General features: G+C 42.8%; 1 protein-coding gene across 1 annotated transcript; it reads right to left on the bottom strand.

The window, feature by feature from the left end:
• Positions 1-55,321: 55,321 nt before the first annotated feature.
• On the bottom strand, positions 55,322-65,905 carry LOC124660492 (respiratory burst oxidase homolog protein A-like). The gene is made up of 14 exons (XM_047198308.1): positions 65,236-65,905; positions 64,972-65,131; positions 64,824-64,872; positions 62,733-62,846; positions 60,659-61,078; positions 58,084-58,467; positions 57,904-57,999; positions 57,713-57,828; positions 57,393-57,560; positions 57,151-57,310; positions 56,831-57,028; positions 56,581-56,709; positions 56,404-56,482; positions 55,322-55,738 (listed from the first exon to the last, which is right to left on the bottom strand). The coding sequence occupies exons 1-14, from the start codon at positions 65,903-65,905 to the stop codon at positions 55,629-55,631; spliced, it is 2,853 nt and encodes a 950-aa protein (XP_047054264.1). The 3' UTR covers positions 55,322-55,628.
• Positions 65,906-72,089: the final 6,184 nt, after the last annotated feature.

Genomic DNA, 72,089 nt, shown 5'->3' with positions numbered 1-72,089 from the left:
TCCCCCAAACGATAAATCCGGCGCCGTTTGGGGGCCGCTTTGGGGGACGCGGCTGGAGATGCTCTTAGTTCGCTTACTAGGTGTAGTCAAAGACTAACTTTACAAAGTTTGATAAAAAAAAAAGTGTTATCCATAATACCAAATACATATAGTATGATGGAAATTCTATTGCATGACATTTTATATTGAAAATGTTGATATTTTCTCATAAATATTTAGTCAAAGTTTATAATTTGGTTAACCCTGAACGCTAAGTAATTGTGAACTCTCTGTGGTTTCTTCTCTGGCCTGGTGCGACTGGTTCTCAACAAATTACAATCTGCTATCATTCCCAACTGATCTAGCAATCTAAGGAAGCTACGTAGTGAAAAAGTGGCCCAATATATAGGGTGCATCTGAAAATCAGTCGATCGAGACTTAATAAATTTTAGTCGCTGACGTCAGCTGCTTATTAAGCCATAGTGTAGAAGTACGTGCTTAGTTTGTCAGCCAATTTCATGGGCTGCACATCGGCCTTTGTTTGTTGCTTAGACGTGGGGCAGTAAAAGTTGTTTGACTAGGGTTTTTTGTCATACAACAACCAGTAGTGAACAAGCCTATTGACATAGTAAAGGTCAGAGAAACGGACCACAAACTTATTTTTAATGCGCGAGGTCAATACAACAAAGCTTGGCGCATGAGTTGCAATCCACGTGAATTTCGAAATATCGTAGTTGCAACTCACGTGAAAGGAAAATGCAGGTTGCAACCCACATGCAACTGGAACAAATATATTCGTCTCACCCGCGTGCAGCAAGAAAAATATTAGTTAAATCTGACCGGCAACTCACGCTTAACAACAAGCTATCAGTTACGATCCACAGCAAGTGGGAAAATCGATCTAGATGCAATTGGGAGAAGTCCAGTTACATCCCATATGCAAATTAAAATAACATTTGTTGCGACCCACATGCAAGTCAAAAAATCTCAAACTGCGACCTACATGCAACTAAGAAGAATCTCATTTGCGATCGACATACAACTGGAAAATTTTCAGTTGCAACTCGCGTGCAACTAGAAAATCCCAAATTACATCCCGTATGCAAATGAAAAAATCTTTGTTGCGACCCCCGTGCAACTCGAAAAATCTCAATAATGATTCACATGCAACTGAGATGAATCTCGGTTGTGACCCACATGCATCAGAAAAAAATCTCAGTTTCTCCACATGCATCAGAAAAAAAAATCGTAGTTGCAATCCACGTACAACTAGAAATATCTTAGTTACAACCAATGTGTAACTCCCTAGACTAGCATTAATCAGAATATAATTCAATGATCTAGAACATTTTGCTCAGCTACACCACATGTATCAATACCTTTTTTCAAAGAACTACAGCGAAGCACAAAAGGCAACAAACCAAAAGAAAAAAAAACTAAATGTCACTCGCTAGAAAGTGACGGCAAGAAGAAAAGCAAGCAGCCACAGCCCATGACAGGAACAACCCACGACAAAGAATAGCCAGCCCGCACCCGGTGACCAAAAATCAACCTGTCCCAACTCGAAACATAAGGATTAAATGAAATTTAAAGTACTTAATATAATGGCTGATTAGATTTTTTTTAAAACCTGTACAGTGAGTTACCTCGTTGTGTATATTTTTATTGATTTTTTGTTTAAGGAGTATCTAGCATATATACAAAGTGCCGGAGAAAAGCACTTAAAGAAAGTAAAAAAAGCTAAGCTATGCTAAATTACAGGAAATTAGTTACCCAGGCCCGAAGGCCAATGTATGACTTCCTCTTAGCTTTATGAACCAGAAACACCAACTCCTCTTTAAACTTGTGTCTGCAACGATAAAGATTTGGATTGATTCCTTTGAAAACAAAGTTATTCCGAGTCGTCCAGATGGACCAGGAAATTAACATAATAATCTCCATGAAAAAAGGCTGTTGAATTCTGGTTTTCAAGCTCTAAACCATATCATGTACCACCATATGCCCATCTGCCAATGCTAGAACCCATCCAGTGCATAAGTACCGCCAACAACTTACTGCAAAAGGGCTAGAGAAGAACAGATGGTCTCTTGTTTCTAGAGCAGATCCATTACACATAATGCAAGTGTAATCCGGCAAGAAAAAATTCTTCCTTTGCAACATTGTTCTGGTGTTCAGTCTATTGTGAAGAAGCAGCCAAAAAAAGACTTTATGCTTCTCCTGACATCAAATTTTCCAAAGCCATGAGATGGCAGGTAGCACAGGCCCTTGCTTTATCAAATCCTTGTACATAGATGACACCTTATATCCATGAGCTGCAATAATTACTGACCATTTATCCTTCTCAGATGAAAGTTGTGTATCTTGTACAAGAGAAAGAAACTGTTGAAATTCATTCATAGCTTGGATAGACAAAGGTAGATGAAAAAGAGAAGAAACATCCACTATGGTGAGAACATTCTTCACAGATTGTGTGGTATCCTTGACAAAAGTGAAGAGGAAAGGCCATTTTATCGATAGAACATCAGTAGTCCATAAATATGTATAAAAAAACACAATTACCCCACTGTTAAGTAAACATGATGCCTTTTCCTTGTAAAGATCAAGATTTTTCAAGCAGTCTCTCCACCAAAATGAAATATCTCTATGCCGAAGAGGTGGCAGAGCATGGTGATAATAAGACTCCCAGACCAGTTTGACCCAGGGAATATTACCATGATTATAGAACTTATGAATGTGCTTCATGAGGAGATAGTTATTCTGGACTGACAATTTGAGGACTTCCAGTCCTCCCTAATCTTTTGGCCTACAAACCATATCCCAGGAGGCCAATGGGGGGGGGGGGGGGGGGTTTACTGTTTAGATCCTTGTTTCTCCATAAGCAGTGTCTTATGTATTTGTCACATTCATGTAGGACCCATTGATACATCTTGAGTGTACTCATAGAGAAAATTGGCAAGGAAGAGAGAACTGAATTTACAAGCCTTAACTTGCTTCCACAATTAAGATACATAGCACATGAGGGCAATCTTCTCTAGATGCGCATTATCAGTGGCATATAATATTCTTGTGTTGGCTTGGAGATACTAAGGGGTAACTCAAGATATAAAAATGGGAGATTGCCAAGTTGACAATTGATGGCAGAGGTAAATGAGCTCACTCTATCATCAGGAATATTGATAGGTATCAAATTAGATATCTCATAATTGACTCTGAGTCCAGAAGCTTCCCCAAATCTATGGAGTAGATCCTCGAGATGTATTAGCTGGTGTACATCTGCTTGCATCATAACAGGGGTATCATCGACATATTGCACTATTGTGAAGGAGGAAGAGCACTGAAGGGACAAAGGCCTATGAATATAATTTTCTCTCATTGCATGATTAACCATAGACCGTAAAGTGTCTGCAGCAAGTACAAAAAGCAAGGGAGAAAGTGGGTCTCCCTGTCTGACTCCTCTCCTACACTTTTTTTGAGAGAAGATAATATATTCAAACTGAAAAGGAAATACAAAGATCACACGCGTACGCACAGTCTGGAAACATCCCGATCACCTGTCCTGGAAAAGGAGCAAAAAGGACCCTGGAAAAGAAGAAAATAACAAAGAGGCCCTTGAGGATCCAGCCGCTCAACCACCACGTCGCTCGCCGCATCCAGTCTCCAAGCTGTTGGAGATATGCCCAAGAGGCAATAATAAAAGTGGTTATTATATATATCTTTATGTTTATGATAAATGTTTATATACCATGCTATAATTGTATTAACCGAAACATTGATACATGTGTGATATGTAAACAACAAAGAGTCCCTAGTATGCCTCTTAACTAGCTTGTTGATTAATGGATGATTAGTTTCATAATCATGAACATTGGATGTTATTAATAACAAGGTTATATCATTGTATGAATGATGTAATGGATACACCCAAATTAAGCGTAGCATAAGATCTCGTCATTAAGTTATTTGCTATAAGCTTTCGATGCATAGTTACCTAGTCCTTATGACCATGAGATCATATAAATCACTTATACCGGAAAGGTACTTTGATTACATCAAACACCACTCGCGTAAATGAGTGGCTATAAAGGTGGGATTAAGTATCCGGAAAGTATGAGTTGAGGCATATGGATCAACAAGTGGGATTTGTCCATCCCGATGACGGATAGATATACTCTGGGCCCTCTCGGTGGAATGTCGTCTAATGTCTTGCAAGCATATGAATAAGTTCATAAGAGACCACATACCACGGTACTAGTAAAGAGTACTTGTCATGAGACGAGGTTGAACAAGGTATGGAGTGATACCGAAGATCAAACCTCGGACAAGTAAAATATCGCGTGACAAAGGGAATTGGTATTGTATGTGAATGGTTCATTCGATCACTAAAGTCGTCATCGTTGAATATGTGGGAGTCATTATGGATCTCCAGATCCCGCTATTGGTTATTGGTCGGAGTGAGCACTCAACCATGTCCGCATAGTTCACGAACCGTAGGGTGACACACTTAAAGTTGGATGTTGAAATGGTAGTACTTGAATATGGAATGGAGTTCGAATATTTGTTCGGAGTCCCGGATGAGATCCCGGACATCACGAGGAGTTCGGAATGGTCCGGAGAATAAGATTCATATATAGGATGTCATTTTATGTGAATTAAAATGTCGCGGAAGGTTCTATGGAAGGTTCTAGAAGGTTCTAGAAAAGTCCGGAAGAAACCACCAAGGAAGGTGGAGTTCACATGGGACTCCACCTCCATGGCCGGCCAACCCTAGTGGGGGAGGAGTCCCAAGTTGACTCCCCTAGGGGGCCGGCCACCCCCATATGGGAGGTGGAACTCCCACCTTTGGTGGGAGTCCTAGCTTGGCTAGGTTTCCCCTCCTTATGGAAGGTTTTGGTTCGGGTCTTATTCGAAGACTTGGAGACCAACTCTTGGGGATCCACCTATATAATGAGGGGCCAAGGGAGGGGGCCGGCCACCCTAAGACCACAAGCTGGCCGCCCCCTTGAAGTGGCCGGCCACCCCCTCCCAAACCCTAGCCGCCCCTCTCCTCCATATCTTCCGCGTAGCTTTAGCGAAGCTCCACCGGAGTTCTCCACCGCCACCGACACCACGCCGTCGTGCTCGTCGGATTCAAGAGGAGCTACTACTTCCGCTGCCCGCTGGAATGGGAGGTGGACGTCGTCTTCATCAACAACCGAACGTGTGACCGAGTACGGAGGTGCTGCCCGTTCGTGGCGCCGGAACCGATCGTGATCAAGATCTTCTACGCGCTTTTCAAGCGGCAAGTGAACATCTACCGCAGCAACAAGAGCCTCATCTTGTAGGCTTTAGAATCTCTTCAAGGGTGAGACTCGATACCCCCTCGTTGCTACCGTCTTCTAGATTGCATCTTGGCTTGGATTGCGTGTTCGCGGTAGGAAAATTTTTGTTTTCTATGCAACGTTATCCTACAATGGTATCAGAGCCGTGTCTATGCATAGATGGTTGCACGAGTAGAACACAATGGTTTTTGTGGGCGTTGATTCTCTTGTTATCTTTGGTTGAGTACTTTGCATCTTTATGGCATAGTGGGATGAAGCGGCTCGGACTAACTTTACATGACCGCGTTCATGAGACTTGTTCCTCGTTCGACATGGAACTTGTATTGCATAAGAGGCTTTGCGGGTGTCTGTCTCTCCTACTATAGTAAAGATTCAATTTACTCTTCTATTGACAACATTTGTATCAACGTTGTGGTTCATGTTCGTAGGTAGATTAGATCTATATCGAAAACCCTAAACCACGTAAAATATGCAAACCAAATTAGAGAGCGTCTAACTTGTTTTAGCAGGGTTTGGTGATGTGATATGGCCATAATGTGATGATGAATATGTATGAGATGATCATTATTGTATTGTGGCAACCGGCAGGAGCCTTATGGTTGTCTTTAAATTTCATGTTGAGTAGTATTTCAAGGTAGTTGTAATAGTTGCTACATGGAGGACAATCATGAAGACGGCGCCATTGACCTTGACGCTACGCCGACGATGATGGAGATCATGCCCGAAGATGATGGAGATCATGTCCGTGCTTTGGAGATGAAGATCAAAGGCGCAAAGACAAAAGGGCCATATCATATCACATATGAAATGCATGTGATGTTAATCCTTTTATGCATCTTATTTTGCTTAGATCGCGACGGTAGCATTATAAGATGATCCCTCACTAAAATCTCAAGATAATAAAGTGTTCATCCTTAGTAGCACTGTTGACAAGACTTGTCGTCTCAAAGCATCTCGTGATGATCGGGTGTGATAGAATCAACAAGTGCATACAACGGGTGCAAGCCATTTTTGCACATGCGGATACTAAGGTGGCCTTGACGAGCCTAGCATGTACAGACATGGTCTCGGAACACGTGATACCGAAAGGTAGAGCATGAATCATATAATTGATATGATGAACACTATGAGTGTTCGCCATTGAAATTACACCTTGTCTCGTGATGATCGGACTATGGTGTGGTGGATTTGGTTCGTGTGATCACTAAGACAATGCGAGGGATATTGTTTTGAGTGGGAGTTCACCTACATTTTTAATTATGTTGAATTAAAATTTGAACTCAATTTGTCATAAACTTAGTCTAAACTATTGCAAATATATGTTGTAGAGATGGCGTCCCCAATCAATTTTAACCAGTTCCTAGAGAAAGAAAAGCTTAAGAGCAACGGTAGCAACTTCATCGACTGGTTCCGTCATGTGAGGATCTTCCTCTCTGGCGGAAATCTGCAATATGTGCTTGATGCACCGCTAGGTGACCCTCCTGCAGAAACTGAAACCGGTGAAGTAAAAGCTATTTACGAGACTCGGAAAACTCGGTACTTGATGACCCACAAGTATAGGGGATCGCAACAGTCTTCGAGGGAAGTAAAACCCAATTTATTGATTCGACACAAGGGGAGACAAAGAATACTTGAAAGCCTTAACAGCGGAGTTGTCAATTCAGCTGCACTCGAAACAAACTTGCTCGCAAGAGTTTATCGATAGTAACAGTTTTATAATAGTAGCGAGTAGGAAAATAATAGCGAGCAGAGTAACAAAGACAGCAGTAGTGATTATAGTAAACAGCGGGATTAAAATACGTAGGCACGGGGACGGATGACGGGCGTTGCATGGATGAGAGAAACTCATGTAACAATCATAGCAGGGCATTTGCGGATAATAATAAAACGGTATCCAAGTACTAATCAATCAATAGGCATGTGTTCCAATTATAGTCGTACGTGCTCGCAATGAGAAACTTGCACAACATCTTTTGTCCTACCAGCCGGTGGCAGCCGGGCCTCAAGGGAAACTACTGGATATTAAGGTACTCCTTTTAATAGAGTACCGGAGCAAAGCATTAACACTCCGTGAACACATGTGATCCTCATATCACTGCCATTCCCTCCGGTTGTCCCGATTTCTGTCACTTTGGGGCCATTGGTTCGGACAGCGACATGTGTATACAACTTGCGGGTAAGATCATAAACAACGAATATCATGATGAAATAATAACATGTTCAGATCTGAGATCATGGCACTCGGGCCCTAGTGACAAGCATTAAGCATAACAAGTTGCAACAATATCATAAAAGTACCATCTACGGACACTAGGCACTATGCCCTAACAATCTTATGCTATTACATGACCAATCTCATCCAATCCCTACCATCCCCTTCGGCCTACAGCGGGGAATTACTCACACATGGATGGGGGAAACATGGCTGGTTGATGGAGAGGCGTTGGCGGTGATGGCGGTGATGATCTCCTCCAATTCCCCGTCCGGCGGAGTGCCGGAACGGAGACTTCTGGCTCCCGAGACGGAGTTTCGCGATGTGGCTGCGTTCTGGAGGGTTTCTGGCGACTTCGACTTCTCTCCGTGCGTTTTTAGGTCGAGGCGAATAAGTAGTCCGAAGGAGGGCGTCGGAGGCTAGCCGAGGGGGCCACAACATAGGGCCGCGCGGGCCCCCCCTAGGCCGCGCCGCCTTATGGTGTGGGGCCCTCGGGCCTCCACTTGAATTGTCCTTCTGGCTCCGTCGCATTCTCGGGAAAATAGGGCCTTTCGTCAAAATCCCGAGGTTTTTCCTGAAAGTTGGATTTCTCGCACAAAAACGAGACACCGAACAGATTCTGCTGAAAACAGCGTTAGTCCGTGTTAGTTGCATCCAAAATACACAAATTAGAGGCAAAACAATAGCAAAAGTGTTCGGGAAAGTAGTACGTTTTGGACGTATCAACTCCCCCAAGCTTAGCTTATTGCTTGTCCTCAAGCAATTCAGTTAACAACTGAGCGATAAAAGAACTTTCACGAACACATTTGCTCATATGATGTATATATTCTCATGATATGGCTAATACTTAAGCGAGTTCATAATAAGATACATGCAAATAAGATCATCTAACAGCTATGTCAATCATGAAGAAGTACCAACAATTAATAATAAGCATCATGAATCATGTATATAAGCAGGATTGCAATGTTCATAAGAGAGTATGATAAAGTGGTATCTCGCTTGCCTGTATTTGATCGGCAAAACATAAATGCCCGGGCACCTCTGAAGTTCACAGAAAGACTAGAAGTAGTGATTGTCAAAGATAAAGGCATCAAAGTTATACCACAATCAATCATATTTTGAGACAAGCATATTACACTAAGAATGACAGTTGTGCTCTCAAGAAAGTGCTCAAACAAAGGATGGAGACACAACATAAAAGTAAAAGATTGACCCTTCGCAGAGGGAAGCAGGATTAACATGCGCTAGAGCTTTTTATTTGTAAAGCGAGGAGTAAAATTATTTTGAGAGGTGTTTGTTGTTGTCAACGAATGGTAATGGGTACACCAACTACCTCGCCAACCGGACTTTCAAGAGCGGCTCCCATGAATTATTTGCATTTTTATGTGGCACTCCTTCCAACCTTTCTTACACAAACCATGGCTAACCGAATCCTCGGGTGCCCGCCAACAATCACATACCATGAAGGAGTGCCTTTTTAGTTTAGTTTTATTATGATGATGACACTCCCCCCAACCTTTGCTTACACAAGCCATGGCTAGCCGAATCCTTCGGGTGCCGTCCAACAATCACAAACCATGAAGGAGTGTCTATTTAAGTTAATTAATTCGGGACTGGGAATCCCATTGCCAGCTCTTTTTGCAAAATTATTGGATAAGCGGATGTGCCACTAGTCCATATGAGAGTCCGTCAAAAGTAAATGACAAGGTTGAAAGCTAAACACCACATACTTCCTCATGAGCTATGAAACATTAACACAATTTGAGAAGCATTTTGAAGGTTTTAAAGGTAGCGCATGAGAATTTACTTGGAATGGTTTGAAATGCCATGCATAGGTATTTATGGTGGACACTCCGGAATAACTTGGTTTTCATGTGTTTGGAGGCACGAGCAGCGTTCCCGCTCGAGTACAAGTGAAAGCTAGCAAAAGACTAGGGAGCGACAAATCAAGAGAGCGATGAATCGTCATAATCATGCTTGCGGCAAAATAAATTAACTGGGGCATAAAAGTGATACAAGAACTCTGAAGCAATGTAAATCATGGAGGCTTAATTGACTTTTGTTCAGTCATATGCTTGCGTGAGCATGTGCCAAGTCGATATAAATGAATTATCAGAGGAGGATACCACAATGCCATACTTACTTATGAATAAAACAATGCAAGCAAACATCCATGACATGCTACTCATATTAACAAATTGGAGCTAAACATGAGAGATCATGAACTACTAGACTTTCTTAAATAACATATATCTCACATGAACCAACTAAGCATGCTCACATGGATGAGTATATGTACAAAAATGAAAACAAATAGAGTTCATACCAGCCTCTCACCACAATCGGATTGTCGTAGATCGTCATTATTGCCTTTTCACTTGTATAGCTTGGATAATATGAAATGAAAACCACGCTCCAGCCACCGAAGACCATTGAACTCATAATGAACTTTACAAACCAAAGAAGAACAGCAAATATTTTTGGTGTTTTCGAATTTGAGAATAAGAACAAAAGGAAACAAGCAAACAAAACAAAATCTTTTTGGGTTTTCTTATAGTAAACTAGCAATAGCAAATAAAGCGAAACAAATGCAAGAAACCAAGATAAACAAATGGTGAAGAGAAACAACAGAAATATTTTTGGTCTTTTTGTGTTTTGGGAAAGAAACAAAGTGAAAGCAAGAAATAGCAAACTAAAAGAAACACGAGAAAAGCGAGATGGCAGAAATCTGCCAAAACCTGACAACGAGTACAGAAATCGATTTTTACAAAAATCTTACGTTGCTCAGCTCGAAAAGTGTTCAACTAATAAAAGTTAGATAACAACCTGGGGAACATGCACAAAAATTGGCTTCGCAAAATAACGTTCTGGCTGTGCGCACGAATTTTTACGGTAACAGTCCAGAATCTGTTTTCAGGCAGCACTTCCCCAAATATCATCTTCCTCTCATTAGAAAACCACTCAAACAAACTAAACAAGTATGTACAAGTATCCAGAAATCATAATATGCAAAGAATGAGTGATGTCGGTATACCTCCCCCCAAGCTTAGGCTTTTGGCCTAAGTGGAGTTCAATCCCATCGAGGCCATGAGGTAGTATCTCCGTGGTACGACGAAGATGGATCATATTCCGAGTATGTGCTAGAAGAAGCACCCGGATACGTGACGGTGTAATCGTAGGAGGGCTCGGCGTCCTCGGAGTCATGCTGCTGGTGGAAATCTTGTATCTTCATATGTTCATCCACCTCCTCCTTAGTGCGCGACCATGGTTGCTCGTCAATATCGAACAAACCTGGTCTGGGGAAGAGGGATTTCTTTCTCATCCCCGTCAGCAAACAACATTCTATAGGCCATATTATCTAAAGTGGACTCGGTGGTAACAAAATGATGGCTTTTCATAGCAGTGATATCAAGCCTCCTAGGGGTTAATGCAACATCATTAGGATCAATAGGAAGCTCTAAATGTGTTAAAATGCGCAGTGCAATAATTCCTCCAAAAATAGGTCCCCTGGTAGACAGGCGGCGAGCAATAAGAGAACCAAGATGATAAGATGTCCGTCCGAGTAAGTGCAATATTCAAGAAAGCAAGATGGTAACTAGAAATATTGCTAGTGTTCTCCCTACCAAGTATGCTAGTAGCAATGTAATATGCAAAATATTTAATGGCGGGGAGTTGAATGTTCCTTATCTTGCCCCGCTGAATGGTGCGACAATCATCGTTGGTAATCCCTCGATAGAGCTCCAACAAGTCCCGGGGTTGTCATCAATCCTCCTTGCTTGTACCTACAGGGGCAATATCCAATGCACGACAAAATTCTTCCAATTCCATAGTAACAGGAGTACCATAGATCTTGAATACAACTGTCGGATCATATTGCGTGTTTTGGAACTTGAAGCTCTCGACAAATTTTTTGGTGAGCATGTAGTATTGCTCCCTTTCATCTCCAACGTAGGTGGCTAAGCCCGCCCTGTTGACAAGGGTGAAGAAATCATCCAATATCCCTGCATTTGTCAGAAAATCATAACATGGGAAGGATGAGACATTAGGAGCCCCATTGTCCTCTTCGGGTGCGAAGCTAGGCGCGATGATGTCCTCATTGTACGACCGCCTAATTTGGGTGGCGGTCCTAGAAGGCCTCCCGGTGCTGGTTGTTCCTTTCTTGAACAATTCTCCAAATTTGAACTTCTTCATTTTCTGAAATTTTCAACAAACAATATAAAACTTGATTTGGTGACATATAATTGAGGGAAACTACCATAGGAACTTGCTAGAGTACTAATCATGCATCAAAACTAATTTCTACCACTTAGAACAAGCATGCAATCTCACTAAACATGTCACCTACAGCAGCAAAATATTCAAGATATACTCAACCAAACAAAATTCTACTTGGATAATCGAAGGAGTCACATACCGGAGAGCAAATGTGCCAAATTTCAAACGAAATCGAGCTGAGCAAAGAGATCGAAAAATCCTGAGCTCTTGAGCAAAAATGTGAGTGAGAGAAAGTTGGTTCGAGTTTTTTCGGGAGAGAGAAGATGCTTGGAAGAAAGAGATGAAGTAGTGGGGCAAGGAGGGGCCCACACCACGGGTGGCGCGTCCCCCTTGGCCGGCCGCGCCGGCCTGTGGTGTGGCACCCTGTGGTGCCCCACAGGTCATCCTCTCGGTGCTCCCGGGTGCCTCGTCGAAAAATAGGACCAACGGTGTAATTTTCGCGAATTTTTGAAAACTTTGAAAAATGCACATTTCTGGGTATTAAGTTTATTATTACTGGCCAGGAATTTTTTTGAAAACTCTAATCAACTAAGAAAATTTGCAAATTAAAAATGCTACAGCAACTAAAGCAAGTGGAGGAAGAAAGAGATGTTGTTTACCTCCTCTATGCATATAAAAAGTATTTGTTAACAAGGTTGATCAAGTCTTGCCACCAAATAAATTTTACATAGCATATGAAGAAATAAACCTCAAATCAATCATGTTACCTTGAATTGTATTGATATGGATCCAATCACAAGAGTTTGATATTCTTCTTTAGGCTCATATATGGGACAATCAATAGTTCCCACTTTGATAGTTCTCACATTAGAAATAGTATTAACTCCGCACGCTTTCTCAATCCTCTTGGGGAAATAGACAGTGTGTTCCTTATCATCAACATTGAAAGTAACCTTTCCTTTATTGCAATCAATAACAGCCCTCACGGTGTTAAGAAAAGGTCTCCCAAGAATAATAGACATATTATCATCTTCGAGGCATTTCCAACACAACAAAATCGGTTAATATCAAGCGAGTTATTAGTAACTAGAACAGAACATCCTCACATATACCAACAGGAATAGCAAGTAGATTTATCAGCCATTTGCAAAGATATATCAGTAGGTATCAACTTATCTAAGTAAAGTCTCTTATAAAGAGAAAAAGGCATAACACTAACACCGGCTCCCAAGTCACATAGAGCGAGTTTTAACATAATTATTCTTAATAGAACAAGGAATAGTAGGTATACTTGGGTCGCCCAACTTCTTTGGAACTTTGCCATTAAAAGAGTAATTAGCAAGCATAGTGGAAATTTCCTCATTGGGGATTTTCCTTTTGTTAGTAACAATATCTTTCATATACTTTGAATAAGGAGGCAATTTAATAGCATAAAGGGATTTGCAAGAATATGGGTTTCATCCAATCACAGAATTTATTATAGTGTTCCTCTTCCTTTGATTTTAGTTTCTTAGCAGGAAAAGGCATTTGCTTTTGCACCCAAGGTTCTCTTTCATTACCATGTTTCTCAGCAATAAAATCTTCTTTAGTATACTTTTTATTTTTAGCATGCTTTTCAGGTTCTTTTTCAACCTCTTCTTTATCAGGAGTATCATTCTTATCATTATCTTTATCATGTTCATTACGACTTTCAGTTTCAGCATCAGAAATAGAAATACTATTAGGATCATTAGCAGGTTCAGAGGACTCTACAACATTTTTATGCTTCTTTTTCTTTTTCTTAGATGGAGCTCTCCTTCAATGCGTTGAGAATCTTGTTCAATTCTTTTGGGATGCCCTTCAGGATATAGAGGATCCTGGGTAGAGACACCACCTCTAGTTGTTACTTCATAAGCATGTTTTTCTTTAGCATTGTTTCCTAACAAGTCATTTTGCACTTTAGTGAGTTGATCAATTTGAGTTTGAACCATATGAAAATGTTTAACAAGCATCTTAATATCATTGGAGGTTCTCTCCACAATATCATGCAATTCACTAATAGCTCGAGAATTTTCCATTAAATGATTCTCTACTCTCATATTAAAATTTTCTTGCTTAACAATATAATTATCAAACTCATCTAAGCATTGCGCAGGAGGTTTTGAATACGGAATATCTTCCCTAGTAAAGCGTTGAAGCGAGTTTACCTCAATCATGGATGAAGGGGGAATTATCTCACATATATCTTCTATGGGAGGTAGATTCTTCACATCTTCAGATTTAATACCTTTCTCCTTGAGAGACTTCTTGGCTTCCCTCATATCTTCATCATTCAATTTAATTAAACTCCTCTTCTTCACTATTGGCGTTGGAGTTGGTTCAGGTGTAGTCCAATCATCATGATTCCGGCCTATTTTAGCCAATAATTCTTCAGGTTCGTCTGGAGTTCTTTTCCTGAAAACACAACCAGCACAACTATCCAGGTATGCCCTAGACTCAATGGTTAGTCCACTATAAAATATATCGAGTAAGTCATGCTTTTCCAAATCATGGTCAGGCAGAGCTCTAATAAGAGAGCAAAATCTCGCCCAAGCCTCAGGCAATTTCTCTTCATCTCCTTGATCAAAATTATAAACTCTCTGCAAAGCAACATGTTGAGCACTAGCAGGAAAGTATTTCCGGAAGAAAACATTAAGCAATTCTTTTGGACTTTTAATAGAACTAGGTGGCAAACTATTATACCAAGTTTTAGCGTCATCCTTTAATGAGAATGGAAAGATTTTAGCAACAAAGTAAGTACGCTTCTTAACATCATCAGAAAACAAGCTACTCAAGGTAGATAACTCAGTCATGTGTTCAACAGCACTTTCTTTCTCGGTACCACAGAAAGGTGTTTTCTCAACAATAGCTATATGAGATAGATCAAGAGAAAAATCATAATCTTTATCCCTAATGTTTATAGGAGATGTGGCAAATTTAGGATCGAGAGACAGATTTATATCTAACGAGTATGTTCTGCAAGCAACTTTTTAATTTTTTTGCATCGGTAGTAGCATGGCATTTTTCAATAAAATCATCATCAAGTTCCACACAATCTTCATCCAGATCATCACTAGAGTATTCAAGTTCAGGTGAATTAACAGGTGTAGTAACATCAGGAGTTTCAGTATTTTCAATTTGTCTAGACCTAGCAATTGTAGTATCTAGAAAAGTTCCCAATGAACCACTATCATCAAGCACAACAGAAATATCATCAATATTATGAGAGTTTTCAGATTCAGAAGAAGTACCAGCATTTGAAGCATGTGGCGGTGAAACAAGTTTATCAATCACAGATGGTGAATCAAGAGCAGCAGAGGTACTCAGAGTTGTACATTTTCTTTTAGTGGATGGCAATATGGCGACCTTAGTATCGCGAGTTTTACCCATGATGGAGAATTTGCAGCGAACAATATCAATCCAAGTGAACTTCCAAATAAAGCTATGCTCCCCGGCAACGGCGCCGGAAAATAGTCTTGATGACCCACAAGTATAGGGGATCGCAACGGTCTTCGAGGGAAGTAAAACCCAATTTATTGATTCGACACAAGGGAGACAAAGAATACTTGAAAGCCTTAACAACGGAGTTGTCAATTCAGCTGCACTCGGAAACAAACTTGCTCGCAAGAGTTTATCGATAGTAACAGTTTTATAATAGTAGCGATAGGAAAATAACGAGCAGCAGAGTAACAAAGACAGCGAGTAGTGATTATAGTAAACAGCAGGATTAAAATACCGTAGGCACGGGGACGGATGACGGGCGTTGCATGGATGAGAGAAACTCATGTAACAATCATAGCGGGGCATTTGCGAGATAATAATAAAACGGTATCCAAGTACTAATCAATCAATAGGCATGTGTTCCAATTATAGTCGTACGTGCTCGCAATGAGAAACTTGCACAACATCTTTTGTCCTACCAGGCCGGTGGCAGCCGGGCCTCAAGGGAAACTACTGGATATTAAGGTACTCCTTTTAATAGAGTACCGGAGCAAAGCATTAACACTCCGTGAACACATGTGATCCTCATATCACTGCCATTCCCTCCGGTTGTCCCGATTTATGTCACTTTGGGGCCATTGGTTCCGGACAGCGACATGTGTATACAACTTGCAGGTAAGATCATAAACAACGAATATCATGGCACTCGGGCCCTAGTGACAAGCATTAAGCATAACAAGTTGCAACAATATCATAAAAGTACCATCTACGGACACTAGGCACTATGCCCTAACAATCTTATGCTATTACATGACCAATCTCATCCAATACCTACCATCCCCTTCGGCTACAGCGGGGGAATTACTCACACATGGATGGGGGAAACATGGCTAGTTGATGGAGAGGCGTTGGCGGTGATGGCGGTGATGATCTCCTCCAATTCCCCGTCCCGGCGGAGTGCCAGAACGGAGACTTCTGGCTCCCGAGACGGAGTTTCGTGATGTGGCGGCGTTCTGGAGGGTTTCTGGCGACTTCGACTTCTCTCCGTGCGTTTTTAGGTCGAGGCGAATAAGTAGTCCGAAGGAGGGCGTCGGAGGCCAGCCGAGGGGCCACACCATAGGGCCGCGCGGGCCCCCTAGGCCGCGCCGCCTTATGGTGTGGGGCCCTCGGGCCTCCACTTGAATTGTCCTTCGGCTCCGTCGATATTCGGGAAAATAGGGCCTTTCGTCAAAATCCCGAGGTTTTTCCCGAAAGTTGGATTTCTGCACAAAACGAGACACCGGAACAGTTCTGCTGAAAACGGCGTTAGTCCGTGTTAGTTGCATCCAAAATACACAAATTAGAGGCAAAACAATAGCAAAAGTGTTCGGGAAAGTAGATACGTTTTGGACGTATCGGTACTCTCAAGTTCGGTGTGCCATCCTATGCGGTCCGGAATCCGATCTTCAAAAACGTTTTGAGCACCACGATCCTCATGAGTTGATGAATGAGCTGAAAGCTATTTTTGAGACTCATGCGGCCGTGGAATGCTATGAAGCATCGAAACATTTCTTCAGTCGTATGATGGAAGAAGGCAGCTCCATTAGTGAGCACATGCTCGCCATGACCGGGCATGCGAAGAAACTCGGTGACTTGGGAATAGTGATTCCTAACAGACTCGGGGATTAATCGTGTCCTTCAATCACCGCCACCAAGTTACAAGAACTTTGTGATGAACTACAATATGCAGAACATGAACAGGAGTTACTCGAACTCTTTGGCATGCTAAAAGCTGCTGAGATTGAGATCAAGAAAGAGCACAAAGTGTTGATGGTCAACAAGACCACCGAGTTTCAAGAAACAGGGCAAGTCTAAGGGAAAATTCAAGAAGGGTGGCAAGAAAGCTGCCACGCCTCCTATGAAACCTAAGAACGGCCCTAAGCCTGATGCTGAGTGCTATTACTGCAAGGAGAAGGGACACTGGAAGCGTAATTGCTCCAAGTATTTGGCGGATCTAAAGAGCGGCCTTGTCAAGAAGAAGAAAGAAGGTATATCTGATATACATGTTATAGATGTTTATCTCACTGGTTCTCGTTCTAGTACCTGGGTATTTGATACTGGTTCGGTTGCTCATATTTGTAACTCGAAACAGGAACTAAAGAATAAACGAAGACTACTAAAAGATGAAGTGATGATGCGCGTTGGAAATGGATCCAAAGTCGATGTGATCGTCTGTCGGCACACTTCCTCTACATCTACCTTCGGGATTAGTTTTAAGCCTAAATAATTGTTATTTTGTACCCGCGTTGAGCATGAACATTATATCTGGATCTTGTTTAATGCAAGACGGTTATTCATTCAAGTCTGAGAATAATGGTTGTTCTATTTTTATGAAAAATATCTTTTATGGTCGAGCACCCGAAAAGAATGGCTTATTTACGTTAGATCTCGATAGTAGTGATACGCATATACATAACATTGATGCTAAGCGAATTAAATTGAATGATAATTCTACTTATATGTGGCACTATCGTCTTGGTCATATTGGAGTGAAGCGCATGAAGAAACTCCATACTGATGGATTACTTGAATCACTTGACTTTGAGTCACTTGATAGATGCGAAGCATGTCTAACGGGAAAAATGACTAAGACTCCATTTTACGGTATGATGGAGCGAGCTACCGACTTATTGGAAATCATACATACCGATGTATGCGGACCAATGAGTGTAGCATCGCTGCGGTGGTTATCGTTATGTTCTAACCTTCACAGATGATCTGAGTAGATATGGGTATATCTATTTCATGAAACATAAATCCGAAACTTTTGATAAGTTTAAGGAATTCCAAAGTGAAGTAGAAAATCAACGAAACAAGAAGATTAAATTTCTTCGATCTGATCGTGGAGGTGAATATCTGAGTTATGAGTTTGGCATGCATTTAAAGAAATGCGGAATACTTTCACAATTGACACCGCCGGGAACACCACAACGAAACGGTGTGTCCGAACGTCGTAATCGAACTCTATTAGATATGGTTCGTTCTATGATGTCTCTTACTGATTTGCCGTTATCATTTTGGAGTTATGCATTAGAGACAACCGCATTCACTTTAAATAGAGCACCATCAAAATCCGTAGAAATGACACCGTATGAATTATGGTTTAATAAGAAACCTAAGCTGTCGTTCCTTAAAGTTTGGGGTTGCGAAGCCTATGTAAAAAGTTACAACCGGACAAGCTAGAACCCAAAGCGGAGAAATGCATCTTCATAGGATACCCTAAGGAAACTATAGGGTACACTTTCTATCACAGATCCGAAGGCAAAATCTTTGTTGCTAAGAACGGAACCTTTCTTGAGAAAGAATTTCTCACTAAAGAAGTGACTCGGAAGAAAAGTAGAACTCGATGAGATTAATGAATCTATACTCGTTGATCGAGTAGCGCAATGATCGGAAGTTGTACTGTACCGCCTACACCGGCAACGAGAGGAAGCTAATGATAATGATCATGAAACTTCGAACGAGGAAACTACTGAACCTCGCGGATCGACAAGGGAACGTGCCACTCCTGATTGGTATGATCCTTGTCTAAATGTCATGATTGTGGATAACAATGATGAGGACCCTGCGACGTATGAAGAAGCGATGATGAGCCCAGATTCCAACAAATGGCAAGAAGCCATGAAATCCGAAACGGGATCCATGTATGATAACAAAGTATGGACTTTGGTAGACTTACCTGATAGCCGAAAGGTTGTCGAAAATAAATGGATCTTCAAGAGAAAAACAGATGCTGATGGTAATATTACTGTCTATAAAGCTCGACTTGTCGCAAAGGGTTTCCGACAAATTCAAGGAGTTGACTACGATGAGACTTTCTCACCCGTAGCGAAGCTAAAATCTGTGATGATTTTGTTAGCAATAGCTGCATTTTTCGATTATGAGATTTGGCAGATGGATGTCAAAACGGCGTTCCTTAATGGAGACATTGAGGAAGAGTTGTATATGGTACAACCCAAAGGTTTTGTCGATCCTAAAAATGCTGACAAAGTATGCAAACTTCAGCGTTCAATCTATGGACTGAAGCAAGCATCAAGAAGTTGGAACCGACGCTTTGATAAGGTGATCAAAGACTTCGGGTTTATACGATGTCATGGAGAGGCCTGTATTTACAAGAAAGTGAGTGGGAGCTCTGTAGCATTCCCGATATTATATGTAGATGAAATATTATTGATTGGGAATGATATAGAACTATTAAGCAGATGTAAAAGGTTATTTGAATAACAGTTTTTCAATGAAAGACCTTGGTGAAGCATCGTATATATTAGGCATCAAGATTTATAGAGATAGATCAAGACGCCTAATAGGCTATCACAGAGTACATACTGGACAAGATTCTAAAGAAGTTTAGAATGGACGAAAGTAAGAAAGGGTTTTTACCTATGTTACCAGGCAAGGTCTTGAGTAAGACTCAAGGACCGGCTACGGCGAAGAAAGAGAAAGGATGAGTCGGATCCCCTATGCTTCGGCAGTAGGCTCTATTATGTATGCCATGCTATGTACAAGACCGGATATAGCGCATGCGCGTTAGTTTGACTAGCGGATATCAAAGTGATCCAGGAATGGAGCATCTGGACAGCGGTCAAGAATATCCTGAAATACTTGAAAAGAACTAAGGATATGTTTCTTTGTTATGGAGGTGACCAAGAGCTCGTTGTAACAAGTTACACCGATGCAAGTTGGAACACTGATCCTGATGACTCTAAGTCACAGTCTTGGTACGTGTTTATATTGAATGGTGCTCGCAAGTAGTCGGGCAAGCTCGAAGCGGTGCACGGTGGCGAAGTCTTCAACGGAATCGGAGTACATAGCGGCTTCGGAGGCTTCATCGAAGCGGTATGGATGAAGAGGTTCATTGTAGAGCTCGGTGTGGTTCCTAGTGCATTGGACCCACTAGTCATATACTCGTGACAACATGGGTGCCATCGCCAATGCACAAGAACCAAGGTCACACAAGAGGCTGAAGCATATCAAGCTGCGTTACCACTCGATTCGTGAGTACATCGAAGATGGAGAAGTAAAGATTTGCAAAGTACACACTGATCTGAATGTAGCAGATCCGTTGACTAAAGCTCTCCATAGGGCAAAGCATGACCAACACCAGAATGCCATGGGTGTTAGGTTCCTTACAATGTAATCTAGATTATTGACTCTAGTGCAAGTGGGAGACTGTTGGAGATATGCCCAAGAGGCAATAATAAAAGTAGTTATTATATATATCTTTATGTTTATGATAAATGTTTATATACCATGCTATAATTGTATTAACCGAAACATTGATACATGTGTGATATGTAAACAACAAAGAGTCCCTAGTATGCCTCTTAACTAGCTTGTTGATTAATGGATGATTAGTTTCATAATCATGAACATTGGATGTTATTAATAACAAGGTTATATCATTGTATGAATGATGTAATGGATACACCCAAATTAAGCGTAGCATAAGATCTCGTCATTAAGTTATTTGCTATAAGCTTTCGATACATAGTTACCTAGTCCTTATGACCATGAGATCATATAAATCACTTATACCGGAAAGGTACTTTGATTACATCAAACACCACTCGCGTAAATGGGTGGCTATAAAGGTGGGATTAAGTATCCGGAAAGTATGAGTTGAGGCATATGGATCAACAGTGGGATTTGTCCATCCCGATGACGGATAGATATACTCTGGGCCCTCTCGGTGGAATGTCGTCTAATGTCTTGCAAGCATATGAATAAGTTCATAAGAGACCACATACCACGGTACGAGTAAAGAGTACTTGTCATGAGACGAGGTTGAACAAGGTATGGAGTGATACCGAAGATCAAACCTCGGACAAGTAAAATATCGCGTGACAAAGGGAATTGGTATTGTATGTGAATGGTTCATTCGATCACTAAAGTCATCGTTGAATATGTGGGAGTCATTATGGATCTCCGGATCCCGCTATTGGTTATTGGTCGGAGTGAGCACTCAACCATGTCCGCATAGTTCACGAACCGTAGGGTGACACACTTAAAGTTGGATGTTGAAATGGTAGTACTTGAATATGGAATGGAGTTCGAATATTTGTTCGGAGTCCCGGATGAGATCCCGGACATCACGAGGAGTTCCGAATGGTCCGGAGAATAAGATTCATATATAGGATGTTATTTTATGTGAATTAAAATGTCACGGAAGGTTCTATGGAAGGTTCTAGAAGGTTCTAGAAAAGTCCGGAAGAAACCACCAAGGAAGGTGGAGTCCACATGGGACTCCACCTCCATGGCCGGCCAACCCTAGTGGGGGAGGAGTCCCAAGTGGACTCCCCTTAGGGGCCGGCCACCCCCCATATGGGAGGTGGAACTCCCACCTTTGGTGGGAGTCCTAGCTTGGCTAGGTTTCCCTCCTTATGGAAGGTTTTTGGTTCGGGTCTTATTCGAAGACTTGGAGACCAACTCTTGGGGATCCACCTATATAATGAGGGGCCAAGGGAGGGGCCGGCCACCCTAAGACCACAAGCTGGCCGCCCCCTTGAAGTGGCCGGCCACCCCCTCCCAAACCCTAGCCGCCCCTCTCCTCCATATCTTCCGCGTAGCTTTAGCGAAGCTCCGCCGGAGTTCTCCACCGCCACCGACACCACGCCGTCGTGCTCTGTCGGATTCAAGAGGAGCTACTACTTCCGCTGCCCGCTGGAACGGGAGGTGGACGTCGTCTTCATCAACAACCGAACGTGTGACCGAGTACGGAGGTGCTGCCCGTTCGTGGCGCCGGAACCGATCGTGATCAAGATCTTCTACGCGCTTTTGCAAGCGGCAAGTGAACGTCTACCGCAGCAACAAGAGCCTCATCTTGTAGGCTTTGGAATCTCTTCAAGGGTGAGACTCGATACCCCCTCGTTGCTACCGTCTTCTAGATTGCATCTTGGCTTGGATTGCGTGTTCGCGGTAGGAAATTTTTTGTTTTCTATGCAACGTTATCCTACACCAACGCCGTCGAGGCTTCGCCGGGGAAGAATAAGATGAGGTCGCTCCACAGCCAACACCAACCGGGGCTTGATAGCAGATATCTGCGTTGAGGCACCGCATGGGACATGCGGCATCGCCGGAATCGAAAACGAAGAAAGAACATCGGTGGGGAAAAGATCCCCAAGCCACCGTCGGCTCGTCGTCGCTGCCTCCGGACCAAGCCAGAGGGAGAGACGAAGACACCAGCATCCTTCCGCTGATCCCCACCTGGCCAGATCTTCGAGAAAACCAGAACTGAGCAAGCTCCTGTACAAGCTCCGTGACCTCACAACGACGCCGAAGCCAGCGTCGCCGCGTCGGCGAGGTCCAAGCACAAAATCCACTCCGAGGAGGATGCCTCCGCAGCGACCACCACGAACGGACAACTTGCTCGCAGATCCACCCCCGACCATCTCCAAGCAGACCATCAGAAGCAGAACTGAAGCACTTTTATTCATCGCCGCCGCCAACTCCGCCTCCGGCAAGAAATCGGCCAGCGCGAAACTTAGGCACCCTAGCTAACCTAGTCTAGCTGCACAAGGATCCGTCCGGCGATTCGACCCCCCTCCTCCCTCCACCGGCACCAAGGCCGACGGGAAAGAGGAGGGTAGCAGAATCGCCGGCGGAAAACTCATCGCCTTCCCTGTCGCCTCTCCTGGGAACTGTAGCAAGGGGAGGGGTCCGTCGAGAGAGCGAACTGTCCACTCCTCTCCTACACTTGAAGATGGAACCAGGTACTCCATTTAACATAATTGAGGAGGTGGCAGTAGCAAGAATTTGCTTGATCCATGAGCACCACTTCTGACCAAACCCCCTTTTCCGCAGAACTTCATGTATGAAACAATGATCTAGCTTGTCAAAAGCCTTCTCAAAATCCAATTTGAGGAGAACAGTCTCCTTCTTACTTTTGTGATAGAGATGAATATATTCAAAAGTCCATGCCAAGCAATCTTGAATAGTCCTGCTCTTAATGAAGCCATACTGATTTTCATGAATAAGTTGCATGATCACTGTCTGCAACCTATCAGCTAGGAGCTTTGTGAGGAGTTTCAGAGTGCAATAGAGTAGAGAGATAGGTCTGTAATCATGCACAATACTTGCATCTTATTTTTTTGGAACCAGATTAATGAAACATCTGTTAATACTCTCTAGGCATACAGATCCATCCTTGATGAAATTGATTACACAATTTATGAAAATCCTTCTTACTGATGGGCCAGCATTTTTGCAGAAATTCAGCATTGAATCTATCTGGACCAGGTGATTTATTATGGGGGAAATCAGCCACAACATCATCTATCTCCTTTGGTGTAAAGGGTGCTTCCAAGAAGTCTAGATTTGTTTTACTAGTCAGTAAAGCAGAGATTTGAGCTGTACCAGAAATACTATCAATCTGCCCCAATCTTTCTTTATATGCCTGAAGCAAGACCTCAGTCTTGGCACTGTGTTCTGATACTGAAGCTCCATCAACAGTTGTGATTGTTTGGATGTGATTCTTCCTATTTTGGGTGGTATCCATAGAGTGAAAAAATCTAGAATTTTCATCTCCAAGTGTCACCCACTTAATTTTTCCCCTCTGCTACCAATAGGCAAGCTGTTGCTTTAACAAGGCAGCTAGATGAAATTTCATTGCAACTCTGAATTGCCTTTTCATAGTGCTGGCAACTCTAAAATTTTCTATAGCATCAATAAGAGATATGAGAGCATTCAAGTCATCAATATCCTTATTGATAGAAAATATAGATTTTGACCATTTTTTCAACTCTTTTCTAAGAATTTTGAACTTGCTAGTAATCCTCTTTGCAGCATCAGCATAGTGAATAGATTGTGTCCAAGTGTTCTCAATAGTAGCTAGAAATTCAGGCATATGAAGCCATCTATTTTCAAAACTAAAAACTGAGGATTTTGGTATTGAGGTTTGTATGGAAATAACACAAGGCACATGGTCAGAGGTAGTCATAGCAAATGGCATTGCCATGGTATCAAGGAAAAGTGGTTGTCCAAGCCACAGATGAAAAAAACAGTCCAACCTCTGAAATAGAGGAGAGTCTTGCATGTTACTCCAGGTGTATTTTATACCTTTGAGAGGGATATCTATCAAGCCTAAGTTACTAATGGCTTCATTAAATAACAACATTTCACTAACATTTTCCCCTGACTTGTTTCTGTCCTGAGGTGATCTTATCAGATTGAAATCTCCCATGAGAAGCCAATTCTCATATCTGGAATTACTATATTATTAAGCCACTACAAATGGCTATCTGCTCATTATCCTGACAAGGCGCATAAACATTGGTCAGAGTCCAGAATAAGTCAGTTTTGGTTGATTGTAATTCAACTGAAACAGAATATCTGTTCTGAAACACACATCTCCCAAAAAATACAGAGTTGTCCCATATGGTAACTATCCCTCCTGATCTCCCTATAGAGGGCACAAACACAAAAGAATCAAAGTTTCTCGGGCAAAAGTTTCTCAAGAACTGCAAGTCAATATTTTCTCTTTTTGTTTCCTGGAAGCAGAGACATAATAAAAATCAGGCGTCTGCTTTCTGGCAAGTCCGCAATATATAACCCGGATCAAACTTAAGGAAGGGAGGCTGGATTTCGTGCATATACGCGCGTGCGTTTCCTTCTTCCTATCTGGTTTACGGGAAAGAAAAAAATGGGATAGGTGCCCATACGAACAAGGAGATTGTAGTGTGTGCGTACCTTTTCGAGTGCTACCACTAGTAGAAAAAAGACCCTAGTTCCAGTTAGGAACAGACTCTAGTTCAACCGGGACTACGAAATTGGAACTAAAGGTCTTTTTCTTTACTCCCGATCACCCACAAACCGGGAGTAAAGGCCTCCATGTGGAGGCAAGTCGAGGGATGGGGCTGCAGGACCTTTAGTCCCGATTGGTAAAACTGAAGTCCTCCACGTGTTGAGTGCAGGCGAGCGCTGGAGGACTTTAATTTATTTTATGTTTTCCATTTTTGTTTTGTGTTCACCATTTAATTATTTTTAATTTTTATGTTTCATTTCGTTTTCATTTCAAAAAAGTTTTTATATACATATTCTACACTACTACATAATATACACGTTGATGCATATATAATATAATTTCTCTTGCGAGCATACATATATATATACAATATGGTATATTATCTATTTAATTACATGGAGATCATTAAATTACATGGAGGCATTAGTAGGCGCATGGAATTCTCCGGTTGCAGATATGACATCCGTAAGCGAAAATCCCGCCAATTTCTCTTGAATTCCTAGTACGCGGTCCTTTGGTAGAATTTGTCCCGCATCCTTTCGGTCTTTAAAGAAGGAGAACAATATGAATATATGAGTGGTGTGTATATATATCAAACCATCATAAAAAGTATGAATGAAACTCAACACAATCGATGGTAATAAAATAAATTGTGATTATTGTTTACGTACTTGAACTTTTTTGAAATCTCTGCGCTGCTCACTAGCCGTCATCTGAATGAACTCGGAAACATAGAATGCACATAAATTAGTCCCATGTTCCTTCCTCAAGCACTTTATGCAAATATAATTCAATCACATAATAATCAAGCATCATAATGAAATGGAAACTAGAATTAAAGAGATTCTAGCGTGGACCTGGTACTACTTACCGGGATCCATAAAAAAACGCACCTCATGTTTCCAGTCACCGACAACCTGCTTGATAAACTATTTCCAAACCCTGCCCAGCAAAGAAAACGAATAAATGAGTTATTAATTACGTGATATCAGGAAATGAATGAAAGATGTTGATATAATGTGATAATGATTGAAATTACATCTGGAGCATAAAAACGAAGTTCTCATAGAGCTTATGGTCTTTATATGATGAGTCCATGACATCAACTTTTCCATCGTCACCTTCAATGATTATAAGAATCCAGTGGAAGTTGAGAAAAGTAATATACGCATGCATAACTCATCAATTACACTTAACATCGAGTAGTCGAGTAGCAAGCCATGGGTGCATCATCCATTAATGCATCATCAGCCCGAACCCCCATAGAAGTCATGTTGCTTTTCTGCTGAGATGCACTGCTACTATCGAATTCATGATCTTGCTGCGGCTGAGATGCCCTTTGCTGGTTAATGATATGTGTTCCAATTGATCGGTTTTTCTTTCTATCTTCTGGAACTGGTCCGCCTCTTGTTTCTTTTTTTACTCTGGCGGCTTCTATAATATCATTCCACTCGCAAAACCCATCCCTCAACGGAATATCGACGCCTTTGCCTCGTGTTCGTCCTATAGAGCGAGTCAGCTCGCTGCTCTCTCTCTCTCTCTCTCTCTCTCTCTCTCTCTCTCTCTCTCTCTCTCTCTCTCTCTCTCTCTCGGGTTGGAGCGTTCCCGCTAGAACTTAGGTTATTGCTTCAACCAGGTCTTCGGTGGGTTTTTCAATTTGTTGATTTCCAATAACACAGTGCCATTTTTGTGGGTCTAATGATCCCCCATGCCCGTAAAACCAGTCTTTGACCGTTGGGGCAATCCGCTGTCGCTGGAGTGATCTCTCTCTCTCTCTCTCTCTCTCTCTCTCTCTCTCTCTCTCTCTCTCTCTCTCTCTCTCTCTCTCTCTCGGGTCGGAGCGTTCCCGCTAGAACTTAGGTTATTGCTTCAACCAGGTCTTCGGTGGGTTTTTCAATTTGTTGATTTCCAATAACACACTGTCATTTTTGTGGGTCTAATGGTCCCCCATGCCCGTAAAACCAGTCTTTGACCGTTGGGGCAATCCGCTGTCGCTGGAGTGATCCCTTTAGCAATCAGGGCAGCCTCAGTTTGATTCCACTTAGGCACTCTTGTAGCCACGTGTCCCCATAACATGGTGATATTTCTTTTTTGTTTTTTTGCAGCAATTGACTTATTTTTTCCGACCTAAGCAGAGCTTCAGACGACGCCTTGTACTCCACAAATGCGTCCCAGTGATTTTTTTGTCTTCTCTAGTGGTCCAGTGAAACCTGGAGTTCTTTCTTTCTTGATATACTCATTGTATAATATTTTCTTGAAGTTCTCTCTCTCTCTCTCTCTCTCTCTCGGGTTGGAGCGTTCCCGCTAGAACTTAGGTTATTGCTTCAACCAGGTCTTCGGTGGGTTTTTCAATTTGTTGATTTCCAATAACACACTGCCATTTTTGTGGGTCTAATGATCCCCCATGCCCGTAAAACCAGTCTTTGACCGTTGGGGCAATCCGCTGTCGCTGGAGTGATCTCTCTCTCTCTCTCTCTCTCTCTCTCTCTCTCTCTCTCTCTCTCTCTTTGTCTCTCTCTCGGGTTGGAGCGTTCCCGCTAGAACTTAGGTTATTGCTTCAACCAGGTCTTCGGTGGGTTTTTCAATTTGTTGATTTCCAATAACAAACTGCCATTTTTGTGGGTCTAATAATCCCCCATGCCCGTAAAACCAGTCTTTGACCGTTGGGGCAATCCGTTGTCGCTGGAGTGATCCCTTTAGCAACCAGGGCAGCCTCAGTTTGATTCCACTTAGGCACTCTTGTAGCCACGTGTCCCCATAACATGGTGATATTTCTTTTTTTTTGCAGCAATTGACTTATTTTTTCCGACCTAAGCAGAGCTTCAGACGACGCCTTGTACTCCACAAATGCGTCCCAGTGATTTTTTTTATCTTCTCTAGTGGTCCGGTGAAACCTGGAGTTCTTTCTTTCTTGATATACTCATTGTATAATATTTTCTTGAAGGTCTGGAATTGTGTGGCCATCTTTTTAAGAGGCCACTCCTTGACTGTCAACTTAAGTTTTTCCTCTTCGCACTCTGGCGGTAGGTTGAAATGTGACAAGAGCGTATTCCAAAGCAAACCTTTGAGTCTTTGGTCGACATAAATAACTCAATTTACCTTTGGCTTATTCCATTCTCGAGTGGTGATCGGGATGTTGTCCATAACAATTAATCCACATTGATTTACAAATAAATGTACGGTCTCTTTGGGATCAATCTGTTCGCCATCTTCAGTCACTTCGTCGATCGTGAACCTTTGATGATCGCCCAACTTTTTAGTCGGACCTCGTTTCCTTCTAGCAAATTGGCTCAATTCGGAGGGCTAAAATAAGAAATATTCATTAATATATATAGATATATATATATACCTCGCTGGACTTTATTAATATACTCCGCTGGACTTTGTTAAGGGTCCAACATTTTCTTCGTCATTATCGTTTGTTTCCCATTCATCTCTTCGATCAAGCTTCATTCCCTCACCGGAGTCGTTCAGGAACTGTGAGTTGTCATCTTCTCCACCGGCTATAATATTTAACAATGTCTCTTCTTCATCGTCTCAGCCGCAGTCCATAGCTGCATTTTTATTCAGAGAGTATTTTAATCATAGAACACAAATTAATCATAGCACTCATATTAGTTGAGAAAAATCAGAGAGCCTCTATATGAGCCCTAAAATTCAATGAAACCTAAAATCAGAGAGCATCTATATGAACCCTAAAATCAAAAAGCATCTATATCAACTCCACATATTAAAGGGGGTTAGCATTTATGAAATTCCACATATTAAATGGGGTTCATTTAGTTATTCTAAAACAACTAGGGTTCAAAGTTATTTAACAATGCATGATTTTGATACCAAAGTGTAGATCTCATTTTTGTGAACATTTTCATATATTATAGATATTTTCTGATTTAAAATGAAACATTTATGATTTTTTTAACTTTACAAAAAACAAGTACATAAAACAAAAGAAATAAAACAACAGACAAAAGGGACCCACACCAGGGTCAACCATGGTGACCAACACCAGCGACCACCTAGAGGGCGCGTAGGACTGCGTCGGAAGGCTCATGCGCTGCTCCGCTCCGCGGGCGACCTATTGGTGGCGGTGTTGCTCTTTACTGGTCATTGGAGCATCGCCGGCGATGTAGTCGAGCGGTGGTGGCGGCAGTTACTCGTCGGCCTAGCCCTACAAAGAGAGGGAGAGAATGCTGAGAGGTGTGGAAGCATGGTGAGCTCATCCTGAACGCGAAGGAGGTCTCGGAGAGGCCAGGGGAGTTCGGACGGCGACACGGTGGTCGGTGGAAGGCTTGGCCGGCCGTGGGGGAAGAACGACCGATTCCGTCGACTAGGGCTTACCCGGCACGCGCGAGTCGTCGAGGAGGCTCGGGGTGGTGGGGCGGAGCTTCCAGGATTCGCGCCGGAGCTAGGGGACGCCTAGAGCGGTGGGGCGAGGTGGTTAGGGTTGGGTCCTCGAGCATGGGCAGAGAGTGAGGTAGAGGCGGTGATGTCAATCGGGGGAGGGGGAGAGGCCATCGGTTATAAGTCTAGACCCCTTTAGTCCCGGTTGCAGCCACGAACCGGGACTAAAGGTCCTTTGTTCGTATTGATCAATTACTACTCCATACTCATTTTGATCAATTACTAAGTAAACCACATCTACACATATGCAAACTAAGAAGTTAATTTGAGCCCAAATTGCATTTAAATCAAATAAACTCCCACATAGTTACTCCCACACTGAAACCCACAAATCCCTCTACTTCTAGAGCATGAAATGAGCTAAACTAGCAATGACAGATAAAAGGATGAAGTTGCTAACCTTTTAGAACCCTTTGATAGATGGGGCACTGATACGTCTCCGACGTATCAATAATTTCTTATGTTCCATGCCATATTATTGATGATACCTACATGTTTTATGCACACTTTATGTCATATTCGTGCATTTTCTGGAACTAACCTATTAACAAGATGCCGAAGAGCCAGTTGCTGTTTTCTGCTGTTTTTGGTTTCAGAAATCCTAGTAACGAAATATTCTCGGAATTGGACGAAATCAAGACCCAGGTTCCTATTTTTCCCGGAACCATCCAGAACACCCGAGAGCCGCCAGAGGGAAGCCCTGGGGCCCCACACCACACCCGGCGCGGCCGAGAGGGGGCCGCGCCGCCCTATGGTGTGGTGGCCCCGAGCCCCTCCGAGGCTGCCCTTCCGCCTATTTAAAGCCTCCATCGCGAAAACCCTATTACGAAGGACGAAACCCACAGAAACTTTCCAGAGCCGCCGCCATCGCGAAGCCAAGATCTGGGGGACAGGAGTCTCTGTTCCGGCACCCTGCCGGAGCGGGGAAGTGCCCCCGGAAGGCTTCTCCATCGACACCGCTGCCATCTCCACCGCCATCTTCATCACCGCTGCTTGCTCCCATGAGGAGGGAGTAGTTCTCCATCGAGGCTCGGGGCTGTACCGGTAGCTATGTGGTTCATCTCTCTCCTATGTGCTTCAATACAATAATCTCATGAGCTGCCTTACATGATTGAGATTCATATGATGATGCTTGTAATCTAGATGTCATTGTGCTAGTCAAGTGAGTTTTACTTATGTGATCTCCGGAGACTCCTTGTCCCACGTGTGTAAAGGTGACAAGTGTGTGCACCGTGTGGGTCTCTTAGGCTATATTTCACAGAATACTTACTCACTGTTATGAATGGCGTAGTGAAGTGCTTATTTATATCTCTTTATGATTGCAATGTGTTTGTATCACAATTTATCTATGTGCTACTCTAGTGATGTTATTAAAGTAGTTTATTCCTCCTACACGGTGTAATGGTGACAGTGTGTGCATCCGTGTTAGTACTTGGCGTATGCTATGATTATGATCTCTTGTAGATTATGAAGTTAACTATTGCTATGATAGTATTGATGTGATCTATTCCTCCTACATAGCGTGAAGGTGACAGTGTGCATGCTGTGTTAGTACTTGGTTTAGTCGTGTTGATCTTTCTTGCACTCTAAGGTTAGTTAAATATGAACATTGAATTATGGAGCTTGTTAACTCCGGCATTGAGGGTTCGTGTAATCCTACGCAATGTGTTCATCATCCAACAAAAGAGTGTAGAGTATGCATCTATCTATTCTGTTATGTGATCAATGTTGAGAGTGTCCACTAGTGAAAGTCTAATCCCTAGGCCGTGTTCCTAAATACTGCTATCGCTGCTTGTTTATCGTTTTACTGCATTACTACTGCTGCGTTACTACTGCTTGTTTACTGTCCTGGGCAAAGCACTTTGCTGGTGCCGTTGCCACTGCTCATACTTATTTATACCACCTGTATTTCACTATCTCTTCGCGAACTAGTGCACCTATTAGGTGTGTTGGGGACACAAGAGACTTCTTGCTTTGTGGTTGCAGTGTTGCATGAGAGGGATATCTTTGACCTCTTCCTCCCTGAGATCGATAAACCTTGGGTGATCCACTTAAGGGAAATTAACTTGCTGCTGTTCTACAAACCTCTGCTCTTGGAGGCCCAACACTGTCTACAAGAATAGAAGCTCCCGTAGACATCAAGCACTTTTCTGGCGCCGTTGCCGGGGAGGAAAGGTAAAAAGGCACTCATACTCCGTTTCCGGGTAACAGCACTTTTCTCGGCGCCATTGTGTTTGTGCTCGAAGCTATTTCCTTTAGATCCTGCAATTGCATCTTTTTGTTTCTTGTTTACACTAGTTTGGCATAATGGACAACAATGAGCTTCTTATTCTATTTCCTGATTTAAGACATGGATGGTTTGATGCGAAAATTAAAAACCCATGGAACATATTAGTATGAATACTTTGAATACCATTGTTGCTAATGATATGGAAAATTCCAAGCTTGGGGAAGCTGGCTTTGATGAGCATGATATTTTTAGTCCCCCAAGCATTGAGGAAAAAATTTACTTTGATGATACTTTGCCTCCTATTTATGATGATTATAATGATAGTGGTCTTTTGGTGCCACCTACTATGGAGAGTAAATTTTGTTGTGATTATACTATGCCTCCTTGATGTCTACGAGAGCTTCTATTCTTGTAGACAGTGTTGGGCCTCCAAGAGCAGAGGTTTGTAGAACAGCAGCAAGTTTCCCTTAAGTGGATCACCCAAGGTTTATCGATCTCAGTGGAGGAAGAGGTCAAAGATATCCCTCTCATGCAACCCCGCAACCACAAAGCAAGAAGTCTCTTGTGTCCCCAACACACCTAATAGGTGCACTAGTTCGGCGAAGAGATAGTGAAATACGTGTGGTATGAATAAGTAGTAGCAACGGCACCGTAAAAGTGCTTTGCCCAGGACAAGAAACAAGCAGTAGTAACGCAGCCAGTAGTAACGCAAAGAAACAAGAAACAAGCAGACGATAGCGATATTTAGGAACAAGGCCTAGGGAATAGACTTTCACTAGTGGACACTCTCAACTTTGATCACATAACAGAATAGATAAATGCATACTCTACACTCTTGTTGGATGATGAACACATTGCGTAGGATTACACGAATCCTCAATGCCGGAGTTAACAAGCTCCACAATTCAATGTTCATATTTAAATAACCTTAGAGTGCATGAAAGATCAATAAGACTAAACCAAGTACTAACATAGCATGCACACCGTCACCTTCATGCTATGTAGGAGGAATAATACACATCAATACTATCATAGCAATAGTTAACTTCATAATCTACAAGAGATCATAATCATAGCATAAACCAAGTACTAACACGGATGCACACACCGTCACCATTACACCGTGCAGGAGGAATAAAACTACTTTAATAACATTGCTAGAGTAGCACATAGATAAATTGTGATACAAAATACATTGCAATCATAAAGGGATATAAATAAGCACTTCACTATGCCATTCATAACAGTTGAATAAGTATTCTGTGAAATATAGCCTAAGAGACCCACACGGTGCACACACTCGTCACCTTTACACACGTGGGACAAGGAGTCTCCGGAGATCACATAAGTAAAATTCACTTGACTAGCATAACGACATCTAGATTACAAGCATCATCATATGAATCTCAATCATGTAAGGCAGCTCATGAGATTATTGTATTGAAGTACATAGGAGAGAGATGAACCACATAGCTACCGGCACAGCCCCGGCCTCGATGGAGAACTACTCCCTCCTCATGGGAGCAACGAGCGGTGATGAAGATGGCGGTGGAGATGGCAGCGGTGTCGATGGAGAAGCCTTCCGGGGCACTTCCCCGCTCCGGCAGCCGTGCCGGAACGGAGACTCCCGTCCCCCGCATCTTGGCTTCGCGATGGCGGCGGCTCCGGAAGGTTTTCGTGGGTTTCGTTCTTCGTAATAGGGTTTTCGCGACGGAGGCTTTAAATAGGCGGAAGGGCAGCCTCGGAGGGGCTCGGGGCCACCACACCATAGGGCGGCGCGGCCCCCTCCGGCCGCGCCAGGTGTGGTGTGGGGCCCCGTGGCTTCCCTCGGCGGCTCTCGGGTGTTCTAGATGGTTCCGGGAAAAATAGGAACCTGGGTCTTGATTTCGTCCGATTCCGAGAATATTTCCTTACTAGGATTTCTGAAACCAAAAACAACATAAAACAGCAACTGGCACTTCGGCATCTTGTTAATAGGTTAGTTTCAGAAAATGCACGAATATGACATAAAGTGTGCATAAAACATGTAGGTATCATCAATAATATGGCATAGAACATAAGAAATTATCGATACGTCTGAGACGTATCAAGCATCCCCAAGCTTAGTTTCGCTCGTCCCGAGCAGGTAAAACGATAACAAAGATAATTTCTAAGTGACATGCCATCATAACCTTGATCATACTATTTGTAAACATATGCAGTGGATGCAGCGATCAAAACAATGGTAATGACATGAGTAAATAAGTGAATCATAAAGCAAAGACTTTTCATGAATAGTACTTCAAGACAAGCATCAATAAGTCTTGCATAAGAGTTAACTCATAAAGCAATAAATCAAAGTAAAGGTATTGAAGCAACACAAAGGAAGATTAAGTTTCAGCGGTTGCTTTCAACTTGTAACATGTATATCTCATGGATAATTGTCAACATAGAGTAATATAACAAGTACAATATGCAAGTATGTAAGAATCAATGCACAGTTCACACAAGTGTTTGCTTCTTGAGGTGGAGAGAGATAGGCGAACTGACTCAACATAAAAGTAAAAAGAATGGTCCTTCAAAGAGGAAAGCATCGATTGCTATATTTGTGCTAGAGCTTTTATTTTGAAAACATGAAATAATTTTGTCAACGGTAGTAATAAAGTATATGAGTTATGAAAGTTATATCTTACAAGTTGCAAGCCTCATGCATAGTATACTAATAGTGCCCGCACCTTGTCCTAATTAGCTTGGACTACCGGATCATCGCAATGCACATGTTTTAACCAAGTGTCACAATGGGGTACCTCCATGCCGCCTGTACAAAGGTCTAAGGAGAAAGCTCGCATTTTGGATTTCTCGCTTTTGATTATTCTCAACTTAGACATCCATACCGGGACAACATGGACAACAGATAATGGACTCCTCTTTAATGCATAAGCATGTGGCAACAATTATTATTCTCATATGAGATTGAGGATATATGTCCAAAACTGAAACTTCCACCATGATTCATGGCTTTAGTTAGCGGCCCAATGTTCTTCTCTAACAATATGCATGCTCCAACCATTAAGGTGGTAGATCTCTCTTACTTCGGACAAGACGGACATGCATAGCAACTCACATGATATTCAACAAAGAATAGTTGATGGCGTCCCCGAAACATGGTTATCGCACAACAAGCAACTTAATAAGAGATAAAGTGCATAAGTACATATTCAATACCACAATAGTTTTTAAGCTATTTGTCCCATGAGCTATATATTGCAAAGGTGAATGATGGAATTTTAAAGGTAGCACTCAAGCAATTTACTTTGGAATGGCGGATAAATACCATGTAGTAGGTAGATATGGTGGACACAAATGGCATAGTGGTTGGCTCAAGTATTTTGGATGCATGAGAAGTATTCCCTCTCGATACAAGGTTTAGGCTAGCAAGGTTATTTGAAACAAACACAAGGATGAACTAGTGCAGCAAAACTCACATAGAAGACATATTGTAAACATCATAAGACTCTACACCGTCTTCCTTGTTGTTCAAAACTCAATACTAGATATTATCTAGACTCTAGAGAAACCAAATATGCAAACCAAATTAGCAAGCTCTAAGTGTTTCTTCATTAATGGGTGCAAAGTATATGATGCAAGAGCTTAAACATGAGCACAACAATTGCCAAGTATCAAATTATCCAAGACATTTTAGAATTACTACATGTAGCATTTTCCAATTCCAACCATATAACAATTTAACGAAGAAGAAACTTCGCCATGAATACTATGAGTAGAGCCTAAGGACATACTTGTCCATATGATACAGCGGAGCGTGTCTCTCTCCCATAAAGTGAATGCTAGGATCCATTTTATTCAAACAAAACAAAAACAAAAACAAACCGACGCTCCAAGCAAAGTGCATAAGATGTGACGGAATAAAAATATAGTTTCAGGGGAGGAATCTGATAATGTTGTTGATGAAGAAGGGGATGCCTTGGGCATCCCCAAGCTTAGACGCTTGAGTCTTCTTAGAATATGCAGGGGTGAACTACCGGGGCATCCCCAAGCTTAGAGCTTTCACTCTCCTTGATCATATTGCATCATACTCCTCTCTTGATCCTTGAAAACTTCCTCCACACCAAACTCGAAACAACTCATTAGAGGGTTAGTGCACAATAAAAATTAACATGTTCAGAGGTGACACAATCATTCTTAACACTTCTGGACATTGCATAAAGCTACTGGACATTAATGGATCAAAGAAATTCATCCAACATAGCAAAAGAGGCAATGCGAAATAAAAGGCAGAATCTGTCAAAACAGAACAGTCCGTAAAGATGGATTTTATTAGGCCACCAGACTTGCTCAAATGAAAATGCTCAAATTGAATGAAAGTTGCGTACATATCTGAGGATCATGCACGTAAATTGGCTTAATTTTCTGAGCTACCTACAGGGAGGTAGACCCAGATTCGTGACAGCAAAGAAATCTGGAACTGCGCAAGTAATCCAAATCTAGTACTTACTTTACTATCAAAGACTTTACTTGGCACAACAAAACTTAAAACTAAGATAAGGAGAGGTTGCTACAGTAGTAAACAACTTCCAAGACTCAAATATAAAACAAAAATACTGTAGTAAAATAACACATGGGTTATCTCCCAAGAAGTTCTTTCTTTATAGCCATTAAGATGGGCTCAAGCAGCTTTAATGATGCACTCGCAAGAAATAGTATTTGAAGCAAAAGAGAGCATCAAGAGGAAAATTCAAAACACATTTAAGTCTAACATGCTTCCTATGCATAGGAATCTTGTAAATAAACAAGTTCATGAGGAGCAAAGTAACAAGCATAGGAAGATAAAACAAGTATAGCTTCAAAAATTTCAGCACATAGAGAGGCATTTTAGTAACATGAAAATTTCTACAACCATATTTTCCTCTCTCATAATAACTTTCAGTAGCATCATGAGCAAACTCAACAATATAACTATCACATAAAGCATTCTTATCATGAGTCTCATGCATAAAATTATTACTACTCCCAACATAAGCATAGTTATTCTTATTAATTGTAGTAGGAGCAAATTCAACAAAGTAGCTATCATTATTATTCTCATCATCAAATATAGGAGGCATATTGTAATCATAATCAAATTTATCCACCATAACAGGCGGTACTAAAAGACCAATATCATCATCATAAATAGGAGGCAAAGTATCATCAAAGAAAATTTTCTCCTCAATGCTTGGGGGACTAAAAAGATCATGAAAACCAGCTTCCCCAAGCTTAGAATTTTCCATATCATTATCAACAATGGTGTTCAAAGCGTTCATACTAATATTACTACCAAAGATGCAAATAAGATTCCATAGGTTTTTTAATTTTCGCATCAAACAATCCATGTTTTAAATCAGGAAATAGAATAAGAAGCTCATTGTTGTCCATTATGTCAAACTAGTGTAAACAAGAAACAAAAAGATGCAATTGCAGGATCTAAAGGAAATAGCTTCGAGCACAAACACAATGGCGCTGTAAAAGTACGGTTACTCGGAACCGGAGTATGAGTGCCTTTTACCTTTCCTCCCGGCAACGGCGCCGTAAAAGTGCTTGATGTCTACGAGAGCTTCTATTCTTGTAGACAAGTGTTGGGCCTCCAAGAGCAGAGGTTTGTAGAACAGCAAGCAAGTTTCCCTTAAGTGGATCACCCAAGGTTTATCGATCTCAGGGAGGAAGAGGTCAAAGATATCCCTCTCATGCAACCCTGCAACCACAAAGCAAGAAGTCTCTTGTGTCCCCAACACACCTAATAGGTGCACTAGTTCGGCGAAGAGATAGTGAAAAGGTGGTATGAATAAGTAGTAGCAACGGCACCAGAAAAGTGCTTTGCCCAGGACAGTAAACAAGCAGTAGTAACGCAGCAGTAGTAACGCAGAGAAACAAGAAACAAGCAACGATAGCGATATTTAGGAACAAGGCCTACGGAATAGACTTTCACTAGTGGACACTCTCAACTTTGATCACATAACAGAATAGATAAATGCATACTCTACACTCTTGTTGGATGATGAACACATTGCGTAGGATTACACGAATCCTCAATGCCGGAGTTAACAAGCTCCACAATTCAATGTTCATATTTAAATAACCTTAGAGTGCATGAAAGATCAATAAGACTAAACCAAGTACTAACATAGCATGCACACCGTCACCTTCATGCTATGTAGGAGGAATAATACACATCAATACTATCATAGCAATAGTTAACTTCATAATCTACAAGAGATCATAATCATAGCATAAACCAAGTACTAACACGGATGCACACACTGTCACCATTACACCGTGCAGGAGGAATAAAACTACTTTAATAACATTGCTAGAGTAGCACATAGATAAATTGTGATACAAATACATTGCAATCATAAAGGGATATAAATAAGCACTTCACTATGCCATTCATAACGATGAATAAGTATTCCGTGAAATATAGCCTAAGAGACCCACACGGTGCACACACTCGTCACCTTTACACACGTGGGACAAGGAGTCTCCGGAGATCACATAAGTAAAATTCACTTGACTAGCATAACGACATCTAGATTACAAGCATCATCATATGAATCTCAATCATGTAAGGCAGCTCATGAGATTATTGTATTGAAGTACATAGGAGAGAGATGAACCACATAGCTACCGGATACAGCCCCGAGCCTCGATGGAGAACTACTCCTCCTCATGGGAGCAGCGAGCGGTGATGAAGATGGCGGTGGAGATGGCAGCGGTGTCGATGGAGAAGCCTTCCGGGGCACTTCCCCGTCCCGGCAGCGTGCCGGAACAGAGACTCCCGTCCCCGCATCTTGGCTTCGCGATGGCGGCGGCTCCGGAAGGTTTCGTGGGTTTCGTTCTTCGTAATAGGGTTTTCGCGACGGAGGCTTTAAATAGGCGGAAGGGCAGCCTCGGAGGGGGCTCGGGGCCACCACACCATAGGGCGGCGCGGCCCCCTCTGTCCGCGCCAGGGTGTGGTGTGGGGCCCCCAGGGCTTCCCCCTGGCGGCTCTCGGGTGTTCTGGATGGTTCCGGGAAAAATAGGAACCTGGGTCTTGATTTCGTCCAATTCCGAGAATATTTCCTTACTAGGATTTCTGAAACCAAAAACAGCAGAAAACAGCAACTGGCACTTCGGCATCTTGTTAATAGGTTAGTTCCAGAAAATGCACGAATATGACATAAAGTGTGCATAAAACATGTAGGTATCATCAATAATATGGCATAGAACATAAGAAATTATCGATACGTCGGAGACGTATCACTCCTACACTTGATGAGAATAATAATGATAGCTACTTTGTTGAATTTGCTCCCACTACAACTAATAAAATTGATTATGCCTATGTGGAGAGTAATAATTTTATGCATGAGACTCATGATAAGAATGGTTTATGTGATAGTTATATTGTTGAGTTTGCTCATGTTGCTACTGAAAGTTATTATGAGAGAGGAAAATATGGTTGTAGAAATTTTCATGTTACTAAAATGCCTCTCTATGTGCTGAAATTTTTGAAGCTACACTTGTTTTATCTTCCTATGCTTGTTACTTTGCTCTTCATGAACTTGTTTATTTACAAGATTCCTATGCATAGGAAGCATGTTAGACTTAAATTTGTTTTGAATTTGCTTCTTGATGCTCTCTTTTGCTTCATACTCTATTTTTCATGTGAGCATCATTAAAACCGTTGAGCCCATCTTAACGGCTATAAAGAAAGAACTTCTTGGGAGATAACCCATGTGTTATTTTGCTACAGTACTTTGTTTTATATTTGTGTCTTGGAAGTTGTTTACTACTGTAGCAACCTCTCCTTATCTTAGTTTTGTTTTTTGTTGTGCCAAGTAAAGTCGTTGATAGAAAGGTTGATACTAGATTTGGATTACTGCGCAGTTCCAGATTTCTTTGCTGTCACGAATCTGGGTCTACCTCCCTGTAGGTAGCTCAGAAAATTAAGAAAATTTACGTGCATGATCCTAAGATATGTACGCAACTTTCATTCAATTTGAGCATTTTCATTTGAGCAAGTCTGGTGGCCTAATAAAATCCATCTTTACGGACTGTTCTGTTTTGACAGATTCTGCCTTTTATTTCGCATTGCCTCTTTTGCTATGTTGGATGGATTTCTTTGATCCATTAATGTCCAGTAGCTTTATGCAATATCCAGAAGTGTTAAGAATGATTGTGTCACCTCTGAACATGTTAATTTTTATTGTGCACTAACCCTGTAATGAGTTGTTTCGAGTTTGGTGTGGAGGAAGTTTTCAAGGATCAAGAGAGGAGTATGATGCAATATGATCAAGGAGAGTGAAAGCTCTAAGCTTGGGGATGCCCCGGTGGTTCACCCCTGCATATTCTAAGAAGACTCAAGCGTTTAAGCTTGGGGATGCCCAAGGCATCCCCTTCTTCATCGACAACATTATCGGGTTCCTCCCCGAAACTATATTTTTATTCCGTCACATCTTATGCACTTTGCTTGGAGCGTCGGTTTGTTTTTGTTTTTGTTTTGTTTGAATAAAATGGATCCTATCATTCACTTTATGGGAGAGAGACACGCTCCGTGATGGCGTGTATTTCACACGTTCGTTGGGCAACCCCAAGAGGAAGGTATGATGCGCACAGCAGCAAGTTTTCCCTCAGAAAGAAACCAAGGTTTATCGAACCAGGAGGAGCCAAGAAGCATGTTGAAGGTTGATGGCGGCGGGATGTAGCGCGGCGCAACACCAGGGATTCCGGCGCCAACGTGGAACCTGCACAACACAACCAAAGTACTTTGCCCCAACGAAACAGTGAGGTTGTCAATCTCACCGGCTTGTCAGTAACAAAGGATTAACCGAATTGTGTGGAAGATGATTGTTTGCAGAGAAAACAAGTAAAAACAAGTATTGCAGCAGATTTGTATTTCAGTATTAAAAGAATGGACCGGGGTCCACAGTTCACTAGAGGTGTCTCTCCCATAAGATAAAAGCATGTTGGGTGAACAAATTACGGTCGGGCAATTGACAAATAGAGAGAGCATAACAATGCACATACATGTCATGATAAGTATAGTGAGATTTAATTGGGCATTACGACAAAGTACATAGACCGCCATCCAACCGCATCTATGCCTAAAAAGTCCACCTTCAGAGTTATCGTCCGAACCCCCTCCAGTATTAAGTTGCAAATCAACAGACAATTGCATTAAGTATGGTGCGTAATGTAATCAATAACTACATCCTCGGACATAGCATCAATGTTTTATCCCTAGTGGCAACAAGACAACACAACCTTAGAACTTTCTCACTCGTCCCGGTGTCAATGCAGGCATGAACCCACTATCGAGCATAAATACTCCCTCTTGGAGTTACTAGCATCAACTTGGCCGAGCCTCTACTAATAACGGAGAGCATGCAAGATCATAAACAACACATATGCAATAACTTGATAATTAACATAACATGGTATTCTCTATCCATCGGATCCCGACAAACACAACATAGAGTATTACGTATAGATGATCTTGATCATGTTAGGCAGCTCACAAGATCCAACAATGAAGCACAATGAGGAGAAGACAACCATCTAGCTACCGCTATGGACCCATAGTCCAGGGGTGAACTACTCACTCATCACTCCGGAGGCGACCATGGCGGTGTAGAGTCCTCCGGGAGATGAATCCCTCTCCGGCAGGTGCCGGAGGAGATCTCCAGAATCCCCGAGATGGGATTGGCGGCGGCGGCGTCTCGGCAAGGTTTTCCGTATCGTGGTTTTTCGCCTCGTGGGTTTCGCGACGGAGGCTTTAAGTAGGCGGAAGGGCGCAGTCGGAGGGCCGACGAGCGGCCCACACCACGGGCGGCGCGGTCCCCTCCTTGGCCGCGCCGCCTTGTGGTCCGGCCACCTCGTGGCCCCACTTCGTATGCTCTTCGGTCTTCCGGAAGGTTCGTGGCAAAATAGGCCCTCGGGTCTTGATTTCGTCCAATTCCGAGAATATTTCGTTACTAGGATTTCTGAAACCAAAAACAGCAGAAAACAAAGAATCGGCACTTCGGCATCTTGTTAATAGGTTAGTTCCGTAAAATGCACGAATATGACATAAAGTGTGCATAAAACATGTAGGTATCATCAATAATATGGCATAGAACATAAGAAATTATCGATACGTCGGAGACGTATCAAGCATCCCTAAGCTTAGTTCTCGCTCGTCCCGAGCAGGTAAAACGATAACAAAGATAATTTCTGAAGTGACATGCCATCATAACCTTGATCATACTATTTGTAAACATATGTAGTGGATGCAGCGATCAAAACAATGGTAATGACATGAGTAAACAAGTGAATCATAAAGCAAAGACTTTTCATGAATAGTACTTCAAGACAAGCATCAATAAGTCTTGCATAAGAGTTAACTCATAAAGCAATAAATCAAAGTAAAGGTATTGAAGCAACACAAAGGAAGATTAAGTTTCAGCGGTTGCTTTCAACTTATAACATGTATATCTCATGGATAATTGTCAACATAGAGTAATATAACAAGTGCAATATGCAAGTATGTAGGAATCAATGCACAGCTTCACACAAGTGTTTGCTTCTTGAGGTGGAGAGAGATAGGTGAACTGACTCAACATAAAAGTAAAAGAATGGTCCTTCAAAGAGGAAAGCATCGATTGCTATATTTGTGCTAGAGCTTTTATTTTGAAAACATGAAACAATTTTGTCAACGGTAGTAATAAAGCATATGAGTTATGTAAATTATATCTTACAAGTTGCAAGCCTCATGCATAGTATACTAATAGTGCCCGCACCTTGTCCTAATTAGCTTGGACTACCGGATCTTTGCAATGCACATGTTTTAACCAAGTGTCACAATGGGGTACCTCCATGCCGCCTGTACAAAGGTCTAAGGAGAAAGCTCGCATTTTGGATTTCTCGCTTTTGATTATTCTCAACTTAGACATCCATACGGGACAACATGGACAACGTGATAATGGACTCCTCTTTAATGCATAAGCATGTGGCAACAATTATTATTCTCATATGAGATTGAGGATATATGTCCAAAACTGAAACTTCCACCATGATTCATGGCTTTAGTTAGCGGCCCAATGTTCTTCTCTAACAATATGCATGCTCCAACCATTAAGGTGGTAGATCTCTCTTACTTCGTACAAGACGGACATGCATAGCAACTCACATGATATTCAACAAAGAATAGTTGATGGCGTCCCCGTAAACATGGTTATCGCACAACAAGCAACTTAATAAGAGATAAAGTGCATAAGTACATATTCAATACCACAATAGTTTTTAAAGCTATTTGTCCCATGAGCTATATATTGCAAAGGTGAATGATGGAATTTTAAAGGTAGCACTCAAGCAATTTACTTTGGAATGGCGGATAAATACCACGTAGTAGGTAGGTATGGTGGACACAAATGGCATAGTGGTTGGCTCAAGGATTTTGGATGCATGAGAAGTATTCCCTCTCGATACAAGGTTTAGGCTAGCAAGGTTATTTGAAACAAACACAAGGATGAACGGTGCAGCAAAACTCACATAAAATACATATTGTAAATATCATAAGACTCTACACCGTCTTCCTTGTTGTTCAAAACTCAATACTAGATATTATCTAGACTCTAGAGAAACCAAATATGCAAACCAAATTAGCAAGCTCTAAGTATTTCTTCATTAATGGGTGCAAAGTATATGATGCAAGAGCTTAAACATGAGCACAACAATTGCCAAGCATCAAATTATCCAAGACATTTTAGAATTACTACATGTAGTATTTTCCAATTCCAACCATATAACAATTTAACGAAGAAGAAACTTCGCCATGAATACTATGAGTAGAGCCTAAGGACATATTTGTCCATATGCTACAGCGGAGCGTGTCTCTCTCCCACAAAGTGAATGCTAGGATCCATTTTATTCAAACAAAACAAAAACAAAAACAAGCTGACGCTCCAAGGAAAGTGCATAAGATGTGACGGAATTCTATATAACTAAGAAGATCATCCCCACTACAATATTTCTCTAGACATGCAGCCTATCCACATCAGCAATCTGCCATGTCAGCGATTTAGTTCCGTTTCTTCCTATTTATTTTCACAAAGAAATCACGGTTCAGCCATTATATGGCCCACAACCTATGGAACGAAGTGGCCCACCACTATTCATCTTCTCCACCGGAAAGCTCTAGATCGACGAACTAACAATTATTATCGTGTCCCGCACGATTCTCTTCCACTCAGAGCAGAATTGAATGGAGCCAGCAGCGATTCCTCTCCTCCCTCAGTAGAAGACGATTCCTCTCCTCCCTCAGTACAAGACGATTCCATGGAGGAGAATATAAATACGGAGTAGTATGCAGCGACTCCTCTGCACTTCACCATCGCCTTCCTCTTCTTCCTCATCAGCAACCCGTGAATCAACATGTTAGTATTAGTGGTCGTAACAATAGTTGTCGCCCGTCGGTAGATTTGGACTCTGCGAGAGCCCGAGGTATATCCTGTAGCCCCGTCAGATCACCTCCACTCCTTCATTGCTCAGAGAGATTACCCAGCTGAAGCTAGGCCCCGATGTAGAACAAAAGGTTGTCTTTCCATCGTCTTTCTCGTTTGTTGGAATCATCTGGCATATATGAATGTATCATTTTCGTTGCAGTTTGCATCGCTGGACACACCCTTTCCTGGGCACCCGCCTCTGGCGCCTGCATATGCTCCATGTCCGTCCGCAGGATATTATAGTCCCAGATGCAACAACAATTCAAATGAAGCCTCGCCTCAACTAGAGCTCGAGTGACCGGGTGAATACCTCCTCCTCTTTTTATTTCGATGGAACTATCTTGAGAAAAAAAAATGCATTGATCAAAGGCAGCGTTACCAGTTATTTATTTCGTTGTTTTTTTGGTTGTATGAGGGATGCGTGAGATGCTCCATGGAATGGTTCGCGTTCGACCAAGGAGGGTAGCTAGGAATTTTCAGAGGTATTTATTCTTGATGCAACTTTATTCCTTCACACGATGTTGTACCATCTATGCAGACTGCAGACAGGTCCGTCATCAGTTCGTCACCAACAAATGTAAGGACAGATTCTGTTGTACTGATGTTTATTGAACCGGAGGTAGTACCAGATATTTGATCTCATTGTTTTACACCTGCCAATATATGTAGTTTGTATCTGTCTCATTTGTGTACTTATAATACCAGCTCACTTTGTGTCAATTTTCTGATGTCACCTTTGCAGTAAGACATGTGATGGTTTCGTAATTGTTATTGGTCGTAGATAATAGTAGTATCTGAAGATTGTTACCAATACATCTATTAGATTACTTATGCGCTGAATTCCCTCTCTTTATCAGATATAAGGTGGACACTATCAGGACTTGCTATTAATAAAAGGGTTATTTTGCTATTATTCTTTGTGGAGTATTTCCCCCTGGTGTATGGGTGTCTGGTTATTCTTTTTAAGGATGACACGCTCTATTGAATACTCTGCTTTCGTTTCAGATGCTAGCAAAAAACAAGAATACTTTGACATTTCAGATGCTAACAAGTCAATAATGAAATGACAAATTGATTGGCTCATTGGCTCATAGTGAAGTTAGAGTGACCAGTATGGGTGGATGGATCAACAATACCCTTTAGATTTTTTTCCACATTTCATTGGTTCTTTTCTTTTCAATATCATACATATTGAAACTCTGCACCACTTGAACCAATGTTATACTACAGTTGGTCCCTTCATTTAACAAGGTTTCTATTGAGTTTTGTGAAAAATATTGTTCAAGAATTTGAGCAATTGAGACGGTCATTTATGTCAATTACATTTTATAATTGTTGTGAGATATCAGTGGGAACATGACTTCTTTATCAATTATTTCCTTTTAGAATACGTCTCATGTTTCACGAGCTATATTTTTGGTGCACTGATGTCCCGCAGCAATGCGCGGGGTATCATCTAGTAAAAATATAGTTTCAGGGGAGGAACCTGATAATGTTGTCGATGAAGAAGGGGATGCCTTGGGCATCCCCAAGCTTAGACGCTTGAGTCTTCTTAGAATATGCAGGGGTGAACCACCGGGGCATCCCCAAGCTTAGAGCTTTCACTCTCCTTGATCATATTGCATCATACTCCTCTCTTGATCCTTGAAAACTTCCTCCACACCAAACTCGAAACAACTCATTAGAGGGTTAGTGCACAATAAAAATTAACATGTTCAGAGGTAACACAATCATTCTTAACACTTCTGGACATTTCATAAAGCTACTTGGACATTAATGGATCAAAGAAATTCATCCAATATAGCAAAAGAGGCAATGCGAAATAAAAGGCAGAATCTGTCAAAACAGAACAGTCCGTAAAGATGGATTTTATTAGGGCACCAGACTTGCTCAAATGAAAATGCCCAAATTGAATGAAAGTTGCGTACATATCTGAGGATCATGCACGTAAATTGGCTTAATTTTCTGAGCTACCTACAGGGAGGTAGACCCAGATTCGTGACAGCAAAGAAATCTGGAACTGCGCAGTAATCCAAATCTAGTACTTACTTTACTATCAAAGACTTTACTTGGCACAACAAAACTCAAAACTAAGATAAGGAGAGGTTGCTACAGTAGTAAACAACTTCCAAGACTCAAATATAAAACAAAAATACTGTAGTAAAAACATGGGTTGTCTCCCATAAGCGCTTTTCTTTAACGCCTTTCAGCTAGGCGCAGAAAGTGTAACTCAAGTGTTATCGAAGGGTGGTGCACCTACAGCGGGGTTTGGAGTTTTCTCAACCATGCATAGTATATTGGATACATAAGTTTCAGCATCTCCCTTTTCATTAGTCTTGGGCTTGCTACTCTCATCGAACAAATTTTCAGGAACAAGCCAAGCATAATTATGTTCTAGTGCATCATTCATAGCTAGGAGTTTACATGGTATTGGTGCTTTGATCTCCCCACCATCATTAATATTATTAGTGTACCTTATTCTATCCATATCCATTTTTTCAAGGAGACCAACAAAATTAGTATGAGAACCAAGCATATTAAATTTAGCAAAAACCTTTCTAGCCTCTCTTGCTAGACCACCAAATTCTCTAAGAAGGGTTTCTAAAACAAAATATTTCTTTTCTCCCTCTTCCATATCACCAAGTGTAAGAAACATGTGTTAGATTATAGGATTGAGATTAACAAATTTAGTTTCCAACAAGCGAACTAAATGCGCAGCAGCAATTTCATAAGTGGGAGCAAGTTCTACCAAGTGTCTATCTTCAAAATCTTCAACGGTACTAACATGACTGAAGAATTCTTCTATATTGTTTCTCCCAATGATAGACCCGCGTCCTACCGGTATGTTTTTTGTGGTAAAATTAAAGGAAACATGATGAATCAAGTAAAGTAAATGCAAGTAACTAATTTTTTTTGTGTTTTTGATATAGAGTGCAAGACAGTAAATAAAGTAAAGCTAGCAACTAATTTTTTTGTGTTTTGATATAATGCAGCAAACAAAGTAGTAAATAAAATAAAGCAAGACAAAAACAAAGTAAAGAGATTGAGAAGTGGAGACTCCCCTTGCGGCGTGTCTTGATCTCCCGGCAACGGCGCCGGAAAATATGCTTGATGGCGTGTATTTCACACGTTCGTTGGGCAACCCCAAGAGGAAGGTATGATGCGCACAGCAGCAAGTTTTCCCTCGGAAAGAAACCAAGGTTTATCGAACCAGGAGGAGCCAAGAAGCACGTTGAAGGTTGATGGCGGCGGGATGTAGTGCGGCGCAACACCGGGGATTCGGCGCCAACGTGGAACCTGCACAACACAACCAAAGTACTTTGCCCCAACGAAACAGTGAGGTTGTCAATCTCACCGGCTTGTCTGTAACAAAGGATTAACCGAATTGTGTGGAAGATGATTGTTTGCAGAGAAAACGGTAAAAACAAGTATTGCAGACAGATTTGTATTTCGGTATTAAAAGAATGGACCGGGGTCCACAGTTCACTAGAGGTGTCTCTCCCATAAGATAAAATCATGTTGGGTGAACAAATTACGATCGGGCAATTGACAAATAGAGAGAGCATAACAATGCACATACATGTCATGATAAGTATAGTGAGATTTAATTGGGCATTACGACAAAGTACATAGACCGCCATCCAAGCTGCATCTATGCCTAAAAAGTCCACCTTCGAGTTATCGTCCGAACCCCTCCGGTATTAAGTTGCAAAGCAACGGACAATTGCATTAAGTATGGTGCGTAATGTAATCAATAACTACATCCTCGGACATAGCATCAATGTTTTATCCCTAGTGGCAACGAGCACAACACAACCTTAGAACTTTCATCGTCATCGTCCTGAGTGTCAATGCGGGCATGAACCCACTATCGAGCATAAATACTCCCTCTTGGAGTTACTAGCATCAACTTGGCCAGAGCCTCTACTAATAACGGAGAGCATACAAGATCATAAACAACACATATGCAATAACTTGATAATTAACATAACATGGTATTCTCTATCCATCGGATCTCGACAAACACAACACAGAGTATTACAGATAGATGATCTTGATCATGTTAGGCAGCTCACAAGATCCAACAATGAAGCACAATGAGGAGAAGACAACCATCTAGCTACTGCTATGGACCCATAGTCCGGGGGTGAACTACTCACTCATCACTCCGAGGCGACCATGGCGGTGTAGAGTCCTCCGGGAGATGAATCCCCTCTCCGGCGGGGTGCCGGAGGAGATCTCCGTAATCCCCCGAGATGGGATTGGCGGCGGCGGCGTCTCGATAAGGTTTTCCCTATCGTGGTTTTTCGCCTCGGGGGTTTCGCGACGGAGGCTTTAAGTAGGCGGAAGGGCGAGTCGGAGGGCCGACGAGGGGCCCACACCACGGGCGGCGCGGGCCCCTCCTTGGCTGCGCCGCCTTGTGGTCCGGCCACCTCGTGGCCCCACTTCGTATGCTCTTCGGTCTTCCGGAAGGTTCGTGGCAAAATAGGCCCCCGGGTCTTGATTTCGTCCAATTCCGAGAATATTTCGTTACTAGAATTTCCGAAACCAAAAACAGCGTAGAACAACAGAATCGGCACTTCGGCATCTTGTTAATAGGTTAGTTCCAGAAAATGCACGAATATGACATAAAGTGTGCATAAAACATGTAGGTATCATCAATAATATGGCATAGAACATAAGAAATTATTGATACGTCGGAGAGAGACACTTTGTGGGAGAGAGACACGCTCCGCTGTAGCATATGGACAAGTATGTCCTTAGGCTCTACTCATAGTATTCATGGCGAAGTTTCTTCTTCGTTAAATTGTTATATGGTTGGAATTGGAAAATGCTACATGTAGTAATTCTAAAATGTCTTGGATAATTTGATACTTGGCAATTGTTGTGCTCATGTTTAAGCTCTTGCATCATATACTTTGCACCCATTAATGAAGAAATACATAGAGCTTGCTAAAATTTGGTTTGCATATTTGGTCTCTCTAAAGTCTAGATAATTTCTAGTATTGAGTTTTGAACAACAAGGAAGACGGTGTAGAGTCTTATAATGTTTACAATATGTCTTTTATGTGAGTTTTGCTGCACCGGTTTATCCTTGTGTTTGTTTCAAATAACCTTGCTAGCCTAAACCTTGTATCGAGAGGGAATACTTCTCATGCATCCAAAATCCTTGAGCCAACCACCATGCCATTTGTGTCCACCATACCTACCTACTACATGGTATTTCTCTGCCATTCCAAAGTAAATTGCTTGAGTGCTACCTTTAAAATTCCATCATTCGCCTTTACAATATATAGCTCATGGGACAAATAGCTTAAAAACTATTGTGGTATTGAATATGTACTTATGCACTTTATCTCTTATTAAGTTGCTTGTTGTGCGATAACCATGTTCCCGGGGACGCCATCAACTACTCTTTGTTGAATATCATGTGAGTTGCTATGCATGTCCGTCTTGTCCGAAGTAAGAGAGATCTACCACCTTAATGGTTGGAGCATGCATATTGTTAGAGAAGAACATTGGGCCGCTAACTAAAGCCATGAATCATGGTGGAAGTTTCATTTTTGGACATATATCCTCAATCTCATATGAGAATACTAATTGTTGCTACATGCTTATGCATTAAAGAGGAGTCCATTATCTGTTGTCCATGTTGTCCCGGTATGGATGTCTAAGTTGAGAATAATCAAAAGCGAGAAATCCAAAATGCGAGCTTTCTCCTTAGACCTTTGTACAGTCGGCATGGAGGCACCCCTTTGTGACACTTGGTTAAAACATGTGTATTGCGATGATCCGGTAGTCCAAGCTAATTAGGACAAGGTGCGGGCACTATTAGTATACTATGCATGAGACTTGCAACTTGTAAGATATAATTTACATAACTCATATGCTTTATTACTACCGTTGACAAAATTGTTTCATGTTTTCAAAATAAAAGCTCTAGCACAAATATAGCAATCGATGCTTTCCTCTTTGAAGGACCATTCTTTTTACTTTTATGTTGAGTCGGTTCACCTATCTCTCTCCACCTCAAGAAGCAAACACTTGTGTGAACTGTGCATTGATTCCTACATACTTGCATATTGCACTTGTTATATTACTCTATGTTGACAATTATCCATGAGATATACATGTTACAAGTTGAAAGCAACCGCTGAAACTTAATCTTCCTTTGTGTTGCTTCAATACCTTTACTTTGATTTCTTGCTTTATGAGTTAACTCTTATGCAAGACTTATTGATGCTTGTCTTGAAGTACTATTCATGAAAAGTCTTTGCTTTATGATTCACTTGTTTACTCATGTCATTACCATTGTTTTGATCGCTGCATTCATTACATATGTTTACAAATAGTATGATCAAGGTTATGATGGCATGTCACTTCGAAATTATCTTTGTTATCATTTTACCTGCTCGGGACGAGCGTAACTAAGCTTGGGGATGCTGATACGTCTCCGACGTATCGATAATTTCTTATGTTCCATGCCATATTATTGATGATACCTACATGTTTTATGCACACTTTATGTCATATTCGTGCATTTTCGGGAACTAACCTATGAACAAGATGCCGAAGAGCCGGTTGATGTTTTCTCGCTGTTTTTGGTTTCGAAATCCTAGTAACGAAATATTCTCGGAATTGGACGAAATCAAGACCCGGGTTCCTATTTTTCCCGGAACCATCCAGAACACCCGAGAGCCGCCGGAGGGAAGCCCCGGGGGCTCCACACCACACCCGGCGCGGCCGGAGGGGGCCGCGCCGCCCTATGGTGTGGTGGCCCCGAGCCCCCTCCGAGGCTGCCCTTCCGCCTATTTAAAGCCTCCGTCGCGAAAACCCTATTACGAAGGACGAAACCCACGTGAAAATTTCCGGAGCCGCCGCCATCGCGAAGCCAAGATCCGGGGACAGGAGTCTGCTGTCCGGCACCCTGCCGGAGCGGGGAAGTGCCCCGGAAGGCTTCTCCATCGACACCGCTGCCATCTCCACCGCCATCTTCATCACCGCTGCTTGCTCCCATGAGGAGGGAGTAGTTCTCCATCGAGGCTCGGGGCTGTACCGGTAGCTATGTGGTTCATCTCTCTCCTATGTGCTTCAATACAATAATCTCATGAGCTGCCTTACATGATTGAGATTCATATGATGATGCTTGTAATCTAGATGTCATTGTGCTAGTCAAGTGAGTTTTACTTATGTGATCTCCGGAGACTCCTTGTCCCACGTGTGTAAAGGTGATCGTGTGTGCACCGTGTGGGTCTCTTAGGCTATATTTCACAGAATACTTACTCACTGTTATGAATGGCGTAGTGAAGTGCTTATTTATATCTCTTTATGATTGCAATGTGTTTGTATCACAATTTATCTATGTGCTACTCTAGTAATGTTATTAAAGTTGTTTATTCCTCCTGCACGGTGTAATGGTGACAGTGTGTGCATCCGTGTTAGTACTTGGCGTATGCTATGATTATGATCTCTTGTAGATTATGAAGTTAACTATTGCTATGATAGTATTGATGTGATCTATTCCTCCTACATAGCGTGAAGGTGACGAGTGTGCATGTCTGTGTTAGTACTTGGTTTAGTCGTGTTGATCTTTCTTGCACTCTAAGGTTATTTAAATATGAACATTGAATTGTGGAGCTTGTTAACTCCGGCATTGAGGGTTCGTGTAATCCTACGCAATGTGTTCATCATCCAACAAAAGAGTGTAGAGTATGCATCTATCTATTCTCGTTATGTGATCAATGTTGAGAGTGTCCACTAGTGAAAGTCTAATCCCTAGGCCTTGTTCCTAAATACTGCTATCATTGCTTGTTTACTTGTTTTATCGCATTACTACTCGTTGCGTTACTACTGCTTGTTTCTTGTCCCGGGCAAAGCACTTTGCTTGGTGCCGTTGCCACTTGCTCATACTTATTTATACCACCTGTATTTCACTATCTCTTCGCTGAACTAGTGCACCTATTAGGTGTGTTGGGGACACAAGAGACTTCTTGCTTTGTGGTTGCGGGGTTGCATGAGAGGGATATCTTTGACCTCTTCCTCCCTGAGATCGATAAACCTTGGGTGATCCACTTAAGGGAAACTTGCTGCTGTTCTACAAACCTCTGCTCTTGGAGGCCCAACACTGTCTACAAGAATAGAAGCTCCCGTAGACATCAGGCACCGCCAAATCTTGACAAATCGTGAATTTTTTTGGGAATGAACTCGAGATCGGGGAGAAACAGAGGAGAAAGATTAAATGGAAATGGCTCGGATAGGGATGATGATGTATATAGGAATGAGTTTAGTTCCGGTTGGTATCTCCAGCCAGGACTAAAGGTCACGTTTGGTATCGCGTGCGCAAGGACGGAAGAATTTAGTTCTGGTTAGAGATACGAACTGAGACTAAAGGTTCTGTTTGACCCGTGACTAGAGTTGGGCCATTCCCGCGCAGCATCCTAGCTGTTGAAACCGGGACTAATGCTCACATTAGTCCCAGGCCCAAACACGGCCGGGACGAATGCTTCGGACGGAAGGCTCTTTTACTACTAGTGGAGTGAGGAGGGAGAAGTGTGGCTAGCTGGCCGGTTCAGACAGACAAGTACTCGCGCGACACAATATCCTCAGGGCCCGCAAACCCACCCTTAATTTGGGCGAGGTTTGCTTTAAAACATACATGTCTTTAAAAATACATATCAGCAGGACCCTTAATTTGGGCGAGGTTTGCGTTAAAACATACATGTCTTTAAAAAAACATACATATCAGCAGGACGCGAGCTGTTTGCGGTTGGCTGTTAGACCTCGCTATTAAGCCGTGTAGACAAGGACGACGAATACAATTTATCTGTTTGCGGTGGCTTGTTCGGCTTTTGCGCGTATATGCTTCAAATACACTTGATATATCCAAATTGTCTTGGGCAAAAAAACATCTTATTTTTTGGGATTTGCTAGTTCTCAGCTAGCTAACTGAGAACGAACTTTGTGCTCAGTCAAGTTTTACACCATTCGATTTGCATCGTGACTTGTGCTAGTCATGAGTTGTAACTGAATTTTGATGACATCATCTGACTGAGAACCAAGTTAGGTCTGAGTCGAGTAGACTGAGAAATAGTCACACCCTATTTTTTTTTCTTTCTCACTCACTGACTCGGAGGTGGACAAAAGGGGGGACCGTGAAACGCTCGCACCCACCCTAACCCTAACCCTCCCGCACCCCACCTTCCGCCGCCGCCGCCACCGGTAGCGCTGCCGGGGCAAAGTCCCTCGGGGCGTGGCGGCGGCGGGGGCCCTTCCTCGTCGCTGCGTGAGTAACGGCGGCCGGATCCCACCTCCTCGACGCATAGCGGAGCAGGCACGCGGTTGGGATGGGCGACGACGGCGGCGGTCCTCCTCCCGTCGGCTGTCCCCTGGCGGACCGGCCGGTGCGGTTGGGATGGGCGGCGTTGCGGTCTCCCTCCCCCCGTCGGCTCTCCGCAGCACTCCGGCTGGGGCTGGTGGTGGGCGGCGGCAAGGCTCTCGGTCTGCGCCATGTCATCCACCCCCGCCTCTCATCGGTGCGTGGAGGCGATCTCGGGATTCTTCCGCGACACGACAGCGCCCGGGGGCAGCAGCCTTGGGTTCGACGGAGGAGGTGGCCTCTTCTTCGCTGGAGAGGGTCGGCCTGCGGTTGGTGGTGGTGGATCTTTGATCTATCACCGCGATCCGGCGGTGAGACGGACGAGCTTGGAAGCCGGCGATGGTGTCGCCGGTGGAAGGTTGGATTGGCCAGCCCGGGATGGTCGCCGACGTGGGGGTCCGACCTGAATAAAGGCGGTGGTCATAGGGCCTCTCTTGCGTGAAGAGGAGGACCTACCGGAGGTCTGGACTCGTGATCTGGCCGGTGGGTTGTGTTCCGGAAGGCTCCGCCGGCGAATGTAACAGTGCTTTGCCTGAAGTTTGCTGGATCGGAGGTATTCGGTCGTGCACACCCATGCGTTTATTCCGACCGTTTGGTTCTGGAGGGTGCGGCGCGAAGCTCTTTTTCTGTGTTGACATCAAGTGACTATGGATCCATGATGAAAGTCGGAAGAAGAGAATTTCATGAAGGCCGGAGGGGAGGACTAGCTAAAGGAGGTTCAAGTCTCCGCGCTGTTGAGGGGCTTGCTTAGTGTTCCGGGCTTCACAGCAGCGGTATGAAAGTGGGGGCGACAACACAGGTGAAGTGCAGAGTCCTACCTTTCAGGGTGAAAACCCAAGGTCTGGCCTTAACTGGTTGTGCCTGGCAATGATCTTGGTGGAGGCATTGTTTTGAGAGCGGGGACTATCTTCAGGGTGAAAACCTAAGATCTTTGATCGGGCGACGACGGTGTTTGAGCATTGTTTCCTTCTTGGAGGTGTCGTTTTTTTGGAGAGTCTGTAATTCAGGTGTTGTCATGGCGGTGGATGTATTACTGTTGTTAGTCCCGAGATACTGTAGTGAGACTTTTGTTTCTTAGTTTTCTTTTCCTTTTTTATGGCTGTGTGTATCCGTAGCGCCATTAGGGTGGTGCGTTGTTGCAGAGGCCGGATGTAATTGGTATCTCTTGATATTAATATATTTCCTTTATCGAAAAAAAAACTCACTGACTCGGATACAATCACACAAGTGATGCAACTGGCAACGGTAGCACAGACCTGAATGCGGATGGTACACCTAGCCTTGAACCAATCAGTACCGATGAATCTATACTCACAAATCACGAACACTCAAATCGAGTATACCTTTGCTCTTTCACTTTTGTGTCATTTACTGTACGTAATGCTGCATGAGAAACATATACAGTTATCTGGCCTTTGTGGCTCTTGGTCATCTTCCTATGTCCTAGTATACCGGACAAGGTGTTTCTACACCTGGGTGCATATGCACCCTTTATTTGAAATGCATATTAAATATATTTCTAAATGTCAAAAAATACAAACAAAAATGCCTCGTGTATATCTTGACATGTTACATATTCACAAAGTTGTTTCAGAAAAAACCGATATGTTTTGTGTCTTGTACTAAAAAGACAAATTTTTGGTGTTAAAATAGTCTATTTCTCGAGACATTATTTGTCTTTTTTACATAGGGTACAAAAATTGTCGGTTTTACGTGAAACTTTACGTGTACTCATAGAACGTGTCCCTCTACATGCTAAATTTTTGTTCCTAATTTTTTACTTTTTGAAATATGTGTTATACATATAGGGTGCATATGCACCCATGATCAGTTTTGGTTTTCTGCTAGTATACCATCCTGTATTCCAAACTAAATTCAGGAGAAGCTCAAGGTCTTCTTCAGGTGGTCTCTGTACATTGGAGACCTGCCGGGAGGAACCTCCCTGCAGATCCACCGGGGTCCGTTCTGCAAAAGCCACGACGAACGACACATGTAGTTCTACACAAGCACCCTCATTTGGGAGTTGGGAGTATACTGTCCAGCAAGAAGTGTAGGGAGTTGCTTCTCCGCCTTGGTCTCTCATGTCCTTTATAGAGAAGAATATACGAGGACAAAACTGCTGTACAAGTAGCATAATCTATTCTTGTTTGCAATTCAGAAATGCTCCTTGTGGAAGTCGAATTTTGTGGTGCATTTCCCATTGAATTCGTGGCAAAGCTTGCCAAGCTCTTGTGCCAGGACTGGAGTTCCGCAGTAGAATACACCTGCATGCAAACCGAAACAGTTATAGACTTCACTTAACTATATAGAACTTGGTGCTACTAAGTAAGGCCAAGCCTTTTCTGAACACGTATCGAAATGTGCATCATTTCTTATTAGAAGAGGAATACGGAGAAGGTGCCAAAACTTACAAAGGAGGGAACAAAACAGAACAAAACGAAACTGCAAAGCTAGCCTAGTAAAGAAACCAAAATAGATCTAACCTACTCCCTCGGATCCATAATAAGTGTCTGGGTTTGAACTAAAACCCTGACACTTATTATGGATCGGAGGAAGTACAAAACCAAGCGAAACAAGATCCTAGGCTAAGCCCAAAGTGCGGTCTTCTTTGCAGTTTTAGTCATGCATGCAAACGCTGATCTGAAATTTTAAGTTTTGTACTTTCTTACTTCCTATATATACACCCCCTGAAAGTTTTCATATGTCTGTGCTACCGTGGAGCAAATAATAACTCTCGCCATGTAGACATTCTAAATTTCATTAATGAAGCTGGGGGTAAATCCCCTTTGGTAATTTTAAAAAAAGTAATAACTCTCGCATAGATATACATCAGAACTTTGATAATGTTAGATAAAAGTTCTTGTTAGCATGTATGTCCTTGATTCCATGATTTCAACAAATAAAACAAGGTTTAGTTAGGTATACTAACCTATCTTGGCATATGGATGCTTGGAGGCAATTTTAGCTAGGACCTTTTTCCAATTTGGTCTTGCAAAATGTGTCCGAACCTGCAAAATGAGTTCATTGATAATTTAATGGAATTAGTAGCTGCATGTGTTGATGTTACAGCTTTAGTGAAGCTGTTAATAGTCTTATTGCCGCTTACTTTAGTTCCAGAGACAATATCAACGCCATTCTTGGCATGGTTCAGAGATTGAAGCATTGTGATGAGCGCTGACCGAGCATCCCCTTCCTCGTAGACGCTTGTGAGGTAGTTGTGCATCTCAATGATATTCTAGCATGACCAAAGTAATTGTAACTTGTAAGTACAACCTCACAATGAAAATCAATGCAAATTTCTGAAAATAACCAAATTGCACCGTTAACTAAATTAAAAGTTATTTGATGTATTTTACCCTTTGATCCAACTCAGCAATCTCATTCATGACTCCCTTGAACCAATCAAAAGAGCCTTGCTCACGTGTTACCCAATAAAAGTAAGCATTTGTGGTCTTTAAGACCTTCTTTGGTCTCGTGGCAACTCTCATAAGTGTGTTCAGATCAACATGTGGCTTATTCCGGCCAGTTGGTGGATAAAGGTCCGTTGAAGCACCCTGCAATTATACTTGTGAGTGGATAATAAGAGTATCTGTACAAAGAAAATATTAATGATCCTTTACTTTACTAATGCGATTAGGAAGATGATGACTGAAGATATGGGATTAATATAACAAACCTCCTCTTCCTCCATTTTGATAATATTGTTGAGCAGATCCTTCAGTATGCTTATAAAGGGCGTAGCACCAATTCCTAATCCAACAAGTAGTAAAACATCGTACTTGCCATAGTCCTGAGCAGGAGAACCATAAGGCCCGTCGATACAAAGCTTGGGCAAGCTGCATTGCCAAAAGAGTATTAAAATTTGTGAAATGAACATAGAGCACAAAGGTAATTGCTAAACATAGATGGTCTTCATACGTTTTCTTAGTTGTGTCATCTGCTCTAAGAAGGCCACTTTTTCCACTCGCTGGTGGCTCACAAGCTGCGGAGAATACTCTCTTCAGCTCTCGTGTCCAGTCACCAAGTTGTCGAACATGAATGCTGAGATAGTCATCCCCAGGTGCTGAAGTAATTGAGAAGGGATGCCTGAAAGAGATAAAGTGTACAAAGTTCAAAGTAATGCAGCAAGTTGACCTTTTCTAAATATGAAATGTAGAAGAATTTCCGTATTATCTATCCTAGAAGTTGCATCTAGCACACACAATTCAGCAATGATTGAGACACAAGTATCACTATACCATTCAAAGGGTGACACTGCTGGACACTGAACAAACATGTATTGGCCGCTCTTGTAACGAAACGTGGGAGGTTTGGACATTTGCAGCGACAAAACGTTACCAGGATAAATGGCCACCTGAAGATAAATGGTACTGGATTAGTACAGGGCACAAAGAATCAATGCTAAAATTTCTTATGAATTTTGACAGACCTTCAAGAGGCGGACAGAACAACTGCCAGATCTGAAGAACCTTAGAATCCTCTCCCCTGCATACAAGCACACAGGCACTGCAAGATACATCCATGTCTGCATCAAAAGAAAAAGATAAAAGTATTAGGAACCCCCTTGTTTCTACAACAAAGTTGAAAGACAGATACATGAATGTCTTACCGTTTTTCTGTACCAGACACGAATAAGGTACACACATTGGCCATGAACAATGAGAGCCACGTACACAATGGCGAATAGATGATGAGAGTACCAAAAGGCATTGAAACCAGTCAGTTTGTCGAATGGTTTTGGAAGCTTAACCAGGTTACGACGGAACCACCGAGTTGCTAACGTAAAAGCAATTATCATGCACACAACCATGATTAACCCAGTGACACCCTCTGCTCCTTTGAATAATGTAAAATATGTGGGCTTTGTTTCTCCAAAATACTGGGCCAAGGGAGCATACATCTCATCTGATGAATGTATAAGCCGTGGAAAATCGCATACAATGTGGTTCCCTGCATGGAGAATTACACCAACCACAATTGCTGCTGCAATAGTCTGCCGTTACGAAAAAAACATAAGTCCTCGATATAAATGAGCTGGCCAAACTGGCAACAATAATTCATATGATGTATCATATCTACCATGGCTATTTTTGTCTGAAATGTGGATGGCTTCAGTGGCCTCTCTAAGATACAGTTAAGTAACTCGATACACCTAAATCTAATACTCCCTCCATTCCAAAATTCTTTTCGTGGTTTTAGTACCAGAAATGCTTGTGACTTGGACTATATGGAAGGAGCGAAATGCAAGAGTCTTAAACAAGTCCACGCCCCCAACCATCCTACTTCAAATCATCAAGGACGAGGCCAAGCCACTACTAGGAAAAGGGCAATCAGTGGCGCACCACTTTTACCCATCAGTGGCGCACTAGTGGTGCGCCACTGCTATCACGCCACTGCTAACTTTTAGTAGTGGCGCACTAGTGGTGCGCCATTGCTATTTGGCTTAGCAGTGGCGCACCATGTAGTGCGCCACTACTAGCTTCATGGTGCGCCACTCCTAAACGTCTGAGGTGCGCCACTGGATAGAAAAAAGGTGCGCCACTACTAAAATTTGAAATTTCTAGATCTGGATCTGGATCTGGATCTGGATCTGGATCTGGCACATTTTTTTTCGATTTTTTTGGCTCGTTATTTTTTCTCGTTTTTGTTGCTAGAATTATTTGTGCAATGTTCATTCTCATTTTTCTTAGCCTAGCCGCCGGTGATGATGGATGAGGGACGTAGGAGAGGTGAAGAGAGGTGAGGAGATGTAGGAGAGGATGAACAAGAGGACGAAGGCCATAGGTAATGGAGGCTAGAGGGTCGCCGGAGGGTCGTCGGAGAGTAAGGTCACCGGAGGTCACCATAGTGGAGGAGCTCGCCGGAAAGTTAGGTCACCGGAGCTCGACATAGTGGAGGAGGTCGCCGGAGTGAAAGGAGGAGAGGAGAGGAGGAGGTCGCCGGAGTGAAAGGAGGAGAGGAGAGGAGGAGGTCGCCGGAGTGAAAGGAGGAGAGGAGAGGAGGAGAGCAGGAGGAGGAGAGGAGAATATGTGGAGGAGGAGGGAGGAGGGAGGAGGGAGGAGGGAGGAGGGGGTTAAGTGGCCGGCTCCTCCCATTTTGAAATTCGTGGGCGGGAAGCTTAGCAGTGGCGCACCAAGGCATGGGTGCGCCACCGCTACTTTTTTTCTATTTTTTGAAATTTTTTCATCAAAATCTAAAACCTGAAAAAAGTCCTGTTTCTGTTTTCCAATTGACGAATCCATTTTTTGTCCAAACGGCCGTAGGCAGTTGAATTCGAATAGGAAATTTCGCGTAGATAGATTTTGATATAAAAAAGTTTTTCATCGGAGGTCGTATGCAACCGTAAAACCCGTTTTACCGAAAGATGACGCCATTTTGCATAATATATCAAAATTAATTTTTTTAAAATTTCACTAAACCTAGATGACATATTACATGGGCATCTCGAAGGATTTTATTTTTTGAAATTTCTATCTATTTCTTTTATTTTTTCCAAACCCGAAAAGGCGATTGCGATCCGGGGGGGGGGGAAATGTTTAGGCACCACTTAGCGGTGGCGCACCAAGCATGGTGCGCCACTACTAAGTGATGCCTAAACATTTCCATCATCCCTTTACATAGCAATGGCGCACCATGTAGAGGTGCGCCACTGCTACATAAAATAGGCTGTGGCGCACCTCTACATGGTGCGCCATTGCTATGTATAAGGCTGGGTCAAACCCATGGTCAAACTTAGTGGTGGCGCACCACAGAAGAGGTGCGCCACTAGTACATTTTTAATAGTGGCCCACCACTTTCCGGTGCGCCACTGCTAAGTAGTAGTGGCGCACTGCCCTCCTGGTGCGCCACTAACACCCATCTTACGGCTAGGCCTTTTCCTAGTAGTGAGCTTTGGATTGCCGCAGGTGCGAAGCATTTGAGTTTTGTAATAACGGGAGAGTAATCTTTTAGGAACTTGGTTTTCTCGCTTTATGTTGTCTTGTCAAGACTCTCCTACTTATTTAATGAATGGCGGCAAATCTTTTGCCCCCCTTACAAAAAAGTCACAGGTAAACTGACTACAGATGATGCAAGTATGCACTAATATTGTTCAGTGCCATTAGATTCGCTGATCTTACTTGTATGAAGACTGTACAATGAAAGTCTAAGTTATGGTCAGAAGAGAGGAACATGACATGGCTAACCTTGTGGAAGTTGATACTGTCATCAAACGGCAATACACGTGCAGCCCTTGTATTTCGCAGCCAAGTGATAGTGTTGCGGCATACTGGCAGGAGGATGATTGCCATATTCAGCTTCAAGGTTTCAGCAGCGCCTTTTGCGGTTGTGACGCAGTAGCCCATCACATTGAAGACGTAGCGCTCACGATACTGTATGAACTTCCAGGTGAAGAGTCCAGCCATTATTCCAATCCATAATGCAAGCACCCATAAGCGTCTCCAGTTGTCCTCCATGTAGTAGGTCAATGTGTAGCTTATTTTGCGGATTGAGCCCTTCTTCCTTAATGCCAGGTTCTGGCTCAGTGCCTGGCTTGTGTAACTTAAAGCCTGGCTGTAGTTCACGTACGTGTCTTTCTGCAAAAGAAGCGTCTCCAATTGCCACAGCTGAAATAACAACAAGCAGTGTAGTTTTCAGAAGCCACGAAAATTATAGCCATTGAATCAATTGAGAAGTAAATGCCATTAGTTGATGCAATAATAGCCTGTGAACAAAATGTACTCCCTCCGTCTCACAAAATTTGTCTTAGATTTGTCAAAATTTGGATGTATCTAGACACTATCTAGTAGTAGATACATCCAATTTTAGACAAATCTTTGACAAGTTTCGTAGGAAGGAGGGAGTACTTATTTGTAGAATTACTTATGGCTACTTTGCTTCATGGAATTTTCACAATTTTTTTGTAGCTGAGATCCCATGGAAATTTCCTGCACAAACTGTTAGATTCATGGGATCATATCCCATAGGATATAAATTTCAAACGAAAATAGCATTAGGTCAGACCTCATGAAAAATTTCTTCACTACAATCAAAGAGAATTCAACTTCCCATAGGATTCAATTAGACAGGGTATCCCAATTCTATATTTTTCATATTCCAATAATTTTCCTATCCTATGAATCAAAGCACCCTTAGGGAAAATACAAGGCAGCTGTTTTTTTTTAGATAAGGAAGGTGAATAATATGAACCCTCTGGTGGCGCAGGCAGCTCATATGACTGCTTTCTAAGCTTTAATTTGTGGAATGTCCACGCACCAATCGACCTGAATCTGGTGTAGGACAAATGTGGCCTGACATGACACATATTGACATATAATAGGCAGTACAATCGACATTGGGTGCATGGCCCTGCTAAACACTCCCATACGGCCATAGCAATGTAAACCTTGGCTGGGATTAATTAGTTAAACCAGCAACAGCTCGCATAGCCTTGCAACTGAAGAATGATGCACAACTGAAGAATCATGGAACCTAACTGAAGTTGTGTGGCAACGAGGTGTGGGCGGCAAGGGTAGCATTGAACTAGGCAGGGGGGACGAGGCAAGACAGAAGTTGATGGCTTGATGCTGGTTAGCTGGTCCACAGCTGCGCACCAACTTCATATAAATGATGATGGGGAAGTACTGTCCATCGGATACCATGTCCAGCTTCAGTCCATTGATTTCAATGGCGCATTTCGCTGCAGGCAGTGGTTGGGGCCCTTCAATGTGACCAGTAAATTTTACAGCGATCGTGATGCCAAGTGCCAGGTTCAGAGGTAGGCTATCTGGCCGGTCGAGGTGTGCACCCAGCACGCATGACCCATCACCTAGCAATGCGTGTGAGATAAATAAAATAAAACTGATGATACTGGTACTGCTATAGTATACTCCTTGCTGGTACAACTTGAGTGCCTTGCCAAGACAGACAACCCAGGTCAACCATTACACCTAAAATGCAGCTGGTCTCCTTGGTTAAAGTAAACAAGGAAGGTTGCCACGCATAATATAGAGCATGAGTTCATTGCTGTTGATATCGGTTTGAGATATGCACAGCACTCTATCGTTGTCAAATTAGAATTGCAGCCGTCCCTCATGCTGAAGGAGTGTTAGCAGCTTAATTTGTCCAGCCACCTGTTTTCGTAGTACTAGTACTAGTATTTCTTCTCCGTACGAAAACATCAGTGGTATTTTGACTATTTTCATATTTTAATCCGGCCGGCATGGAAGAGGTGGTCACTGACAGGCGTAGCACGAACTGAACTTAAAGCAACGAGCTTACCTCAATGTAGCCCAGCTCTTCGGGGTCAAGCTCCTCCATGATCAGCGCGGCGTACTCCTCCGCCTGCTCCTTAAGCCTCGACAGCTTGTTTGCGGACGCGCTTAGCATGATAATCTGTGGAGCAGTATTAGAAAAGCAGACATTGAAACTTACTAATTCAGCATGATGTAACATTTTCCAAACGAAAAAAAAAAGCCTGACAGAAAAGCAAACATGAAACTAATTCAGCATGATGTAACATTTTCCAACGTCTTTTACACGGTAGCAGGAAAGCAAACATGGAACTAATACTCCCTCCGTTGGTAAATATAAGACGTCTTGGCAGTTTAATCTGAACTGCCAAAAGGTTTTATATTTAGGACTGACCAAAACATCTTGTATCGAGGAAAAAAAGAACCCTGCGTGACTGGAACTCCTTTAACACGGCGATGACATGAGTGAAAGGCACCCTGTACGCGCCACGATCCAAAAGCTATACCAGTATAGCCACACCTTTCAGGCTTTCGTTCAGCGCATGGTTTTGATAGGATCAGAAAACATCAGCTGGACATGGCGGAAATGCCCCTCACCTACTGCGTAGCAGACTTTCTCTTCGCCACAAGGTTTAGTAGTTCTAGAAGAAAGCTCTGCCTTTTGCCTCAAGGGCTAGGGAAAACGAGCGTCACGAGGAACTGCTGGCAGGTAGGATTTTGCCGAGTTGGTGAAACCGGGGAAGCTTTTCCCCGCCGGTTCAGCTCACCGACTCCGATTAGATGTCAGCAGCAGATGGTTGTTACTTACTCCCCTGAGCTAATTACACCTATAGTCCTACAACTTGTACATCATGTGAAGGTTTAGTCCTACTACTTGCAGAACGTGAAAATGTAGTCCTACAACTTGTCTACTATGTGAAGATTTGGTCCTCAGTTAATCAAAAGATGACATGTGGCGTTATAGATTTTGCAAAAAGATCCTTCATATTATTAACTTGCGCAAGTGAGCTCTGCGGCCATCTTAATGCGGCCCCACCTGTCAGTTCCGCTGAAATAATAAAAATTACTGCGCGCGGCTGGGCTGGGTTTCGATCCCATGACCTGCTGCTACACGGAAATGCTGTTTGCCGCTAGGCCAAGCATCATATGTGGTCTACGTTCTGAACGTATAATTGTTATCAGAGGATGATTTTTTCACCACCCTTAGAAGACATGAAGTTACCCAATTTTAGCAACACATGCATGGCCCTTTGTTGGGTCGACAAAATAAACTATTCCGTTAAGAATATAAAAAATAAACTATTCCGTTAAATAAACTATTCCGTTAAATGATTCTTGGGTCGACTGTGAAATACAAATGCATGGCCCTTTGTTCTAAACTAGTTTAGTGTATACAATTTTCGCAACTAAGCATTTGTTTTTAGAAACTTCATAGTGCCGATTTGTTATTGCAAACGCCATAAATAAATGGATTTTTCCCTAGCTTCGGAGCTGTCCATGAGGAATTAAGTAATGTACACCCCCATTTAGCTAGATCTAGACATGTTTGTAAAACTTTATAGTGCACGATTCGTTATTGCAAGCCTAGATTTCATGAATAGATATATTTTCTCTGGCCTCAGAGTATTTTTTTATAAGTTTCCTTATTATTGGGATGATGGAGAAATAACTATTTTTTAAGTCGACGCTAAGGACAGTTTTTTGGAAAGAATTATTTTGTACGTAAAATACATGAGAATTATTTTGTACGTAAAATACTCCCCTAGGTGGCTAGGTTTCTCTTCCTCTAAACTAAACTAGACTAAACCCCCTCCTGGCTTGTCGGGTTATAACTGGTTAATTAGTTAATCAAGAATTGTCCTTCTCTCTGAGCACAGAATCAAGAAGAAGTGATAATTAAATTTGGTACTCCTCAACAGAATTTCGATACGGCTGGAGGCGAGGACATGGACAGCTCGATCGGGCAAGTAGCTTAGAAAACACTAGCCCTCGACTTGGAGCCTAAATAATCTGATTCGATATCCTCGGATAGCAAGCTGTGTGAGAAGAAATGGAAAAAAATCGTAGTACTGCAGGACCACCGAGCATAGCGTAGTCATGGACATGGAGTGTTGCTCACCTCTTTCACCTCCGCCTCCCCGATCCGGCCGTCCGCGTTCTTATCCACCCTGGTCCAAAGCAAGGCGAAATGTTGTGACGAAACTGTGTATGTACAGGCGGGCTGAAGCTAACGGTAATGACGAATAACAGAGCTAGCTGATTAGTACATATCGAAGAAGATTTGGAGGCGCGAGTCGAAGCTGTTGTCGGTGATCTGCTGCCAGATCTCTCGCAGCTCCTCCTTGTTGATCGTGTCGAGCTTCATCCGCCGGCGGCGGCTCAATGTGTCGAACAGCTCCAGGGCGAACTCCTTGGACTCCGTCATCCCTGCACACGTTTTTTTCTCGCGAATGTTTGAACCAGAGTTTCGAACAGAGCAAAAATGGCACTGTGCATCGGCGGAACGAAATGGCAGTCGATCGGAGCGGTACCTATGCATTCCGCGAAGTCGGAGCGGGAGAGGTAGCCGTCGCGTGCGAGGCGGTCGAAGTTGGCCTGCACGTCCCGCCACGCGTTGCTGGCCTTGTTGCCGCTGATGAAGCGGAGTCCTCGGAGCGCCCTGTGCGCGCCGGAGCGCGTGCGGTCGAGCTGCGCGCGCTGCCGGCGCTCGGCGCGTGCGGCGAGCGCGGACTCGATGCCGGAGCCGGACGACGACGGAACCGGCGGCTGCTGGTGGTAGTGGCTCTCGTCGCGGCTGTGGCTGCGGCTGAAGCGCTTGGTGAGGTCCTGCGAGAACTGGCGCGCGCGGGCCAGCGCCTCCGCCTTGAGCTCCTGCGAGAACTGCAGCAGCCGGTACGACGACGTGCGGCGGATCGACGGCGACCGCGAGGACGACGCCGACGCGCCGCCGTCCACGAGCTCGCTAGACTGCCGTGCCGGCGCCGGCAGCCTCAGCGCGCCCAGGCCCGCCTGCGCCGCGGCCGGCTCGACGCTGCGCAGCACGATGGTGTCGTCGTCCTGCAGGTCCAGCGTCACCTCCACCAGCTCCTCCCCGTCCTCGGAGCCCGGCTCCGACGCGCGCGGCGACGAGCCCGTGCTCAGCGACCGCGGCGTCGTCCCCGCGGACGCGGAGCCCCATCGCGCCGAGGCGCCGCCCCTCATCGCGAGGCGCGCCGCCTATCGCAGCGTCTTCCCCAGCGCAGCTCCGCGGTAGAAGTAGCCCAATGCTCGCCGCCCACGCGCGCTCGCGACGGATGGTATCGGAATCTGTTGGGGGAGGCGCCCGCGACGGCAATAATTTACAAAAGTGAGTAGCAGCAGCGGCTTAAGTACTGGCAGGTTTGGGCTCGCGCAAAACTAGTGGGGGAAATGTGCTGGAGAAAATGACACGGGCTTTTCTCTCACTTTTCTGTTTCATCATCCCGTTCGTTTCATAAGGCAGGCAATGGGCTAACGACAGTCCACTGAGTTTCTCAACTCTTCTTTTGAAATGGCCGCAGAAATCCCCTCCCAACAGTTTCAGAAGAAGAAGGAATTTTTTTCTTTTTTTTTTCGAAATGGGGCGGTCCCACCTCTGCATCAATCGATGCACACATCCTTATTTATTTATTTCATAGTTTTAAAGATTCAAAAAGTTTACAATTCACGAATCAGAGAGGGTTGAGACATGTATCAACCATCTAAAAATGAGAACCAACATAAATCTATCCATTCTGAAGCCTATTAATATGACGCCACCCAGTAGCGTGGAAATTACAGTCATGTGTAACCATTAGTAGAAGGTTGCATCCAGTAACCATACTCTCCCGCTGATCCACTGGGAGAAGGTAGGCCCATTGCTGAATTCAATGCGCAGTTCGCCCGATAACCTGCAAAAAATTGATGCCATAAGAAGGAATAAATACACTTCTCAGTTCAGCTCGTTCAGCTCGCACCGCATGCGCACGTCTACAAGTCCTCAACGCCGTCTTTACCAAACCCATCTTTCGGAGGGATCGAACACATTGGCATTGCCAGGTCCGTGATGATGCTCCCACAATGACATGTAACGCCACCGCCTTGCGTTCGTCCATTAACACAAGACCATTGTCGAGACCCTGTTGCGACATGTCGTCGAGACACGCTATTGTCGACACATAAGATGACATGCTGCTCCACCTCCTAACGTCTCTAGCAAGCACCTTTTCCAAGACGATGTGCCAACAACACCGCCATCGTCCGATCCGGGAAACAAAAAAACTAGGATTTTCCCCAGAGCAACCCGAAGTCGAAGCCCAATTTTCACCGGCAATCACACCTCCCTAGACTTGCAGCCAACTGGATCGCGAGCTTGCCACTACCATCGACCGGCTTGCGGGAGGACAACCAAGGTTCGCCGCCACCACTCGTCTGACCCTGCAGTCGTACACCAGGACAAAGCCTAGCCGTGCGTCGAGGACCGCTAAAGTCCACTGCCCACCACCTCTGACGTCACCTCGCGAAACTGCATTGCCACAACCACGCGGGATTTTCCTGGCAGCGTCCTTCTGGCATGGTGCGGGGGAGGAGGCGGCGATAGTGGATGGGATTGCCCTTGTCTCACCGTGGGTGGGGAGCAATCTCGCGGTGGTCTTTTCTTTTTGTTGATTTTTAAATGAGTTTTAAAGCCCAGGGTACTTCTTGTTCATTCAATTAAGATAGAAAAAAAATAAAGATATATACTACTACAAGTCTACGGCTTTTATAGCTTGATTTCTATAGTGCATTATGCGCTGCATTGTGTTGAGACTTCAGACTCTTATACACTGCATAATCATTTGGAGTAAATAACTAGTAGAGGAAGCGTGGAAGGCAGTACGGGCGTGTATTAGGGGTACAGTTTGCGGTATCCGTATGACCGTATTACTAAGATGATGATTGTGTCGTTGTAGCTTAGTCAACTGATGTTAGCTCTGGTCTTCCCTATCTAAAAAACGAATGCAGAGATAAAATAAAAACGAATGCTATCTCTGGTATTTTGTGCAGGGTAGTTGGTGTTCGGCGACGTCCTTACGTAGAATCCGAACGTTGAATATTGGATGGACGACGGAAACATGCAAGCCACCAATGCTCTGATGGATCCATATCTCTTTAAAAGTTCATTGAAGAACCTAATTTACATTTTGGTTTTCAAAGAAATTCAGTCGTAATTGACGTGTTCCTGTACCTACCAACCGCAGAAGCACCATGTATTAAGGTAAACCATCAACAGACTATTTCGCCAAAAGAAAAACACAAAAATTGGATTGGCTATCCATATGTTTCCTGATTTTTTATATCAAAATGCCAGTGACTTTGAAAGCATTTTGATCCACATCCAGCTAGCATATATTTCTTTGGAAATAGAACATCCAACCATCATCATCTCGACCTTGACTTTAATGTGTATCTTAAAGAAGAAAACAAGTTGCACTATTATGCAAATGAAATTGGACACTTTTGACACTGCAATTTTGATATTCTTTTCCAAGAGGAAAGAGCGGAAATTTAAACACTACAGTGTGAAATCTAGAGGGCCGAGACTTTCGGCAAATTTATACAACTGAAAATTATTATGAAGCATCCATCAAGAGAAACAAAAAAGAAAAAAAAGAAATGTGTAGGTACGCCGCGGGACGAAAGATTCAAGGGTTGGTAAAGGGATTCGTGTCTTGGACTGTTTAATCGTGATGATGTTGTGTACCATCTTTAGCTCGAACGGCAAGAAAACAGTCTGAATTCATGTTTTAGCTTGTAATGTCAGCATTTGGGATCGAAAAGACCCGCCACCACGCTACGTACATTAGAGCACGTTTTGTGGCCGTTGCCATCTTTGATTGATCTCGCTATATATGCACACACGTGGATCAGTCGATCGATACCAAAACTGTTCAATGTACGCCGATGGAGTTATATGGAACCAATCGCGTACGACGTTTGACTTCGCTTTCGTGTCAATTATACGTTAAGATAGCCATGCATGTCATATCCCATGGTCATGGAACAACTTCAGTATGCAAAATACATCACCGTGACGATGGAGACGAGCAGACGGCGTGTGTGTGCGAGAATGATTATGTAATGCAACAGACTGAATAGGGCTAGTTAAGCTGAGACGACAATCATCAATTACATAACATGCATCCACGTACGAGCAACTGATATGATCTCTCAACATAGTAACCTAGTTTTGAGATACAATTTTTTTTTTGTACATTGAGATTATTAATTGGGGGCGTGCAAGAAAAACTCGAGATTACAATACGCGTCCGTTTCAAGGTAAATTTGTGCGTTCTATATGATCAATGATTTAAGTGGTTTTGAACTTCTTCCACTTCGTAATGCTGCAAATATTTTTTGACAGCTGGTTGCCAGGTATAGATCGCAAGAATAAAGTCCTCATAAGGGTGGAAGCAGCCGTCTTATTATGGTTACTGTGGATACGTAGAAATAACATTATTTTTATTGTTAAACATGCATCTCCTTTCTAGGTTATTATTCGATTTTCTCACCGGCTCCGACCGTGGTCTATTCTTTAGAGTCTGGGCCACAGTGCTATGTTTGAGGCGGTGTGCACACGATTGGAGAAGGCCTCCCTCCATTTTTTTTTCTGAATGTTGATTCACCCTACAAGTTTGGAGTATGCATAGGGATTGCATAGGGTTTCTCGCTTGATAACATTCATTGGTCCACAGAGCATTCCATCAAGATTCGGTGGATTTATATGGAGAAACATACGATGACCTTTTTCTTTTTTTTTTTTGCGAATAGGACACTGGTATTAAAAGAAACATCAAACAATACAAAGCAACTTAAGAAAAACAAAAATTACAACGCGATTCTTGAGAAGTCCTTCATCTTCAACCTCCAGACCATGTCGGCGGCGCGCCGCCGCTGCCGCTCCTTCCTGAGTTGACCTGAGGGAGGTCTTTCAGCTGAATTACCTAATCACTATGACCTTACGAGTTAGAGTTGGAAGTGAATAATGTTTGGATATTGTAGTTGCATTTCGGCATAGTCATCCATAGCTGGTGAGTACAATTTGTGTCGGACGGAAGGGAAGATGTCCGATGCAATATGTCCATCGAGGTGGAGGCTGGATGGTTAGTAATTAAGCATGTGATCGCACATGGAGACAATGATAAACTAGGAAGATATCAATACTGAAATAGACATTGTCGTCAAGATAATTGATCGATAATATATTTTGTTATGTATCCTCAACACTAGGGATGTAAACAGATCGGATCGGATTTTGCTATAGCCATATCCTATATCATGTTTTCACGACGAAATCAGGGCAGGTTGGATAATGAACAGTTATGGATTTGAATCTAGAAATATGAGACCATGGATTCTAAATGGAAACAGAGTGGACTCGGGGTATATGTACATGTATAAGTATCTCCGCAAACCATACTACCAAAAATAATCGATAAGGCAAGTTCAAGAAAACACTTTATATTCCATAGAGTGACTATATACATGAGCTATTGTTTAATGGACGAATTGGGTAACTCACTAACTACTACATATGCTCTATTAGCTTTGATGCATGTTTCACATCTAAATCAGATTATTCGGTTAAAACACGTCGGATAATCCCAAATAATTTTCGCATATGAGTATGCAGGCGCTATTTGGCATACCATATCCTATACCGTATCCGGTGTCAAGTTCGGAATCAGATATCCGTATCCATCAGATTTATTCAAATCGGTAGAATCCGTAAAATAGATACACCTTAATCCAGTTTTCTTCAAAAGAATGAATAATCGCACCGTGGAATTTCAATTCTCGCATTGTTCTTGTGGAATTGTTTGTCTCTGAAAATCAGATCTTAGGTCTTTCTTCCGTCATAGATCACAATGCTAAAGATGACGCCCTTTCAGATACGGTATCCGGGTGCTATTTGGCATACAATAGCATATACCGTATCCTGTGTAAAGTTCGGAATCAGATATCCTTATCCATCAGATTTATTCAAACCGGATGTAGATTCCGTATAACAGATACACCTTAATCCATTTTTCTTCAAAAGAATGACAAACACATTGTGTAATTTCATTCTCACATTGTTCTCATGGGATTGTTTGTCTCGGAGAATTAGATCTTAGTTTATTTTTGCCGCCATAGATCACAATGCTAAAGCCCTTGCATTTGCGAGGGCCATCCTGCTTTCGGAAAGTGCTAGAGGATACTCCTATGTGTAATCAAATCAAATCCACAACCAATGCACCATGATTAAGATTAGCTCCATCTGGTTCGCTATTCGCCAACAAGTAGCGCTTCCTGATCCGATGAGCTAAATATATATGGGCTCAATAATTCGGCAGCTTGCATCAGCCCGAACTAATCCAACCAGCAGGCGGTTGCAAGGTAAGCCGCCGGCGCAGATTAAGTTTAAGTAAGCTCCATTGGGAATTTGGGGGCCAGCTGCATACTAGAGAGGAACCAAATGATGGGTTGACCCGAACACCTGGCGCGAAATCTTGAACCGATTCCCAGTGGGAAAAAGGAAAAGAAAGGGAGTTCTATTCCAGGTCCCAACCTAATCCAAAACGAGCTGATGATCCAGGGAAGAAAAATTCAAACGCAAACGCGACAGACCAGGCAGGAAAAACGGACTGAGCTATCGCATCATACATTCCTGGGGCCAAGCAAAAACCGACAAAACCAGGAGGAGGATGAGCTGAGGTTGGTAGACGAATTGACGTACGTATAGCACGCACGAGCGGCACTGGTGACCAGCTAGCCGATTCGACTCCCACTGGCCGCACTTGTGTGATCACCACTGCTTTCGCCGGTTCCGGACGATCAACCGCGCGCCCTCTCACGCTGTCCACGATAACCCGTGGAATGCACGCGACTAAAATCCTTGCATACGTTAAGAAAAATGCTAGATAATATATTATCTTATAATGTACTTACGGGTGCAAATTTTCAAAAGTACAAACATACGTAACCTACAAAAAATACTCGTGTTTCTTTGCACAAATAAATTTACATCTTCACAACCTATGTGCACACCAAATCCTTTCACGGAAAACCGACTCTTTCCATGGCCTCTATAAGAAATGACAATATTCAGTGCTAAATAAACAGGAGACATTTATTAGTTTCTAGTACTAAATTGAAAGTTTAAACAAATTTGGAAGACGGCCTTCTGGGAGAAGCTAAGGAAGGGTAGCTTCTACGAGAAACCTTTCTAAAAGCCAAAAATAATTGGGCCTAAATTGAGCAAAAGACGTCGCTTGCACAGAAAATAGCCAGTGAAATCCTGGAGTAGGTTGGTTAAAAAATGGTGTTGCTAAATTCTAGAAAAGTTGAAGTAATCCCCGTACACATA

Source organism: Lolium rigidum, chromosome 6, assembly GCF_022539505.1.
Source record: "Lolium rigidum isolate FL_2022 chromosome 6, APGP_CSIRO_Lrig_0.1, whole genome shotgun sequence".
Classification (NCBI taxonomy): Eukaryota; Viridiplantae; Streptophyta; class Magnoliopsida; order Poales; family Poaceae; genus Lolium; species Lolium rigidum.
Note: the sequence above shows the minus strand (reverse complement) of the source record. Positions and strands in the feature narration are given on the sequence as shown.

Bases quoted from the DNA above. Each gene is read 5' to 3' on its own strand.
- LOC124660492 (XM_047198308.1), bottom strand. From the start codon at position 65,905: ATGAGGGGCGGCGCCTCGGCGCGATGGGGCTCCGCGTCCGCGGGGACG. The intron at 62,847-64,823 runs GTGAGCAACACT...ACTGCTCCACAG, and splicing joins GGGAGGCGGAGGTGAAAGAG to ATTATCATGCTAAGCGCGTC. The intron at 57,561-57,712 runs GTATAGTGATAC...TATCTCTTTCAG, and splicing joins GCAGTGTCACCCTTTGAATG to GCATCCCTTCTCAATTACTT.